This window comes from Leptosomus discolor, chromosome 8 (assembly GCF_034619465.1).
Source record: "Leptosomus discolor isolate bLepDis1 chromosome 8, bLepDis1.hap2, whole genome shotgun sequence".
Classification (NCBI taxonomy): Eukaryota; Metazoa; Chordata; class Aves; order Leptosomiformes; family Leptosomidae; genus Leptosomus; species Leptosomus discolor.
This window is the reverse complement of record NC_141398.1, coordinates 49380800-49452888: the sequence shown is the minus strand read 5'-3', so window position 1 is coordinate 49452888 and position 72089 is coordinate 49380800.

Sequence of the window (72089 nt, the reverse complement as noted above, 5' to 3'; positions counted from 1 at the left end):
ACATGAAGAAAAAGTTCTTTACTGTGAGGGTGCAACTGGAACAGGCTGCCCAGAGAGGCTGTGGAGTCTCCTTCCCTGGAGATGTTCAAAACCCACCTGGACACAGTCCTAGGCAACCCACTCTAGGTGAGCCTGCTTTAACAGGGGGGTTGGACTAGAAGATCTCCAGAGGTCCTTTCCAACCCCTCCCATTCTGTGATTCTGTGATAAGATGTTACTACTTTTTTTTTTTTTTTTTTTAAGCTGGCAGTGCAGTACGTAAGTCTGCTAGGCAGAAGCATGCCAAACTTTTTTTTTTAATCATTATTGCTATTATCACTGTTTATTACAACAATGTACTTTAAGTTTACTGTCTTGAACCACCGGTGTATATAAGTATATAAGACTATATGTGTACTATACATACCTAATTATTTGTGGAAGGTATTAGTGTTGTAAATACAGCTTATCTTTGTTATGAGTGGCATTAATAACAGAATTTCATAAATGCCAACATACAGTGGGATAATTTCAAGACTGAAAATATGGTGTATTGTAGCTAAAGAGGTTCACAAATGCATCTTGTGGATGTGGATGGGGAGGGGGAGGAGGGCTGTTTTGTGCTTAGAATGCTTTCTGATGCATAAATATTAGCATTAAATAATTTTGAATACCTTGTTTCCTAAAAAGATTAGTAGCTCTTCTCCATGTGATAAATTGTGCAAGAGTTATTGTTCACACCAGTCTTCATACTGCATTATTCCGTGTAGCTTTAAATAACCAAGTCCAAATTATGCTCAGCAAGCTGTTGGGAAAGCTTGGAGGAATCTTGAAGCTGAAGGGCCAATTTGTGCCCCGACTTACATCCTGTGCAAATGCATTGACTTCATGCTAGCTGTGAAGGACATAAGGTGGTAAAGGATTTAATCTGTAACATTTTTTTTGTCTTAGCTTGGTTCTATGTTTTTATTTCCTTATGATTCCATCCTAATCTAGAGGAATATTTGGCCTATGTATTGCTAGTTTGTAGACAGCAGTATTTTACCCTCTTTTTACTTTGCATCTCAAATTTTACATGAAACTCATTTAAAACAAAGAAATCTACATGCTTGGTTATCAAAACTCCAATTTATATTGGATTGCAATCAAACTTTGATTATATTGGAATCACAAACTTTGCATTTTTAAATATTTCACAATAATGTATATAATTTGTGTAAAATATACGTGTTATGTCATTGCAGCCATATATTTGCTTCCTTAAATCAGTAGGTACATGCCAGTTTGTTTTTTGTTCATCTAGATTGTCTCATCTCGAGACTTTTTGCAGTCTGTGTTGCTCTGATTTCAGAGGAGATCCCACTTGCTTTTCTGCATGTAAAATTATAGTAATTGGGGAAACAGGCTATCTAAATGTGAAGTCACCAAATTTGGTTTGAATCACCAAAGATCAAGCCAGGTATTGCAATACGAAGTATCAGTGTATCATTTTGCCTGATTTTATGTTTCTCCCTCTCTTCTAATTGTCTAAAAGTGACTACTTATGCTAGAAAACAAAGAAAGTGAGATAAGGATTCTTTGGAAATATTAGAGTAATCTTGCTGTACTTAGGTATTTTCACCTGATTTTGTTCCCTGATGACTTCTGCAGCAAGAAAACCTCAACTTCCGGGTGTGGTTAAGTGATTGACAGAAAGTGACAAAACCAAAGACATTCAGGCATAGACCTAGTATTAATTCAAGCTGTGAAAATAATTTAACAGACCAAATGAAAGAGATGAACTGAGCAGTTTCCACTGAGTTTAAGGACAAGGTGAAGAATTCAACTTTTCTTAATGATCTTAGGAAAAAAATGTATTTTGTAAGACTATCCATCTTACAATGATTAGACCCAAGTCTGTTTAATAAGGAGAGTGTAAAGCCAGGTACTGTATTTGCCTTTTTTGCTGTCCCACCACATACCTTGTGTATCTTTATTGATCAGATAGTCCCACTGAGATAAGTGGGACTAATGTCTTGGCATATGGTGGTTCATCACGTGGGAGTAGACTTTGTGAATAGGTCCTACTGAATCACTCTTATTAGTCTGCTTTCTGCACTGCCAAATGGTGATAGTCCACCTCACCATTGGTTAATACAAGGAAAATATTAGTAATTTCACTGGGAAAAATGAAAAAAACGCACATGATGTGTAATTGCTGTCTAGATCCTCACATTGTTATTTTCAAGAGAGGAGGGTGCTCACACCTACTCAGTTGCTAAGCTAGAAAATAAGATGCTAGCTGACTGGATAGTAGAATAGAGTGAACCAAGTTATGCTACTTATTCGATGCTCACTACAATTTGTTTCTGTAAGAGTTTAATTTGGTAGTAATTGAATTGGAGAAGCTTGTTTAGAGTGACAAGAATCAGAAAATAGATGTAATTTTTTGGTGATTAATGACTTCAGAAATAACTGGCTTAGAAAACCTTGTTGGCTTTAACCATTTTTTTTCCAATCAGGGTTACTATGTAAGCCTAGTTTAACTCTTCTGCCACTTTGTGTTTTCTGGACATTAAGTCACAAGTTTGAATATCAGAGATTTTGGCAAAATTATAACCATTTGAAATGTTCACTGAACCTGCAAATATGATGAGTAAAATTACGAGTAGATATCATAGACCAATGTGGTGGTTTGACCCTGGCTAGATATCAGGTGCCCACCAAAGCCGCTCTATAACACTCCCCCTCCTCAACTGGATAGGGGAGAGAAAAAATATAACAACAGGCTTCTGGGTCAAGATAAAGACAGGGAGATCACCCAACATTTACCATCACAGGCAACACAGACTTGACTTCAGAAAAATGTAATTTATTACCAATTAATTGAGAGAGGAATAATGAGAAATAAACCCCAAAACTTAAAACTCCTTCCCCCACCCCTCCCTTCTTTCACAGGCTCAACTTTGTTCCAAACTTCTCTTCCTCCTCCCACTAAGCAGCGCAGGGGGACAGGGAATGGGGGTCAGTTCATCACACTGTTGTTTTCTGCCACTCCTTCCTCCTCAGGGGGAGGACTTCTCACACGCTTTCCCTGCTCCAGTGTGGGGTACCTTGTCACAAGAGACAGTCCTCCATGAGTTCACCAACGTGAGTCCTTCCCACGGGTTCAGTTCTTCATGAACTGCTCCAACGTGGGTCTCCTCCATGGTGTGCAGTCCTTCAGGAACCGACTGCTCCAGCATGAGCTCCCCTCATGGGGTCTCTAGCAGCAAACCTGCTCCAGCGTGGGCTTCTCTCTCTCCACATGCCACAGGTCCTGCCAGGAGCCTGCTCCGGTGCAGGCTTCCCATGGGTTCACAGCTTCCTTCAGGTATCCACCTACTCCGGTGTGGGGCCCTCCACAGGGTGTAGGCAGTCATCTGCTCCACCGCCCATGGGCTGCAGGGGGACAGCCTGCCTCACCATGGTCTTCACCACAGGCCGCAGGGGAATCACTGCTCCAGCACCTGGAGCATCTCCTCCACCCCTTCTTCACAGACCTTGGTGTCTGCAGAATGTTTCTCTCACATATTCTCACTCCTCTCTCTTGCTGCAATTACTGCTGTGCAGTAACTTTTCCCTTTCTTGAACACGTTATCACAGAGGCATTACCACTGTCCCTGATGGGCTCGACCTTGGCCAGCGGTGGGTCCATCTTACAGCTGGCTGTCATTGGCTGTATCGGACATAGGGGAAATTTCTAGCAGCTTCTCACAGAAGCCACCACTGTAACCCCCCAGCTACCAAAACCTTGCCATGCAAACCCATTACAATCAATGAGAAAAATGAATGTGGGTCAAACATAGCTACGGTTAACCTCTGCAACTTGCCTAAGACATACAGCCTTTCACAAAGTGATTGAAAATAATTGTAATCTCCACTTGAAATCTGATTGAAACTATGATGTGCAAAAATGCTTCAAAAATGAGTAACCTTTATTGGTCGCATCATAGACAAGCAGTTGATGAAAACAAGAGCTTTGCGCTTTCAGATCAGGATCTCTTTTTTCACCACTACGATAGAATTTCCAATGCACTTCTACAGAAAAGGAAAAGACTGTCTTCATATCCTTTATCTCCACCAAAACTGTGAAGTTTGTCTCCTAGGATTCCTCCTTAAGTGGACTTCAGAAATTTTTGCATAACCTTGCCACATCTTCTACCCTAGTTGTGCTTTCATGACCTTTACTACCCCAGACTAAGTTTTCTGTCTTCTCAAGAAGTTAGAGAAGAGGGTATCAATGTGAACTGCCACTGAGACTTTCTTCAGGTACAAGAAAATTTAAGCTTGTGTAGGAAAGCCATCATAAAAGGAAGGAGGGTTAAAAAACTTTAATTTGCCCCAGTTCCAACCCACCATTAATAAATGTCTTGGTTTTCTGTTTCCTTATGGAAAGTTTTGGAAACTTACTGCTGTGCAAGCATAAGTTTTGAAAGATCCTTTAAGGATGATGTTAACTCTGCTGGCATATGGAGAATTTATAATTTCTGCAAGTGTTACATAGGAGAGACCCTCTCATGTGAGCATATGATGCATTTAACTTGTGTTATGAAATCTGCCTCTATATCTGGCAGTGATTTCAAATTTCCCAACATCTCTGTTTAAACTGTAACAGAACTCCCAAGCGCAAACTGGCACTGAAGGGGAGGTAAAGTTGCGGTATGTTTTGCGTAGGTAAAAAATATTAACAGAATTTTTTAATTGTTTAAGCAGACCAGATGTAAAGCAATGACGTGTACATTGTCAAAAGTAGTCTTAGCATTTACTTTTGTTTTACATACTGATGCTCAATCACTCTCTCTCTTCCCTATCTCCCAAAGACATTCTCCAATGTGTTTCTAAAATGCATTTTATCTCATGCAGATAACAGACACTGATTCTGCTGGCCAAAATTTGTAACTATTATTTTTTTTTTTTTACTATTGCCAACTGCATGAGGAACTGTGGCTTTTCCACTCCACCCCACCCCACCCCCACCAGAAGCCCCTCTATCTTAAGAAAAACAATCTATTTCATATGGCTGTTTTCACAAAAGATTGTAATCCTCCCAGTTGACCATCTCACCTCTGACCAACTGTCCCACTTGCAGCCCTTTTAAAACAGGTGGTTATGAAGTGTTTTGCTCTCTTCCATTTGGAGCATGAAAAGAACACCCTGTATGTGGGGATTATGGATGATTCTTGCAAAAGCTGAAGGCGTGGTAACACTGATGACTGGTGGAAACAAGAAAGGTTTTTTTGTAGTGCTCATGTATCCTAATCATGTACTTCCAACAATGTAGTTTCACTGTAAGATAATATATGTGATTCAAATGTGTTTTGCTGAAACTTAACAATTATTAGCTGGAATAAGTTCACAAAGCCCTCTGTTCCTGTGTTACCTGCTTCTGTAGGCAGTTTGGTGGTCAGTAATCTGACTCGTGGAGAGCTTTGGCTGCTCACACTCTTGTTCTCTTCAATACTGTTTAACTTTTCTACGGGTCTATAGCAGGTTCTCCTAAGACATGAGGATAAATGGATGTTTTTTCCTAGAAATCCAATGCACCTCAGATATTAGGGCATGGTTGTTGAAGACTGGTTACTATGCTGCCCTCTAAAGAAGCTTCATTTTAGTTTGTCTGAATTAATTAAATGCTAAAAACCTCTCAGATAGTGTGTTTTCTGTCAGGAAGCACAGCCACTTACGTAAGCCTGCTGCTGAAGCTGGCAGGGGCTTGAATTATTTCTATAAAAGTTTCTGTATATTCTACAAGTTTATATATATTTCACTTCAAACTTGGGGCTTGTATGCTAAGCTTTAAAGTGAGAAAGTGAATTTTTATAATGGAAAGGTTGACCTTAATTATTGTCATATGAATGACTTAATATAGGAAAAATTAAGTAAATGATGAAATTATAAAATTGTTCGCTTTTTTTTCTATTAATTCATTAGAAAGCCATCATTATAGCTTAAAAAAATGCAGCAAATAAAGATGTTTACAGTTAGTTATGTTGATTCTTTGCCACCTTCTTTTCTCCTCCTTTCAAAAAAAAACAACCCACAAAACACTGTTTTAAGTGAAAGCTGTTTCTACCATATTATTATTTTCCAAGGAAAACACTCAGTGCCTAGACTTTTAAACAAGTGTTTTATCCTTGAAAATTAAAATAAAATATTTTCATCTAATCAGTAAATTTTGTTATGAAACTTTACAGCCGCTATATTAAATGGTAAGAATAACTACTGTTTTGAAATTCTGAACATCTTATAATTAGACCAGCCTTTAAGAAATATTCAGAGTTAAGGCACATTAGAATGTATTCCACAACATGGAGACAGCCCTGACAAAGAAACATTATTCTTAGATTTACAATTAATTACCCTTATGTCTATACCTTGCATTCAATTTGCATATCTTAAAAGTGCTGTAAATTTCATAGCACTCCCTTGTTATTTAAGATCATTCCGCTTTAGTAAAAGTTTCTATAGTGATAACTTTCTCTTGATTATGTAGTTGTGAGGTCAATAAATCTGGCTTTACTTTGCTCTACAATGTTATAATTTTTCTTTTTTTGTGTGTTTTTCATTATTTTGCTCCTTGTTCCTCCTGCCCTCTCATTTATAATCCCCCGAAGAACCAGTAGATAGAGAAGTCTGGCTAGAAGACGAAGTGAGTGGTCAGATTCTCAGATGTTATCTTTTTCCCAGAACGCACTGGTACTGGGTGTCTGACATGTTCTATACATCTTTCTAGTGTCAACCTCATTAAACAAATACAACTTGATGTATAGCTCTCAAGAAATGAAATTTCATGCAATGAATTTGCTTTGTTCCAGCTTGGGTTCTTTTTTTTCTCTCTCTCTGTTCTACATCAGGAGTAATTTTGTACATTCCTGATTTCTAGCATAGTTTTCATGATGACTGTTCGTAATTTTGTACCCAGAAATTTATCAGAGTTTTTCTGATATTTAGAGCAATATCCATGTTTTAAGCACACAACTTGACATTTCCTACTGTCTAAACAAGGAATCTTTACCACTGGATATGATGTGAGATACCATTCAGAACGTGGTTCGGTATGTTTACTTTTGTCAGATACGTATGTGGATTTTCTCTAAATATTAGATGTATCTGTTGCAACACACTTGTAAATTTCATAGTCTTCTATGGGTAATTATGTATAAATGTGCTAGAACTATGTTTTATGGTCTAATTCAAGGTTAACACAATATCCTGCAAGCCAGAAGGACATTGAATACTTTGCCAGAATAGTAAATATTACTGCCGTCTTTTATTTTTTTTCCCTTCAGCTTAAAAGAATTTTAAAAAGAAATTTATTTTCAAACCAAAATAAACCTTCTTTAATGAGACTATATATTATTTACAGAAAAATGCCACCAAACTCAATTAGTACTGGTCTCACCACTGAGTAGAATTGGAAGTTGTTGAATTTTTTTTTTAATGTAGTTCATTGAATTCATTTACTGAATCTGGGGAAATATTCTATTTTTAATCACGTTTAAAAGTATAATGTATGAGAAAACAGCAACATACTGTATAGATTTTTGTAGATGCACTGCTGTAAAAAGTACACAGACAAATACATAAAGTTCATGACCATCTTCTTTCTTTTACTAAGAAAAATTGTTTGAATGTTATTTTAACAGGTAATTCCTTATTGCTTCCCCTCTGTATTATTAATTGGTAGCTTACTAGAGTTATTAAAAAAGTTATTATTATAGTCTTTTTCATTTAATATTTTACTATATAACACTATTATTTAAAACTAGTTTGCTGGATAACAGCAGCCATCAAAAACATTGCTGGTCAGAAACAGAAATAATAAGATAATGGAAAGCAAAGCTATTGTATTAAAGTAATGACAACTGTACTTCATATTTTAAACAAAATCTCAGAATATGGTACTTTAAAATGCTTTCTTACTGAGTGATCCAATCATTGTGAACTTTAAAGCTGAATATATGTTTTTAAAATGAAAGAATCTGGGGTTTTTTTTTGTTTTTTTTTTTTTTAACTTGGGATATAGTGTTGAAGTTACAGGAAAGAGGGTGCGAGATTAACAAATATATTAACCTCTGCTTCTGAATTTCTCTCAGGCCTTTTAATATATAAACAGTTTTGAAGATCTAAACTGACTACATGTATCCTGATTTTTTGTGGTCCTGATATAAGCAAGTGTTCAATATGGCAGTATTCTATTTCATTATAATATAACATTTCTGGCAAAATGATTTTTAAAAACAGTCCCAAAATTCCAATAACACTATTTCAAGGAATAGAACATGATAGTGGAGATTAGTTAGCCCTAGAATACCTTGGCAAAAGTGTTCAAGTAGCAAGAGTTTTTCTAGTCTTATGTCCTATATACATCTGTTAAATTACTCAGAGATCTCATTAAATAAAGCTAATGTACTTGTAAAACAGTAGGGAGAGACAGTATATCATTGTAACTGTTAGAAAGAGCCATTCTGGCAAGGAGGGAGCCAAGAAGGCTAGGTGTATGCTGGTCAGTGTAGATGTTTCTAGGCCATAAATCTTGGCCCTTTCCTGCCTAGTTATTGTGTATTTCTTTAGGTGAGAGATTGATTGTAGCCATGGAAGATGAATTTGCCCATAGACCCTTTCTTTTTTTTTTTTTTTTTCTTTATACTCCTGATGCCTCGCCAAGGTGATAATGCTTTTTTTTTTTTTTTTTCCTGCAATCATTTGTTTCAGATTAAAAGCATGAAACTGCATGGAGAAACACAAGAAAGCTTGTCTCTGCAGTCAGGCAAAGATGAGGGCATGAAGATGTATAACTGTCCCAGGTGGGAGAAGAGTACTGTTTACCCCCTCAGGACTTGTAACAGGTTTGTCTGAAGGAGAATGAAGTAAGGTGAAATTTGAGAAAGAACCCCGGCATTTCTTTATTGTGCATTTTGAGCATGGTATTTTAATTTTTAAAGTATTGCTGAGTTGTGCAACACTGCCACTAAAATATTTCTTACCTGTCTATTGATTGCTAGCCAATTGCATGAGAACTGCACCTGTCTGTGTTTCCTGTCATCGCCCCCAGCTCCCCGCCCTGCTACTTATACTACATACTGAGCATGGAGGGGAATACTTTTCATGAATATATACAGACTCTGAATTTGTAAGGATCATTATAATCACAAATGTTGTACAACATGTCAGGATACCATAAAAAGCAGGCAATTCTATATAAAATACTATCTTAATCTTGAAGATTTTAAAGCCTCAAAATTTTAAAGCTTATGTGGATAAAGTCCATATATGAAATGGCAGCATTTGAAAGGCTGAAGTTGTACATCTGTGGTGCAGAAATTTTAACCATTACATTTGAATGTCAGTTGACTCATTTGATCACAGATGATATTAAGACGTAAAGAGTTAAGCCAATGAAATGCATTGTATGTATTGTATAACCCAATAGGATTTGTTGTTTAAGGTTTGGGGACTGCAATGAATAATCTTGGCCCTTAATTTGTGAAATCTGTGGTTCTAAAATAGAGATGATGATATGAGTATGTCATAGCAATAAAATTTTACATCACAGGACTTCCAGGCAAGCTTTATAACTTCAGATAAGAAAAGACTTCACTACTTAATTGGGCAAAAAGATTGGGCTGTAGCCTTTCCCTGTACTGAAGGGGTAATAAGAGAGTGCAGTTGTGGCTAGGATGGGAACCTTCCTAGAACAGAATAGGCACTTTCAAAAAACAAGATGTCATGTCTGTGCCTGCTAGCAACTTTAACACTGAAAACTGCAATTTTCAGATTCTTGCATGTTTACGTAATACAGCTGTTCTACCTTTGCTGACAGTTTCATTTTGCTAAAAGGTAGTATTTAATTGTGCTTGCGTTGTTTTTTTGCCAGATTCACAATAATCTGATAGTATGTTGTACACATCTGCTTGGTAGCCACAAATATGAGGATTCTGAGTGTGTTTTTCATGGAGAAACTTTGAAAGTCAAGCAAATACTTTTATCTTGACCTTTCTGCAACACTGCCCCATATTCACTAGTTGTCAGCACATGTTTGTCTGGAGTCATTTGTCACTGCCATCCGTCACTCCTCTGCCATTCCCATCAGTCCCATTATCTGGGATCAGGAGAGAGCTGAGGATGTAGCCTGAAGGATCATTAAACCTCAGCTTCCAGGTACTGCAGGTAGTCCAGGTGGTCTGTTGTTATTTATAATAAAGAAACAACACAGCAGAACTGCCTGGCAGTGGCCCATGAGGCCTAGAGAAAGGACAGGCTGAGGGATGTCATCACTGAAGGACAGCTAAAAGTGGACTTTCTTTCTCCCACACTGTAAGCAGAGAGGATTTATTGAACATCTGTTCAGTACATGGCTGGGAAGATTGATTAATTTAATTGCTCACACTTTGCTTAAGTAACATTTGAATACTTAATGTCAGGTTTGAAGGATATTACAACATTTACTTGCACACCTTTTTAAAGAGGCAGAGTTTCTCATTGCTTTTTGTGTCTTTCAAGGAAGTTGAAATGCCTCCTGAAATCTAGTTTGCCCAGAGGTCTGGGAAAACTGGAGCAAGTGGGAAAAACTGCTTCCTGTCACAAAAGCAACTAGTTATTTTTTGCATTTTGTTCATTGTGATAAATCATTAATGTAATGAAGTTGGATCATCTTCACTGAATGGCAGTAATTTTCATTCTGGTATCCAGGATAGAGACAGTTCAGTGTATTATATATTTCTGTACCCTTTAACATAATATCATGGTCATATTGAAGGAGTAGATGATTTAAAGCCACAATAATTTATTGCGTGTTCTATTCAGAAAGGGTATTTGGGAAGAAATTCCTGAGATCCTCTCAAAGAACACAAGCCATGTACCAGGGGAGAAACATTAAGCAATGGAATATTTAGTGTTGTTTATTTCTATACGTTTTGTATACATCTGGTAGTTTCTCAGATGCGTAACTCTTAAACATTTACCACCAGTCTGACCCAATATAACTCAACTGAAAGTGTTAACGGGCACTTAGAGTATCTCGCACAAAACCCTAAACTTTTACCAGATATTCCACAGTTAACATTTTTAGAACAGCAAATGTTGATATTGTCCGTATGTCTGGCAGCAACGCCTGTGACTACTAGCAAATGCTTATTGTTTAAAGATAAAGGTGAGGCTCGTTGTTCTGGTGCAGTGTGGAACTGGCTTTGCATTTGTCACCATCAGACGTTAAACTGAGAAAAAGCAGACTGATAGATAGTGGTTCATGTGCAAAGACTGATTCTGTATGATTTTTTTTCCATCCTCTATGCTCTAGTAAAGATCTTCTTTGATCTCTGTACAGCAGTTCATTTTAAGTCTGATATACAGTCAGATATTCTATTAGATACAAGATCTTTAAATATTTGTCTTACTTTGTGTGTAATTTGCTTTGGAACTGTTAGGCCAATAAATAGTAAACGATACTGACTTAAATTGCCATGTATTTTTATTGTCAAAGATACCATATATAATGTTCTCACAACAATGCTTAACTCTGAGAGGGTAGGGATTTAACACTGCTACATGACTAATTTACTACCTTCAAACATAAAAAAGAAAGCTTGGAGAGAAAGGCCTCATATGAAGCTGCATAAAACAGAGCAATAGTATCATGTAGTGGTACTTAATAATGACACTGGCATTTTGTTAGCATCTCTACAAGAAAAAAATTGTTCTTAGAGAAGGATAATCTAGAGTCAAATCTGACTGAAGTCAAAAGAAACATTGGCTGATTTCTTTGAAAGATGCCCGTCTGTCCCTGAATTTGACTGTACACAATACATCCTGCAACAACGAGTCAGATTGTCAAGGCCAGAACCAGGTGCCTATGTTACTTGTATCCTTCTACATCAGTCATACTGTAGGGAGCAGACAATTAATTCTGGAGCAAAATTGAAAGTCAGAGGCAGAGTGTGAAAGAACAGAATGACAATAATAAAGTGCCCCTGCCTCACATTAATCTCCCTCACTTCAGGGCTGTCAGAGACGGCCTGGCGGTGACTAATGCCAAGCTTTGCATACAGTGGTCACAGACATGAGCAGCATGCTCCCTTTACAGCATCCGCGATTCGCTTTGTTGAGTTTTTGACTCCTGCAGAATCATTGAAAAAACATAGCCGCTGGTCATAGGTAGTGGGACGAAGTTCCTTCATCATACACCTATTGATCGATGGGCAGCATTCCCAGGCTTGGCTTAAAAAAAAAAAAAAGAAAAAAAGAAAAAAAAAAAGAATCCTGACAAATGCAGGGAGATTAAACTAACTTTTTGAATAGATGAGCTCAGCAGATAAGGGTTAATAAGTTTAGCTTTGAGGAAGTGCATATCATGTGCAAGTCCAAGCATCAAGACGAAATGATCTTGCACCTCTATAGACACACTAATCCATTAACATTGCAAAAGACTTTGATGCACATTTGGGAATTGTGTTCCATTGATTTTATTGTCATCTTTTTGCACAAATAGTAAATAGGCTAACATTTAAGGAACAGTGTAATTATTCCCGAAAAGCAAGACATCAATGTAAAGTTTATTGTTGTAGACCAGACATTTTGACAGGAATACTGTAATATCCCAGAGGTGTCACTGGGTTACTGAAAAGGTTAAAAATTGGTGCATTGTGTCGGAGAAGAAAGGCAATAACAACAAACAGCATTCAAAAAATCACAGGCAGTTCTGTAGGAAAGTGGAAATGTGTCATGTAACAACATACAGCTTCTGTAAGAGGACTGCTGCACCGAGGAAGAAAGTGAAACATACCTAATGAAAATGCTTCCTCCGCTATCAGCGTTTCAAGGCTCTCTCTCATTATTTGGATTGCAAAAATAACTTTCCTCTCAGGTTCCTCCTTTTCTCATATGCGAATCCCACACATGCTGACGTATTGTGGAGTTTGATTGGACGTTGCCTGAAAATTTCATTTATCTTTGATAATCGTGGGAGAAAATTCCCACATGAGACTTTACTTGCTAGACTATGCTGGTTTTCCTTACTAGTCATTTGTATGTATACTAAATCAGGAGGACAATAGTATTTTTATAGACTGTTATTTGACAAGGAGAAAAGTACTTGCAGTCTTGTGTTCTAGTTGACGAGCAGAGAAACATTCGTTAGAATCTGAATGAGAAGAGGGAAGGGTTATACAGCAATTTATTGTATGTAACCAAGAACAACATGTTTTATATTTAAGTATATTGTTGTTTAGCATTCTAGAGACCTGGGAAGGAAGCGCGTAGGTCTTCTTCTATACTGAATATAGGATGTTATTGGATCAGGAATTGAAACATGCTTACAGTGACATTTTGAGCCTTGTACACTGTCCAGAAGTAGTGTTTTGGGTTTTTTTTCTAACCAAATTTATTTCCATTAAGAACTCCCAAATCCCAATTTTGACTTAAAATGTTTTCACAGCATTTCTTATAGTTTTTTCAAGCTACTCAACTGAACATGTAATTGTCTTTTCTTCAAGAAGATAATAGGAACTACAAAAAAATCTCCATTGTGAGCTATTGATATGGTTTGAATCTGTGAACCTAAGCATGGATCTTTAGTGCTCGTTTGATCTAAAGGAGGAAGTCTGCTATCTGGCAGCAGTGACTTTTATCCTTCACTTGGATTAGCCATTTCACGTGTTGCAAGACATCTTTTACAAGCATTGTACAAAAGCATAAGGTGAAATATTCGTATGGTGTGGTCCAGGCATTTCCAAGGATATTGGTATGAATACATTTAACAACACACCAGTCACTCACCTAGGGGCTCCATTTTAACTGTCGCTCTAAACTCTAGGTTATTTAAAGTGAAAACAGTTTATGGTAATGGTGACATTTTGTGAGGCTTGTGAAAGGACGTGGAAAGAAGCCACTGTGATTTGTGTGATATCTGCTAGGTCACTCCCTGGAGGTGGTTGTTCAAGATCCTACTAGCAGAAAGAAGGAAGACTTCAAGGAGAACAAGCAATGAAATCCCAAGCCTGAACTCAACTGCAGACCCAGCAGAGCTGCCACTAATATGTGGTGAATATGGTGTTCCCTAGTTTATATTCAATGTCTTTGGAGTTTTTCAAATGAAGTGGAGATCTGTTTTTCAGAGCTGTGTAAAATGTATATGTAGCATGGTAGTTCTACTAGTTCTGGGAAGAGTCACAGTTAGGGAGCTGTCAATTGAAACAGCATTGTTCAGAAGTTTTGAATAAATAATTGGTGTGTGAATCCTGCATCCTCAGCTGACCTAGATGTGGTAGATCTTATTACGTCAACGCTGCGTACTTTTAAATGCTTCTTTTTCTTTGTTAACAATACATTTATTCTATTTCTTTTTAATCGATTGAAAAAAAAATGTGATTGCCCTATCTTTTTCTTCTTTATGTTTTATGAGGATGTAAGATGTCTGGCTTTCTTGCTCTTTTAACATAAGAAAAATCTGCATCTAGAAATTCTGGGTTTTGTTTTACAGAAACCAGGAACAACTTGTGTATAAATGAAAAAAACAGCACTTCAGTTGTTCAAGAAATCCAGCATAGTTACACAGAAGAAAACTAATGAATCTTGCTTTCTTCATACTTGTAGAATATATGAGCTCTGCTGACCTCAAATCACTCTCGGTTTAGGAGGCTACAAGGGCAGAAAACTGTTCCCAAGCTTCCCACTGAAGGTGTATTATCTTAGGGCATACACAGCTATTTTGGCTACTGATGGGGATATACTGCTGATTCCATATCCATAAAATCTGGAGAGAATTCAGGGCACACAGACTGGTTTCCCTTCAGCCAAGATGAAAAAGCCTGAATTCTATCCTCCAGATTGGAAGATTAAGAGGTGCTTAGCTGACCAGATTGCATTCCCACTTCTTTTTGCACAAAATTGCACCTTACTATATTCATGCATCATTTTGAGACAGGGAGAAATTAATGCAGTTTCAAAAATATTGTCCATTAAGTATAGTAGAACGTGCTGACACTCATGAAACAAATTCAGGAAAAGTTGTATTCCTTCACTGGGTATTTTTGCTTTTCTGTATGGGCACTATGTTGGTACGATGCATAAAAAGGCAGGAGCTCTTTTCCCTAATGGGGCTTGTTCCCCGTATTTGTGACATAGACAATGCCAGTTGCTTAAAGTGGTGTCTTCTCACAATGTCCTGCTTACTGTTTAATTATATTTCTGTATTATTTTTTTTCTTAGTTACAGAGAAATGTAGTGAGCCCCTAAACACGTAGCTAGCTTTTGAAGGAAAGGCAAAGCTTCCCCTTAGATGTGAATAATAAGTTATTGTTGTTTATGGTACAAAAAAGGGGCATGTCACATATCTTCTTGGAAAAAAGTAGTCTTCCTCTTAACTCTGTTTCAACCACTTGTTAATAGTTTTCTCCTTGAGCCCTTCAGTGCTGTTTACAGGCAGCAGCGACCACAAATATGCATTTGTGTTGGACTTTTCTCTGATTAGAAAGTACTGAAGAATACAGAAAAAAAAAAGATCTGAATTACTAAATATTCATTAAATAAGATGTCAGATCTTAGGATAATTCAGGTGGGAAGGGACCTCAGGAGGTCATCTAGCCCAATCTCCTGCTTAAGCTATTTCTTCAGTATTTATGACTGGTGTTATTTAAGCACTCCTGGAACTTGTCTAAAACACTGAACCTTGTTCTAACTCTAGATTCTTAGAAGCTATGTATGTTTACCACTGAGAGCAGGGCTCAACTTAATGGTAAGCACTTCTTAAATGTCTGTCTTCAATCTGCGTTTTGAAGACTGCATTCAATATATTCTGCCTGTAAACTTAGAAGACTTTTTCTTAGTTATGGATACAGCAAAGACAGACTTGTCTTTTCACTCAGCTTTAAAAGTTTTAATTATATTTGACAACATTTTATACTGAGCTTGGCTCATTCTCTCACAGGGAGAAAGTATGCAAACTTTACATAGAAGTAGGCAGAAAATTCTGGCTACGTGTGTTTGCTATAGTGAAAGCCAATTCACTGAAAGGCAAGCCTTGTACTTACTTTGTTTAAAGTTGAGCAAGATAATATGTCTAGTGCCCAGCATGGAATTTTGGATCAAAATGGCAAAGGAAAGTGCAGAATCAACTGCAGTTTGAGGCCTAGAGCATTTATATGGCTATTGTTTGTTTGGATTTCTCATCTTGTGTTCTTGTTCACTCCCATGATGTCTCACTCAGCCCCACAAATCCAGCTTTCTCCACATGAAGTATTTTTTAAATTTCAAATGCTTTGTGGCATAGAAAAAATATTTCATATCCATCTCTAGCACATCTAGGTATGAAACATCATCTCATGTGGGCTGAAATCATGCTTCCAGAGAAGCAGCATGTAACCTTGCTTATTTGGTGGCCCCATATCATCCTTGGAATATGGCAGAGGAGATGGCTTAGAACATCATGTGTTACTGTTGAGTGAATTTCATCGTCCAGGCCCTGCACTGACATGTTTCCATCCATCCCCTGCAATGCATACAGCGGGAGTTTTCTATCTGCTTCTAATGAGGCATAACGGGGGAGGAAATCTTATATATAAACAGCTCCCACATCACTTATAGTTTTATTGAAGCACATCTTTGCAACAGTATTTGTTTGTGATGAAGATTTTTGACTACTTGCTTATTATAATATCTGTGGATGTTGAACAGAACAGATTAGCAAATTCCTTGGCTGAAATTTTCCTGTACTTTGAGAGCCAGTTCTGGACCATGAATTCTTGTTGCAGGGGACACGCCTATATTCTCCAAAGTACAGATCATAATTTTGTAAGTACCTGTTCTATTATAGGAGTGATGCAATTTTAGCTAGATTTAACTCTAAACAAAGAACAAGTTGTTCTTTGTTTAGTTCAAGTTGTAGACAAGTTATAACAAAATATAAATGGAGGATGAAACAAAGGAACAAAAAATAGCTTTCTGTATAGGCTTTCTTTTTAAATGTAGGCTTCTTTGCACAATAGAGCACCACAGTGTGTTTTTTAGAGGGAAATAATTTACTGTGATGTGTATGAAATGGAATTTTGATAGACAGAATAAGCTGCAGTCCAGTTCTAAACTATAGATTTTCAAGCAGATTGATGCAACAAATTGTTAGCAAATAGCAGTTTGCAATTTGATGCTAATTAGACATAAGGCAAATATGTGCCATGACAAATTAGCAGCAAACCATACTGAAAAGGATTAGCAAGAGCTGGCAGAGAGACTGCTCGATTTTGCATACTTCCTTGTCTTAGTCTAGGAGGTCTGAGCCAGTTTTCCTTCTCTGTAAATAAGAAACCAGAGCAGAGATCACAGGCATGCTAGAATGCCTTTAATTGCATATTTGCAACGTTTTAACTCTCTCTTAATCCCATGGAGGCTTTTCTCCATACCACCAGCTTTATTATCTTGGGAGATGATCAAGTACTTTATCCATTTAATATTATAACTAAATACATTATGAGGTAAGTAACTCACAGGGTTATTTACTTTAGCAAGTCTATTGTACTTACAAGAAAAAGCCCCATTCTTATTCAAAACACCTTTGCTTAACTTCCTTGCAAATGTGTTTTTCAGCAGATTTAATTATTCATTTCATTAATAAATTAATTTTTGCTAGAGGATTATCACATTTCTTTATTGATGTGCACAATGCCCTTGTAGTAGCTAGTCTAGATCAAACTCATCACGATATTCAGAAGTGATAACACAGTTGTGTTTTCCAACCAGAGCAAAACAAGCAGGTAATTTTTAACCCAGTTCCTCAGACATATGCCTGAATACGAACATAGCTATAAATATAACTTCAGACTGAAAGCAAAATGCTCTTGCATATTTAGCCACCGTAGAAATATCTCATTATCAAATTTAAACAGCTTATTCTTTCTTTATGTGGTTGGTTGGCCGTTAATTTTATTAAATTAAGAGTTTCTGAGGTAAGCCATCACTTTCTCCAAGCTTTCCATTCATATTTGCTGATGTGACTTTGACACTTTGGATGTGTAAAACGACATGTTTGTACTTCAAGAAATCATTGGTTAGTTCAGAAGATCTTAAATACGGTTTCTCTTTCCAAATCTGAGTTTCTAGGGCACACAAAATATTTAAGTTATTAGCTGATGTAAGATGGTTGGTTGTCTAAAAATATACATATTTTACATTCCCAACATTGCTGTGTCCATATATGGATTAAAAAAAATTGTTAGAAACCGTTCAAAGGTGCTAAAACATTGTGTGGTTAGATGTATACACACATTTCAGTTGGCAAAATAAATGAAGTGGGGAAATAAAAGGATATTATGCACAAAAGATACTTAACTTCTTTCATAAGTCTTAAAGAGAATTCCTCAGACAATTTAAACCTTGATCAATAACAAGTTTTGCCACAGTGCTGTCTTCACATATAAACAGTATGATAACACAGTATTAAGGATTTACAAAAAAGCAATGACAGAAGTTGTGTTGTTAAAAAAAAAAAAGAAAAAAGGGAAAAAAAGAAAAAATAAAGCTTTTCTTGCAATTTCTGAAGGCATTTATGTATTATTCACATAAAAGGCACTGTCCTGTAAAAGCTTCTGTGTGCACTGCGGCCAGGAGAAGGTCTTACTGGTATTGCTATGCTGCTTCTCACTGTGAATGTTTGTCTGCTTCCTTTTGACAATATTTTTGCCCACATCTGAAACTCAGGCAATGATTTTTATGCCAGTGCAAAATCTTAGAAAAGTTAATTGATTGCCCTTCTGGCACAAAGTTATGCTACCTTTTTGTTGTCCATGAAATACACTGGTGGTATGTTCTTGGTAGGCAGTTATTTGCGTGTATTGAAAGAAGGTAGCAACCCATCAATTGGCAATTTTAGACTAAAAATAGAACTAGTGAAAGGCACGTTGTTAAGAATTTCAGGATTAAATGCTATGTATAAACGGTCGTAATTTCCGAAGGGAAATTCAATTCTAGTTGAATCTTTGCATATGGTATCTTCTGTCACAAAAGCATCAGAAATTTCCTGCCCATCATGTAGCTCCAAAACACCCTCACTGCTCAGTTCTATGATAGCCTTTCTGACAGTGCCTAAACAGATTTCACATATTCATGTAGATACACTGTCAAGCCAGATGTTGCCTTTGTGAGCTTTGCTTATCCTTGCTGCAGTGGTGGTGCTGGCAAATCTTTATGTTAGAGTTCTGACGTTTACATGCACCTCTGTTATTTTGATAGATTTGCTGGATATAGGCACTCTCGCTCTTCTGATGAACTTTGTCACGGCCATTAGGGTGACTCCAGTGTATCTGTGTCATTCAGTACGTAGTAACTGGAAAATTTTTTGGAACATGATGAGAATGTCCTCTGAGCTAGTGACCACTTCATAGCCACGTTCCAGTTCTAGGCTGCCTTCAACCTTTGTAGCTAGGGGCTTGCTTTTTGGGGGGATTGGTCTTGAATATTAGCGCTCTTCTGGTTTCCCCCAAGTGGCTTTGGGAATTCAAAATGTTGTGAATTTTTTGAATGTAAATTACCTTCCAAATAAGAAATACATTTTTGTGGGAGGGAAATAAATACTTGATGAAAATGAAACCTACACACATTTCTTAAACTAAGGGGAAAACACACAAAAACAATAAAATTGAAAATGTGTTTTGTGCAGGTTATTTCATGTGTCTTGGCAAAAGATGTTAGAGCAAATTCATCCTGATAAAGGATATGTATTTTTTGACAAATTTATTATCTCTTTTTAGATCATGGGATTAATGAGTTACATTGTCCTCAGGAAAATGCCTGCACTCAGGGGGAAACTCATCGACATTGCTGCAGAGCGGTAAGTTCAAAAGGCAGAATTTTCAAAACTGGTTTCTGAGATAGTGCAGGGAAACTTTTTATATTTGAAACGAAGTTGACATTGGCATGACATAATTGTGGCTGACTGGACACTTACCTAAATTATTTGCATACTTATTTGTGTACAGATGTGAATGACAGATGCAGATGTGCTACAAATGTAACTTCCAAAGTCTTATTTGTTTTTGTTGCATCTTTGCATACGAGGATGCGAATGCTGATGTGTTCCCTACTGTGTGCCCTGGTTAAGAATAACTTTGACAGGTTTGCTTTCAAATTCTTCAAGTAATCCTTATCAATATTATTAGTGTTTATAATACAGATGCTATGATATAGTCTGACACTTTTCCCAGACATTGAAATATTTAAGGTTGTCTGGAGACTCTGGAATGCCTATATAACAATGAAACATTTATTGTCTTTATCTGCATATCTAAATTTCATCAATGAATAAAAACAGAGAGTGGAATCTTTAAAAAAATAAACCAAAATGTTATCCTGCAGCAATTTATAGTTGCTTTCTTTTATCTGTTTAAGATGCTTGAACTCACTTTGTTAGCAAATTTCTTTTGACAAGTACACCTATTTATTATTACTAAGCATCCGTTTTAGGAATGTCTGAAATGACAAGTGTATTGTTTTAAATAAGATCATAGAGTTAATTTTTAACCACACAAGCAATACGCTAACAATAGAGTGAACAAAACATAATTAATAGTTTTATGCCATTCGTCAGGATCATTTTATTTGCTGCCAGCATATGCCAAATGCAAAAATGTTTTGACTTCAATTAAAAATTTTAAACAAAATTAAACCTATTGTCATTAAAAGTGTAGAAGATATATACTATTGGGTATTGTGTACATTCCTGAATATTTGCATATCTACAAGCACAGAAGTAGCAATGGGGAGAGTAGGGGTATATGAGAACTTTGACAGTTCGTTAGCAAAGCATAATGTAACAGCTGTTCCTATGTCCACCCATTTATAGTGAGGCAGCATGCCTCTCTCCCCAGACATACATTTCATTCTCCCCTGGACGAGGGATTTAAAGAAATAGCATCACACAGACATTTTGCGTTTTATAGAGAAATTATGATGCCATAGCCGTTGATATCCTAGTATGTTAGTTTTGAGAAGGAACAGTTTTATTAGTCTTGGTGGTTTTTTCATTGCTTCGTTTGGTGTTTTGTTTTTTTTTTTTAATTTGCTTTTATTTTTTATAAAATAATTGCATCATGTTTCACGATATCTGTATTATTATATAGACTCACAAGGCAGGACCTTATCATTGGCAGAGACCGTGATGTCTTACTGTCACAGCAAAAGATATTTTAACCACCACGGACATGTTTTGTCCTGAATTTGTGGCTGGTCAGAGTTTGAGCTTGGCTACCAGTGCAACCTCAGCAATTTGAAACTAAAAGCGTAACCTAGAGGAAAAAAGTAGTATGTGTTGTCTTAAACTCCTATTTAGTAAAACACTTAAGTGCTTATTTAACTTTAAACATGCCTGAACCATATTAATTGCTTATTAATTGCTGATTTGTTAATTTTAGTGGATTTATTAAATTGAAGACTTAAGGAATGGAAAGCCCCCATAGGATGATAGGACTAAGTAAGATCCATACTGAATAACTCAACTAGTTCACCTAAGGGCTCTCAGCTCCCTGTTTACTTAGGCATGCACTAACATGCATATTTTCTCTGTAGTGTACTGCAATGTATGTTAAAAATCTCAGATTATTTGCAAGCAAGCTGGCATCTTTGATGTGATGCAATGCAGATCCATGCAAAACCCTTAATGTCCTGAAAACTGCATGCTCTGCATAAGGTACACACTAATGGGGCTGCATCAGTGTAGTCCTCCACCATGCTCCTTCAGTAAATGTTATGGATAATATTATCAAGCTTTGTAATATTAGTAAGACTTTGCAATAGAAATTATGTTCAGTTCCTTTGCCGACATTGCTTAATTCTGAAATTGATAGTTAGATAACCAGCAGATGGTAGAGACTTTTGCAAATGCATAGTATTTTCAAATTAACTTAAATACACTCTATGTGACTATGCTGTAACAGAATTGTAAATTGTAGATATGCAACGAGGACTGTAACCTTTAGTTTTCTAGCTGTCAATTTTGCTTTTGTTGTCTGTTCCATTTCTGGAACAGAAACTTTCCATCAGTTTGTGAATTTAGGTTCAGCAGAAACAGGGGAAGAGATTATCCGGATTTAAAACACTAGCAACAATAATAACAATTTAAAAATACTTATAGGAGGGCACAAATAGTAGGAATAGGGAAGTTGTCATAAACTATGCCTCTCAGGCTACTAAAAATATTTACATTTACCAAGGAATGGGCAGCTACAGAAAAAACAGCTGTTACAGAAAAATGAAATGCATTTGGACCCTTGGAAAAATAACAGAATGCAGAACTGGCCAGTATTGAGCATAGGTAAAAGTTAACAGGGGTCTCCCAGAGACTCAGGATTAACACTGCTCTATTCAGTATATTTATTGGATTTATTTGCAATGTAAAAGGTAAAGTAAAGGCATGTAAAGAACACGAAGTAAAAGGAACAAAAACATAGCTGATGAAAGTTTTTGCTTAGTCGAGCCCATAGAAGCCTCTGAGGAATTCTGGAGATGTAACTGATTCAGGGAATTAGGGAGTGGAAATTCAAATATACGCAGTTTTCACAAATTTCCTGCAATGTAAATTGTATGGAATTATTTGCAGTATTCATAAGCATTGATTGAATTGTAAATTAGCTATAACTACTTGATAGAAAGAACTTCAGTGAAATTCATATCCTACTGAAGTTCTGGGAGCTTTGCCACTTCTTTCATTGTGGATAGGGTTTCCCCATGATCATCATTAGCGCAGACAGCTCAATAGAAAAGGCTGCTCAGTTCACAGCGGTGGTCTTAGAAGCAAACAAAATGGTTGGATGAATAAAGAATGGGTTGGAAAATAATACTGCAAATATTATGATACCTATCAGTGATGTCCTCTTGCCTAGAATACACTGTTGAATTCATACCTTTCTATTTGAAACTATATACATCATAAACAGAAAGGATACAGGAATAGTCATAAAAGGTATCCAGAAGGACAGAGAAATTTACACACAAAGAAAAAATGAAAATAGGAGAGCTTAGTTTAAGTGAATGAGAAGATGAGTAAGATTTTATAGAAAATGTGTGATTTACACAAGGTAAATCTGATTTCTTTCTTGGCTTTGTCCTGTAGTGCAGACAAAGAGGTGTGCCAACAAATTGAATATTGTTAAGGAGGAGGTTTTGATGTTTTGCAGAATGGGACTTACAGATGAAGAAAGTCTTTGGAGGGAAAAATGTGACAATTCTCACAGATGCAATGAAATAAAGTAGAGAAACATGATCTAACACTTATCCTATGACAAATTTTTCAATGTGTCTCCATTAGGGATATTGGTAATTTTGGTTTTCTTTTCAACAAAGCCTGGAACCTGTTTGTTACAGGCAGTAGGATGGTGAACTAGATCACATACTGCTGTGACTTGTATGACTCCTCCTTCCTACCTTCTATGTCTCCTTCCATCAGCATGGGGCTGTAATTTAGTACAAGTTAGGAAAGAGAGAGGCTATGCACAACCTCACAGAGCAGTGTCAGGTGGCTGGGGCTTATGATTGCTGTAGAAGAAAACCTGTGCTCTGTAAGAGGGAAGCTGTTCTGAGATAAGGAGCTCTGTGGAACTCTCTGGGCTGGAGGAGGATTCCCATTCTCCCCTCTGAGGTCAGGGAATTTTCAGCCTATGAGGGAATGCAGCATTTACACTTTTTAATTTTCATCTTCTGTTTTTGGACAATGAATAAAGTCCTGAAGCAAAGACTACAGACTCTTCGAGACATTGATAATTCCCTGGGATAGTAAATAACTTCAGTCTCTCAATGTTCTATTTTAGCTTTCCAAGTAAAACACATTCTGATTTGGTATTTCAAGCAATGAATTGACTAATGTTTCTGCCACTCAGTGTAGCAGGAGTTGGTTCATAATATCCAGATGCTGTCTATAAGCAATATTTTTTTTTTCCAACAAGAGTTTCTTTCAGGCTTTTTTTTTTTTTATGATACAGCACAATTTCTTATACAAAACAGCAGAAACAGCTTAGAATAGCTAGAAATGCTTAATGATTAGGGTGGTACACAGCTGAAGCATTACCAGTGAAATAGCTTGCTTACTGATTTGTTGCCAGGTAGTGAGCCAATTAGCAGTGCTGGTTATCATTTACATTTCATGCTATATATCACTAAAATTGTGTTGTTGATTTATCATTTATATTGTCGTATTGTCAGCATAATTTATTCAGATCATGCTGAGATACCTGGGAAATTAAGTAATAAAAAGAATGGCGTGGAGTATGTCTGTATTCAGAGATATTTGCTTTGATTTTAATGAGAGTGCATGTCTAGGTAAAACAGATCACTTAGCTATTAAAATGTTTTTTAAACATACCTGTTAAAAGTTTATACCTTCTGTTTTCTACAACTAAAATGTCTTGGTTTTGTTTCTAATCTGACTTTTACCATTAAATAACTCCCGTTTTACAGATCGGATTAAATAGCATGCCAACTAATTATGCCAACTTAGTTGCAGGAATCCATGCTTGTTGATATATTATTGAGGTATCCAGTGTGTTTTATGTATTTCATGCTACTTTAATTTTTTTGCAAATACTAACATATCTTTTTATTGGAAATCCTTCCTAATTGCTTGTATTTTTACAAAAAAAAATTTGAAAAATTGAAAACAAATGTATATTTTACAAGATAAATATTTTGGATATACTCAGCTGACCAACAAAGGTGCCGCATTGGTTTTCGAATGCTTTTTATACTTTTTTTTCCTTAGAAGGAAACAGAACTTTTCTGAGGTCTTTGTATAGCTTCATCTTAAAATCTCTTCCTTTTAAACATCCTATCTAGTAATTTTTAAATCTTTTAGTTGTCTAATAGGCTTATGTTTGTTCAATAGGTTGGCTCTAGTCAAGAATGGTTCTCCTCAAAATGTCCTGTAAAGACAAAATGGCCTGGTAGTTGCAGTGGATGTGCTTTTCCATTCTGACAATGTTGTTTCTTCATAAATTTCTGAAAATGAACTTTTGCATAATTCAAAGCCAAGTAGAAGAGGATAATATTTTCCTTAAGCTATTAAAACCCCTTTTTCAGTTACCTTTGCCTTTAGTTTCAATTTATTTTTGTTTTTAAGGATAGCTCTAACACACATGTAGAACCACATAAAACACACTTTCTTCTAGTCTGTCTCAATACAGGAATCTTAGAATCATAGAATCATTCAGGTTGGAAAAGACCTTTGAGATCATCAAGTCCAACCATCAACCCTACTCTACCAAGTATACTCCTAAATCGTATCGCCAAGCAAATATTCTTAAAGTGACCTTTGCTTCATCTCTGTTGATTCCAGCACTCTGCCAGTCCTGTGGCAGGCTTTTCCATTTTCACAAGGCTGCTTCTTCATGGTGACCCTCCTGGGTATGTTCAGACCTGAGAAGCAAATAAGGAGCAAACACCAGTAATCTTTAAGCAATCGTCTTATTTTCTGTTTACTAGCTTGTAGTTAATAATTTTTGCATGTATTTGGTTTGCTGAAATTTTTATATGCCTTCAGAAATCAAAGGAAAAATGTTTCTGAACTTAAAGGAGATAATCCTGAAAGTGGATCTTCTTAATTAAACAATCTCTGATAATCTTCTGTATGAACTTTGATACAAGGTTGTGTGATTGGGTGTATGAGGATGAATGAAAAATGTCAAGGAAAAAAAAATTACTGTTGAGCTAGAAACCTTGCTGTAACAGGGCTCGAACCTATTTGGATTAATGCTGTTCCCTAACACTAGAGGTGTGAAGGAAACTTTAAATGATACCTATCTCATCTCCTTCCTTGTATAGAAGGAGACATGTATTTTATTTGCAATCTTGTATAATTGATGTACAGTGCTTGCTGGTAAGTAGATGTAACAGCATTCTCACAAGTTGAAATCATGGATGTACTACAGTTTTTTCATTAAGCTCCAAGTTAAATGTTTTTCAACTGTAAACAGTAAGAGCAGTCGCATGGATTATCAAGTCTGAAGAATTTTGTATGTTAAGAATTAGCAGACCTCTAGTAAAATATTTAACTTTATCATGTTAATAAGCAAAGATATTTCATTCATTTTTTGACAACTGTAGTTTAGCTTCAATTGGAAATTATTAATGAAATACAAGTGCACTTAAGGCATTATATTTTATGAAAATCCTGAAATCTAACCTTGAGACGGGCAACATGGCACGGTAAGAGATTGGGAGATTATGTGTATGTGTGCTTGTGTTTCTCTGTGCAGAGGATGGAAATATCTGCTTTAATTTTGCCATAAGATATGTGAATCATCTGGGAGTAAGTGATGCTCTGCTACACAGGTTTACTGTGCATCTGCTATCAAGATTTCAGGAGGACAGCAGGTTTTCTGTCTTCCATGTTTCTTCTGAAACCACTGCATGTCATTACACAACTGAAACAGAACACATGATGGGCTATAGGACGATGTAGCGTTATCCATCTGTGAGAGAAAAGAAGATCACTTAACTTGCTCTTAGCTGTGTTATTTGAGATGTGTCACAAGATCTCTTCTCACTTGAATGATAAATGTCAAGTTCCCAGAGAACCCATCCCTTATTCTCTTTGAATGTAATGGAAAACAGTTGTCCACGGTAGTTAGTGGGTTTTGTATTTTAATATTATAATATTGATTAAATTAAAGTTCTTTATTTTAATGTTATTTACTACAAAACTCAATTGCTTAATCAAAATCTGATTCATTTACGCAGAAAATATGCTTCCCCAAATTCCAGATTTTTTAGTGTTGAACACTACTCTGTCTCAGGATTTCATTAACAATGTTAGAAATATCAACATGTTTCTGGACTTTTGTGCTCTTCTATGTAACTCCTATTAACATGTGATATTGTATTGCTTCCAGTTCTAGTAGCTGCAATGAATAGTCAAAAATGCATCTTGGAGAGCTGAATGACAACTTTCTTTGATCAGATCTCTTCATCTTGCTGAAGTTACCAGTCGTTGGTGATAAATTAGTGGATAAGTTTGGTACTATGTTTCCATGTACATGTGGAAATAAGTACTTATTCTGTGAGAACACTAAAATCTCTCTGGTATCTTGATTTTCTTCAAAGTAGCTTGTGCATCACTAGCATCATGTTGGACATCTTTTTTGTAACTCTACATGGACCATATCTGACATTCGCCTAGGATGGTGTCCTGTGTCTTTCAACTAGGGGTTCACTATCCATTTGTATTATGAAATCAAATAAACAGTTGACAGAATGTATCGTGTTAAATTTATGCCACTTTTTTCTTGGCTTTTCTCTACAGGAAAAGCCACTTTTGTACAGAACAGATCTTGTAATCATGCACTGTGATTTCGTGTTCAGTTGATCTATATTAAAGCTGGGTTATTTGCCCAAAATTTCTGTACTATGTAAGGTACAGACAGTGTGAAAATAAAGAAAAGACCCAGAAATATACAATTCCCTTTTAATCCCTTTATTCCCTTCTAAAATTTTATTTTCTTAGTTCTTGACACATGAATTTTAGTGCCTTATTCTCCTGATCTGTGTTGCATTAAGCCTATCATTTGGTGAGGAATATTCATTTGGAATGCAATAGTCAAAACACAAGTTTATTTTGTGTTGAAATGAGAACTACTAAGGAGGTCATCAGAGCAATTGTTTGAAGGAAAAGTGACCTTTTATAGGCAGATTTGAGAAAAAAAAGTGTCATATAAGAAGAATCATGGAAGAGATGTGTAGGAGAAAGGGAAATTTGAAAGGGAAGTTTGCAGATTGCAGAAGAAAGTAGATGGACAATAAGAACGAGAAGATTGTTTGGATGGAGATCATGGTTTTCCCATGATTTATAGAGTTTTTCAAAATTCAAAGCAGAGCTGTGCTGACTCATGGCTATCCATATCAACACATCTCTTATGAATCCAAAACAGGGAGGTTTATGAAGCTCTGGTACAAAGCAGGTGGATGCATGGGACTTCAGTATGCCCCATCCCCCTTCCCTCCCCACTCTGAATATGCCTGGAGAATTCAAAAAGTTTCAAGTGAAATCATCATATTACAAAAGATAGCATAATAAAGTCAAAACTGAAGGAGAGTTTATCCTGTCCATGACTTATTTTCCTATACCAGTATGACTCAGGGCTGTATTTCTTGAACAAGGAGGAGCAGTAGCTCATACATACTCTCTTTAAGCTCCCAGCGCTGTTGGCTCTTTCTTTTCCTGTGCAAGATCTTTCCCTTGCATGTACACCTAGGACAATGTGTACTGTACTAAAGCTGAGGCTGTAATCTTAGGTTAAGAAGTCTTTAGGAGAGGAGAAGAAATATCATATTTCACTCTGTAGTCTCTTAGGAAAAAAAAGTTCTCATTAAATGTTGCTATCTTGTTGATTTTACTGCTTCCTTTGCTCACTGATCTTCCCTACTCTTTCTTTAACAAGTGTAAAATAAAAGTGAGACTGAGGGTTAGGAGCAACTCAGGCATGGCTGGCTCAGTTACCAAATTCTGATTCACATAGCTGCTGATTAACCAACGGCTGGTCTTGTTGGTAGGGTGAACTCTTCCCTCAACTACTAATGGTCCTCCAATGTCAAATAATTATCTACTGGATCCGTGGAGATCGGACTGGAGGGGTTGTCCCAGTGGTTTCAGGGTGGGGTCTTTATGGCACTCCAAGAGTAAACATCCACAAAAGTGTGAAATGTCTGTTTAAAGTTACCACTCTCAGCCAGCTGTTTAGACATTTAATATCTTTACCATTTATATTTGCTGTACTGAAAAGTGTGGAACAATCAGTGGAGGGTTAAATTAGGAAACAGTGTATTATATTTTGTACTGTACTAGCTAGGTTTATCTCTTTATCATTTTGTTCTCATTCCAAGATGAAGTGGAAACTGGGCAGAGAAAGATTAATAGTCACCAAGCAGGGACACAGTGATTCGAGTGATGTTGCATATGTTATGTTGTTCCCAATTATTTCATTCGATAGCAGAATTTAATTGTGTACCTGCATTTTAGAGAAGTTTTCAATTTGTCATTCCTTGTGACTAGGTGAAAGTTGCTCATTAAGATCAACCCAAATCTTCTTTATCTGTATAATTCTGCTTCCTATTCAATTTCTGAAGACAAAAGCGAGATTGAGTTTGAGAATAAGTTGTATGCAGCGATTTTACACTATTCTGTACTTGGATATTGTTTACCATAACTGAAAAGAAAGGCAAGGTAGGGGGGTGTAGACCTTAGCTTTATTAACTGAACTTACCTGGGAACTATGATTGTCACATGATTTTGATTTTAATTGTGACTGTGTGATGCATGATCCTGTTGCTTCATAGTTCACCATCAATCCAGTGTTTGGCCTTTCTGCCCTCTTCTCATAGAGGATGCTAGGGGCTGAGAAATGGGATTTTGTCACTGTTCATTAAAATCCTTGATCCAATCCTTCAGTTTCTTTAAGGAATTGTTCCCCTTGTTGTCTTCGGGTTGCAAGAAAACAACTACTGAAGCAGTACTTGCACTAGATTATTTTATCACTTGCTATTACATACTGCTGTCTCTAAGCAGTGTCCTCCTTCACTAGGGTGTAGATAAGCTATTTCCTTCCAAAAATTGGTTCAACATATATCTGCTTCCTAGTTGAACAGATGTAGACTGTTCTTCTGGAATAATTGAGAACAGTATCTTTGATAGGTAATTGCTGATCCATTCTCTTCCTAATTGCTGATTTGTTTTCTGGCATTTTCAACTCTGGAAGCCTTCTAATTCTGTTCTGCTCCCCTATTCAGGATCAGGGTTAGATTTAAAAACCTAACATATGAATAATATTTCCTCTTAGACTGAAACAATTTACCTCATGTGGCTGATAACTGGTTTAAGAAAGTAAGAAACACAACACTGTCATTCTGTTTCAAAAATCACTTGCTAATCTGGAAACTTGGTCCCACTGGGTGAAGATCAAATGAACAATATTGTACTTCTGCACTAGCCACACACGACCTGTTCACAAAATCCAGAGAGAAGGCGTAAATAGGAAGTATTTAGCATCTATGTATTGTTAGCTTTTTCTGCCCAGCAGGCTGATGGGCTCTAGATATAAACAAATCAGTCTCTACTTGATCTTCTGCACCTCATGCAGGTGCATAATTTTGTATATTTATGGAGAATTCCCTTGACTGTGGAAAAGAAGTGGCATGGCATTAGCAGCCTTGGCACAATTTTATTATATGTTAACAGTAAAATTCTGTTTTTCCCACACTACTGTAGTTCTAGGTCTTTTATTGTTTTGGTATTTAAGCCATTCTTGCACAATGTTTTCTTTTCATTAAAGCATTAGTGATCCTTTCACTTATCTGTGAAGGAGAAAATGATTGTGTTACCATGTGTGTTTAATTCTGCTACAGGGTCTTTCTCAAGTCTTATCACCACAAAATATGGGAAAAGCCCTTGGAATAAAAGTCGTCTTTAAAATTGTGTGACTTTTCCTAGCAAGTACTCATGCTATAAAGACTGTTACAGAAAGAGTTTAGTTTTTGTAGTTTTCTGTCTTAACGTATCCTTCAGGAAAAGAATATCTTCACATCTCTTAATGGTGTGATAGCTTTCAAACGTATTGTTGTCTGAACTCTTGATTAAACAAAATGGTGCCGATTGCAGCAGGGTGGCTAAATGTGGACAGAAGTAGCTATTGCAGCCTGCTCACTAAGAAGTCATTTATCAAAGTTTTATCTGATTTCAGAGGCATTAGATTTATCAGTCACAGTTTATAAATGGCATGTCATCAGGATCAAACCGAAGCAATACCTTACTCAAGTGCTGCTGTAAAGCAAGTGTAAACATCTGCAGATAGACTGTGTCCTTGCACTAGGAGGTGCATAGTGCTGTGCACTATGCACAACATAAAATTATAGCAAATAGTATTTTGTTTAGTTCTAGAATTACTTTTGTTGTTGTTGTTTTGGTGATCAAAGTTTTATTTCTGCTCCTCACCCAACCCAACAATGTTTACAGTTTCACTATTAGTGAGAAAAGCATAGCCGTTTGGTACAGTGTATAGAAATAACTCTGTAAAAGTTAAAGGCATCAGCGACAGCTCCCCGAGTGCCGGGGGTTGGGGGGGTGCCGGGGTCCTAGGGGGCAGCAGAGTAGGGCCTCGTGACCAGGGCTTATTCCGCCGCCCTGGCCAGGGAGCAGTGCAGTTGGGGGCAGGCCCAGCCTGGCGCATCAGGCACCTCCCTGGGGATGGGACCAGCTGAGGGTGGGGCCCGAAGTCAGCCTGCTGGGTGGGGGTCAGGATCTGGCCCAGTTAGGGGAACTGGGGTCAGAGACAGCCCTGGGATGGCCAGACAGGACCAGGGAGCCTCAGTGCCCTGATGGCAGGTCTCTCTGCCACTGAAATGGGCAGTTTATACAGAGTCTTTCCAGACCATACCTACTCATCTGATGAGCAAGGAAGTTAAAGGCAAACCAAATAACACTACAAAAATTTGCAGCGAAATAACTGATGCACATGCAAGAAAAGGATTTGAAAGAAGCCTGCCTGATGTGAGAAATAAACCTGCTGTGCAACCCAGCCTGACTGAGAGTCTTGGATTTGACTGTTTGGATGATGAAACCATTTGAGATTCAAGTGCAATATTGAGGGAGTTTTATTAAACTTATAAAAATTCATTTGAGTCTAAGTTAACCTTGGTCATTCTTTAACCAAAATAAGAGAAAAAGTGCTAAAATCCCAGTAAGACAGACACCCTGACAACTCACTTGGTTTTTGGGGTATGTTTTAAAAATTTTAGTACTCAATTCTGTATTTGCAAACTTAAATTGCAAATTGTTTGTTAAGGATGAGAAGATTGTTTTAGACCCTTGAAAGCATACACAACTTCTTTAAGTGATTATGAAGGTAAATCTTATTGTCTGGGGAAATGACTTCTGCACAGCTATTTCTTTTATTGCTGTGCTAAATGTGAAGGCATTACTCAGTTTAATAAATCCTACTGTATCTCTCAGTCTGTGTAGGCTGATATAAATATCTCCAGATATGTCATATTACCACCTTTGTACAGCTAATGTTACGTTCTTGATGACTGGTGGCTGATAAATGCAAAACCTCATTTGGTTTGTGAGTGATTGAACGCTAACACTGTTTAGATTTCTTAATATACTTGTATTAGCATGAATAAGTAATGAGCATGCCAGGCTTTTTTGAATATTTGATTGTATCTTTATAATGGATTTGTGTCTCTCTCTTTGTGCTAATGTCGTTGTAACTTTGTTGGTGTCATAACTCCAAACCTTCGCAATCGATCTTTATCAGAATATCTTAAGTCAATTACCCTCTCATGGCCAAATTACTGTGTCATAATACTTTTCTTATAAAAGTATTTTGTGTATTGCATTTGGGATACAAATAGGTACTAATTCTATCTGCAGTATATTTCTCATTTCCTCCTTGTGGCTTCTATTAGCGTATCGATCAGTGATATTTTTGTACCGTCTCTGTAAGCATACATATATGCATACATGAAACATTAAAGCTTCTTTTCATTCTGTTTATTAATAGAGTAGCTGACCCTTAATACTCAAATTCAGACATCTTTCATGTGCCCTAGACTTCTACTACTTCTAAAATTTAACCCCTAATGTTTACAGTTTCTTAGAAATCATCCATCATTTTGGATAGTGATTATTGTAGGAAGAAGGTATTTGTTCACCAGTGACTTCTGGTTATTCTAATATCCCCTCAAAAAAGGTACCTGCCAGTAGATTTTCTTTCATCTTCCTGCATCATGTTTACTGAGTGACACATTTAACAAGTAAAGGAATTGAAAGAATGGTGGCTATTTTGTAAGTAGTTTCTTAATGGTTCCCAAATATATGTTGCTATCTCTCTGGAAAATACTTAAACAGAACACTACTAGACCAGTGATACTGGCATGGACATGGTATTGGCTGGGCATGCATTGTTCTGTCTCTGCACTTCTGAGTATATGCTTCCGTTCTAAGATGCCAAACCTACCTGAGTCACCCCTGAAACAATATTTTTGGTTATGGAAATTTCAAAACCTATTATGTGGACTCCAGTTCATGACAGACTTAAAGCAGTGCTGTTTCATGGCAGATGTTGGGCCCGTTATTCTGGAGATACATAGTGGAAATCTGACGTGTAGTGCTGCACATCCTGTATTTTCACTACGTTACTCGTATAGCTGAAACATGGATCCAGCTGCTGTATTTCATTACCTACTCTTATCAGAGGAACCAGTGTGAGCTGGAATATAGGACTACTAGAGGTGGGTCTGCCCCTCCGCTTTCATTTAAAATCAGCTAGTCAAAATGCTTCCCATTTTTAAAGCTATACTAATTAAAATACACTAGTAATAATGTAAAACAAAATAACTGTGTAAGAAGGCACAAACAGAATTGCTGAATGAGTGGGAAAAATCCCCAACAAAATTGCATTAAAATTAATTACTCCTGCCTGCCAGAGACTGAGAAAGAGATGGTCCTATTCTCTTATTTTGCTTTTCAGTCCATTGGCATAGTGGCTGCTGGATTAAAACAAAACTCAGACAGTCCTTTCTGATTCCTAGAAAGTATCTTTCTGTCTCAGCTCCAAGGCTTGGATCTGCTCCATGCTGCTGAAAGACCCCTTCTTTTCTCTGGAAACTTCCAGTCTGGCTTTTGCTGCAAGCTGTGCTCCCACTATCTTCACTGTCCTGCTCTACCCACTGCTCCTGGGGGCCTGCAAGGCTGAATGCTCAGTCACTTAAAGGGTAGATGCAAGTTTCCTCTCTTGCTTGTGCACGGGGTTCAATCTATCACAGTACAGCTGTCCACTTTGCTGCCCATCTACAGAACATTGTAAACATACTCTTCGCACTCCTTGGATAGTAAACTGTGAAGAAATTCATCAGATGGTTCTCTTTGTCACAGATTGTTGCACTGCAGGATAGGTTAAGGCATCTTCGTCCACTTTGTGTCTGAAAAAGAGGTTGTGAGTTAATAATAGTGAATTTAGGGTTTTTTTACATTATGCAACGCAGGAGAATGTTATGATTAAAAAAAGAGAACCAGAGCAAATAGCCTTAATGCCCCAAATTACTGGCCATCTACACTGAAGGGAGTAAAAATATTTCCTGAGAGTTTGGTCCTTGTTTTCCTTCAATTCTATATTATTATCCGTATTCTATAAAGAAGTTATTGAGCGTACTTGTCAGCAGAAGACCATGCAGGTCCATCACTCTTTTCCTGCAGAGTTGAAACATGCTCTATCAAAGTGTGTCAAGATAAGCCCACAGGACTGTTGCAGAAAGCTATAATGAAAACATCTGGAAACATCTCTGACTTTCACAGGCTCATCAGTGATTAGGCCAAACATGAAACTTCATGAACATTCCTCACCTGTTTTTTTGAAACTCCACACCTTCTCTTCAGCTAGCAGTCTCCATTCCATAATCACATTCACATTATCTCCATTCCCACTTGCACACAGTTTATTCAGGCCTGTTTCCCATGAATTCTGTTTACTTACGTCCCACTTTTCAGACATAAGCAGCATGCTCTCTGGATCAGCAACAGCTCACATAGAGTTTTTCATATCTTGTCCTATTAGAACAAGACATGTATTTTGTAGTTTAGTAGAATTAAGTGGGAGAATCAGAAGGGTCACATCTCCCTCTGTTTCTTCACAGAAGAAATGAATGTGGTATAGTTCATATTGATGCCAAGAACATAATCATATTTTCCTCCTACTTAGGAAACCTTAGCTTCAGAATTTTGTTAGATGAGCAGATGCATTACATGGGATGTTTTCCAGATTCCTTTTTAAAAATCTGAGTCACTCAGTATTTACCGTGCGAAGTCCTTTGTAACGATGTCCCTAGACCATTTGAATATGCACCAGGAAACATGCTGAGCAAATTACTAGATTGAATAACAAAGTTTTTCATTCAAGTTAACGAAGCGACATGGGTGTCAAATATATAAATTGTAAAAATACGGTCTATATTTGCATCTGGTTTTGAAAAAAGCCTTGTTTTTTTGCTTCATGGAATATGTACAGCCATAGTATCATGTGGACCAGCTTTGATGATTTGAAGGTTTCATAAACATACTCACTTGAAAGTGTGATAAAAAAATGAGCTAGTGGACAGTTTCAGAGCATACCTGACTGACAAAATTTCAATATCACTACCACTTTTCTGCAACCCTTTGTATCTGCTGTGTTGAGCATCTCTCCATTAAGCAGGCTGACTTTTGTGGATCCCCTTGTCAACAATATGTACTGTGCAGGCAGTCATCACTGGGTGTTGGTCAGCAGGGTTAGCTCACAGGTCCTCATCTTTGAGGAGGTATGTTGCAGGTAATATTGTTTACTTTTTGTGGTTGACTCTTGATACTAACCACAGTTGACCATGTAAATACCTTCATGTGCATGATGATTTCAGTGATATTATCTCTGAATTTATCTCATATTCCATTAATTCTCTGAAGATTTCATTCAAGTTCTGTCTGGTGAAAACTATTTGGTCTGTTAACTTTAGAGAAAGAACTTCAGAACATTTTGTTAGAACATGTTTTTGGTGATCTGCGTGTGTATGAATTTTGGGAACAAAAGATAATTCAGAGTGGTGCATTGCTTAAAAGAGCATGATAAGCATGTAGCTCACAAGAAGACTTATGAAATCAAGTTTTACTGTGATGTCCATATACACATGACTCTTCTTTCACATCTGCTTTGTATTTTTTTGTATTTTCCCAGCACTTTCTGAGCCACAATTCCAATTGTGGTTCTATTAAGTGAGCTAGGAATAGATTGCATTAGATGCAGGTGAAGGCAACATCTGGCTTGCCAAATTTTTGACTGTTAGAGAGTAAGGACAACTCTACTCTCTGATGTAGTGTTATGTCTCTTGTCTTCCTAAAATGAAGGGGGAAAAAAAAAAAAAGGAGTTTCTTCAGGGTGCTTTGTTTACGAAAGGGCTTTATGAGGATATACCTTTCTAGAAATTAATTTTGAGTACCTTAAATGTTAACAATAAAAAGATGAACTTTAGTAATAGGAAAGAAAAACAAATTTCTTAACAAGTGGATAGTGTTTACTTCATGCTATTTCAATGCTTTTTTGTTAAATGAAAGATTAAAAGTGGTGTTATTAAAGAGGAGGCTTGACAATGCTCCCACTTACTTAAGTGGTGCAAGTAAACTTCCTAATAAGCCTCTCTAGGCTTGATGTCTAACATACATGACCAGTACTGGAAACTTGCAGCATGCAGTTTCAGAGCAGACATCTTCACTGCTCTGAAACTGGTAAAACCAGTCACAGCATTGGTCGTTGCTAGACTTCTGTCTGAGTCACAAAGAGCATAAATACTGGAGTAGCGTAGAGAAAGCTCATTCTTACATTTGGAAGACTTATCTTTAGTGTTTGATTTTATTCTGATTGATATCTGTCATACCTACTGAGGAGAAAGGCTACCTGCTCTTTCAGAGAGAATGCTTTTCTACAAAGTGCCTTCTCTTGGGACACAAAACAGTCTATATGGCAGAGCTACAGGCCTTGAAAACAAGGCCCAGGTGGCTACCTGGGCCTTGTTTTCAAGGCCTGTGGCTAGGGGATTATAAACCTTAGAGTTCAGCATTTCTAGATTCCTGGCCCTGCAGCAGCCCACTCTGTGAGCTTTCATTTATTTCACCATCCCAGATATAAGCTGGAGATCATGTCCTAGAAATAATACTCCTTTGTTGGCTACCTGTTTTTTGGTTGGTTTTGGGTTTTGTTTGTTTTTTGTTTTGTTTTGTTTTGTTTTTAACTAAACTATATTATTCCTGTAGTGGGCTTCTCTAAAAACCGCCATGCCACCCCACCTCCCTAAGATGGAAAACTTTATTTAATTCAGTAGTATATTAGATGTATATAGTATATTAGAAGTTTGAGAGTCAGTGGCTGTTTTCCCTAGGAGCTTATTGATTTATATATTGCAAACTTTTCTGGGTGAGCAAAGGACCGTTTCTCTCAAATTCCTTGGCATAGCAGTTTCTCCTATATGTTTCCTGGTTGAAAATTCCTTCTCCTTTTGATCTGTTCACTGAAAGACCATTATTAGCTATCTTTTACTCTCATGATATAAAAGCATTTTGGTGGAAGTTAATTAACAGTCTGTCCTTTTCCATATTCAGAGGTTTTAAAATCTGTTTAGTTCTTGGGGAAAGCACATATTAAAATAGAATATTGCATGGAAAAGCCACCTACAGATATTACTTCTGAGATAAAAGACCTGATAAAGGAGCCAGTGACTTTCTGTCTTTTTTGCTTGGGATCTATACTAGGCATTTCCATGGTTATTAGTGTTTTATAAATGCCAGAGATAAATGGTCACAAGAAACTGCTGCAAACAGCAATAAGTATTGAAGTAAAGGCTTAAACAATCCTCTCCTACCACTTTCCCCTCGTGATTCACTCCCTATGAAACCGCAACTTGCGAGCCTACCTGAGATAAAAAGCTCATGTATAGAGTTTATGTTATCGTCTAACCACCTGACACTTACAAATTTTCATTTTAAAATGAAAATGGGGTAAAAATATGTATCCCCATTCACTGGCTCAAATCACGCCAAAACATTTGTTGTAATACTGGCAGCATCCATTATCAAAATGTACTCACCATTTATGGGGAAAAGTCATAATAAGCCCACAAGTAATGGAAATCATAAATGACACCTGCCAGTCACTGGAGCCCTGTCTGCATATGCAGTCCTGCCTGGAATCCAGAGTCTGTCTCAAATCAAGTCATTTGATTGGCAGTGCGTGTTGCTCTCTCTATACCAGCTGGCAGATTACCAATAAGAATAAATCATATAATGTTGGGATGATGATGTTATCGCTTTCTGTCAAATAAGGTAAAGGCTGTTTTACTTACAAGGTACAGACTATGGAAAAACCGACCAAATCCCATGCAGCATATCAGACCTGGGCATTTTTTTAATTTGTATCTGGAAGTCTTTGTAACTTGTGAAAGGAAGGTAGTGGCCTAGATACTAGCCTGGCTTTCCTAAAGAGGTGTTGTAAATAGAGCTGATCTCAATACTGTTAACAAGAGCTACAATGAATGAATTGCATTCATTACATTAAATACAGAATTCAAGGATGAGGCTTTTCAAGAGTATAATTTCTCATCAGTGGGATGAACTTAGTTCATGCAAGTTTAGTTGAAAACAATTACTTTGAGTTGCAGTCAAAATCAACATTTGTGAGAACTTTAAGTGGTTAAGGTTTATTTTGTAACTTATTTGTTTGACAGTGGGTGTGGCTTCCTAATTTGCCATAGTTAGCATCTCATTCCTATTTATTTCTCCTGTGATGACAGTTTTGTTTGCAAATTCAGAATTAAACGTCTTTGTAAAAACCCGTTTCCAGGACAGAATCAACACTTGTATCCTATTTTTTGTCACGCCACCGTGTGTGGGAACACTTTCCCAGGTATATATACATCTTATAAATGAATGAAACATTTGGAACTTTGGAGTTTCCACACGTTTTGTTCTGTGCAAAGTAGCAACGGTAACAATATTTTACTTATTTCAGCTTCTTTCTCTTCTGTGTTTAATTTTATTCCTTTTATTGTAGATACCATAGGACTTACAAGTGAGTTCAAAATGTCACCTTTCTATATGGTTTAATCGCTACTAGGTGGTTACTGGATTTGAATGTCTGTAACAAACCAATCACTCTCAGTACTCTTCCTGATTAGTAAATGTTTGATGTGATCACCTGAAACCTTGTAAGCTTAAGATTTTGAGGCAATAGTAAGGAAAATAAAAATTGCCTCATCTCTTTAGAAGCCTATGTGCTCTGCATTAATTCACACAGTGGATTTTTTTAGAATAAAGTTTTCTTAAGATATGACAAGTGATTATTTCTTTAAGTATGTACTCTATCCATTATTAAATTGATTATTCAAATCTCATTTAAAGCAAGAGGCCATATGGCAATATTCCAGTATTTGTTGCTACTAGCAACCACAAACCCCAAACTGAATGATTTTCCAATTTTCACAGTGGATGAAGGGAATCTCTTAATTTTACATGCAATAAAACAAAGCTACAGCTAACCAATTACAAAACAAGACTGTTATACTAATACTTTATAAAAATCATTCACTGACACTGTTACACTTGTTGATGACCTCATAAAATATGTGATCTATTTCTAGGTTTGCTAACTTCATTGCCAATTATAATTTTTAGTTAGAATATTATTGTCATGAAAGAAAGGCTCTTTTTTTTTAAATTTTAACTTGCTCAGGTTATGAAACTCTAATTAACAAGATTATGACTATTCTAAGAAAGTGTAAGAAAAAATAAAATTAAGAATTTACCTGATGGCTGGTACCTGTGATTCAAGCAAAAGAAATTTATATTGAGAGTAAATTTTAAGGTGATATAATAACATAATTCGAAAAATGACAACTGGTGAATGAGTGTGTAATGTCTCTTCAGAGACATTCAGAGACCAGTATCTAGAACTTAACTCAAAGTCTCACTTCTTAGCATCTTGGAGTCCCACAACTGACCATTTCAGCTAATTAGCCAAAACATGACAGCAAGGCAAGGACTATCTTGATCTCCTCCTTAATGATGACTTGCTGTGTAACGGAAAATGGTGATGTCAGTATAGCTCATTAATTGGTGTCAGAGATGAGATAATAACAATAATATAGACAAATATGTAGAATTAACATTTTAATTTCCATATAAGGGGCTGTTTTGCATACAACTAATTTCTTCATATGTGTACTTATAAGTATTTAAATGTATGTGTTGCCTAACTATGTGTATGCTTGGCACTGCAGGTGTGAAAGCTGGTTATTTTAATGATACTTGACTGAAACTTTATTTTGTCTGGAATATTAAACGGTCTTGAGCTGCATTTGTTTTGTAACTTCTTTTTCCTTGGCTCCCTATGAAATCAGTAGTAAAATTCTTATGAACTATGGTGTATACCACTGGCCCATTTTACTTCAGTTGTTCTTCAGGCAATGAAGTTTCTGATCAATAATCTGCCTTTCTGCAGAGCTGTAAACTTACTATACATCAGGTATTAAATGTAACTTGGTTTGTTTCTTAATCTCGGTAGGAGTTGAGAAAATGGTTCCTAAACGACAGATGTTACTCAGATTGCTTAATGCACTGCCAGAAAGATCTAAGATGTTGTAGTAAAGAGGCTAGCAGAAGAAATGAGATAGGATAGGCAAATACGAAAGTACCCTTTTGTTATTTATTCAATTTGGAAAGAGATTTTAGAAAGTTAAAAATTCTCACAGCTAACTTTTGAAATAAAATGCTTGGTTAATAGTAAACATGTTCAGCCCCATAATCCAGAGACTATCTACACTCTGGTAATTTCAAGAAACAAATATTAGCTTATAAATGCTGTGAGGCAAAATGTGCTAGCATACATGTTAAGTTTCTAATCAAACATTGCAAAAGTTCATTAATCAGTATTTCATAGTTCATTACAGTCTGACTAATTTTGAAATCCTTCATGTAAATTGATTAAATGTCTTCACTATTCAGATAAATGGGCTTTTGTTTTAAGCAACCTTTACTGTAAAGTCCATATTTCTCCAGGATTGAGTTCTGGTAACATTTGACTGTCATTTCTGACATACTAGCCAGTTGCCATTTCACCCCTCCTCCTTCCTCTCCTCTATATTCCAAATATCTCATTGAGCAGTTGTGAGAAAAATATTCTTAAATCTTCTTTAGACATAACAGGTCATAGTTAGAAAGTGCTCCATCATCTACTGTCATCAGTCAGCCAAGCTTTTTTTATTTTTTTTTTTTTTTTTTTGTAATACAACTCTTGCTCTTGTTTAAAGTATTTAAAGGAACGGTTTTGCTATATAAATAGCAGAGATGTGAACGCCTCAGGTTGGTTATCAAGTCTCATTTTACACAATAGAATACACGTGAAAAATACTCTGGGTGTAAAAGTTCAGCTGTTGCACTCAAATATGCGTTGCTTTAGTGCACAAACATGTAACCAGGGGCATGATACCCTCCCCATACCTTCAGCCTAATGCAGCCACAGAAGCTGCTGCCAAATGCCAGCTCCCACTACAGATGAGTGCAACTCTGCCCTCCTCCAAGGCAGAAATCCCCTCAGTGGGGCTTCTGAAATGAGAGGAAAGACCCTGGTTTCACTCAGCCTTGTATGAGGACTCCAGGTTTTACAGTTTGATGTAAGACTGTGATGGGAGATAAATGGAGCTACTACAGCACATAGTGCTTTTTATTAGAGAGGTACCACGTTCTTTCTCATGTAAGCGTCTAACAGTTACTCTATATGGCAAACACAGAGGACAGTCTCATAGCCCTCTGCAAAATAAATTCTTGTGAAGCATAGTGCCAGATAGAAAAGTAATGACCATATTCTCGTTTACTTTACTGGACAATTTGGAACTTCTACTGCAAATTTCTACTGTGAATTTTTAACTGGCTTTTCAAAAGTATTCATCATAATTTAATTATTTCAGAGCTCATACAACGTGAATGTAAGGGCCTGAGGGTGGCCAGCTATATTAAGCTCTCAAGTTAAAATCTGACTGCAGAAGTTTGTTCGTCATTCAGCTAACCACCATGGAGTTAAATCCAGAAAAAGGATTTATTCTATATCTCCTCTTGGGTATTTTTTAAAAAAATCCTAGTATGCTCTTTATATGCTGATAATCTTGCCTATGCTGAGATCTCTAGTCTGCCTTTTGCAAAAGCTGCGCAGGTGGCAGTCAGGAGCCTCTGATCTTCCTCGGGTAGTGCCATGTTTTGGTCTGCATCTGAGTGTTTTCTCTGATGCTGTAGAAAGGAAATTTTGGTCTGCATTGTTTTCCTTTCCTTCCAGTTTGGTAAATGAACCAAATCACTGCAGATTATGTAAATTATTTTGCTTAATTTTTACTGGCAATGCTGCAGGGTGCCCTCTTCATCCCTTGCCAAATTGTTTCTGTGGTCCAGTATTCTTCTTACCTATGTCCTCCTCCTTACTTCTGTGCTCCAGAAACATGAGCTTTCTGCATGTTGTATCTTCAGCAAATGAGGGAAACGGCTTTACTGTCAGCTCCCTGGTAAACCCTGAGATGCATGCAAGTCATAAGATGCAAATGCAGCACCATGGCCCTCAGTAAAGGCATAGCTGCATCTGCCCTAAGTAATGCTTTTTAATTTTTTTTATAAAATTATTTTTTTTTATGAGCAATTCAGTGACACTTGCCACAACAGTATCTGTAAGAGTAAGAGGCAAAGCCAACTTTAAAGACAATTGCTCTTCTCTTTAAGAATACGTGTGCTGTTTAGGTTTGATATTTAAAAAGAAATATGAGGATTCCAAAAGGTGTAGAATGACCTAAAAAGGCTGATCTCAGCAAAATGGAGAACTTCACAAAAACTGAACCCCAAGAAAAATCTCGTAGAAGTAGCACAGTAAATCTAGCTACAGTTTTTGCCTTTGTTTTTCATCATTTAGGAGCTGATTTGCAAACCACAACATCTAGTAGTGAAATACGCTACTTCTAATGACCAGAAGTATTTTTTTAAAAACTGGCCATTTTCAAACTGATACCAGAGACCTGTTCTTGTTTTCAAATATTTATGTGTATTTAGTCTTAGATGTTCTTCCTTACAGGCTGTACTGGATCACATACCATGTAGAAGTAGAATATACCTTAATTTTTCTTCCCGTTCTCTGCTAAGTCAGCATGATTAATCATTTCAGTGACCTTTTAACCAAAGGTTTGAACTTTTGCTTGTGAAATTCTCGTGTCTTCCTCTTTAGTTGGCACATGCCTCTAATCACCACTTTATTTGGATTCTCAGCCTTCACAATCCTTTCAAAAGCCCAGCAGAATGTTGGAGTTTTCAGCCGTGTGATGCTAACCCATATGCAAAATGCTTTCAGGAATGTGCTTAATTTCTGGTTTATTTTGAATACTTTCCTTGCTTTAGTACTTCCTAGTTTTTGTTCATATATTGAGAGACTTTTGTTTTGAGATACATTCGTGAACTTTTTTGGATTTTAGAGCAATGGCTTTTTAGTATGACTATAGCTCTGATAATGTAGGTTACTAATTTACAGTAGGAAACCTACCAAGTTGCCTTCAGCACTTCACAAGACTAGCATTTTGTTGTTTAGCGGTGTCTTTTTGAGACAAAATGCTATCAGCTATTTTTTATATGTTGAGTTCTTGTTCATGTGAACAGCCTTAGTTGTTTCTTGGGACTTCTGCTATAAGAATCGTAGAATAAAGCCCAGTAGATATAAGCTAACTCGTTGATGAAGGAGTTTTGTATCTGCTTTCTTCCTATTTACCGCTAAAAGTATAAATATTTGGTTCAATTGAAGGGAGCTGCAATGAGTTCAACGGGTTTTTGTGATAAGCTTTGACCAAGCTATTAAAATGAGACTTTCAAAGCTATTACGGACTTAACTGAAATCCCTTGGAATATCTGAACTCAGATGATCAGTCTTGTCCCTTCCTGGAATTCAGTGCACAGCTGATACCAAAAGATGTCAGAAAGTTCATTGGCATTTTGACACAATTGATTATAATTTGCAGCGACAGAAAGGCATTCTTCTCTTTTTCAAACTTCTCCTCCTGTGGAATATTTGATGTTACTAGTAAAATTTCATCTATTTCCTTTCATGTCAGTCTAGACAAAAAAAAAAGAAAGGCTGGAAAGGTACTATTTCAGGTAAATTGTTTCACACTTAACAGATTCCAAATTACATTTTTGAATGTTATTCCTAGGAAGAATTTTATTTAACAAAAGAATAAATCTTTCAGAAAGCAATTACATAGGATACATCTATGCCTATTTCTGTGGTTTCTGAAGAACATTCTCCTTTAAGGTTTGCAAATTTTAATTCCAGTGGTGGTAGTATTTTCTTTTTCTTTAAGCAGCAGCCTGATCAGTAACTGTGCAATTGTATGTATTCCAGCTTTGTTTCCTTTAGTAAATTCATAGCAGATGACTTCAGAGAAGATACTGTACTTACAAGTATAAGGTGAGCAGAATACAGAGAATATGCCTTCTAGTTAGCCAGGAGAGACACCAACATGTGAAAGGAGAAAATATTGAAGCAATACGTACTTCTACCTAGCTTTTATGAATATAAAGTTTTGAAACAATTTATCCCTCACTTCAGTAATATTTGTGTCTTTCATAAATCATATTTACATATATTTTATGGAAAAATAGCTCCCCTTACTGCTTCTGTAATAAAAGACTCCTTGCAAATCTACTCCCTAATAAATTAAAAGTAGCTGGCCACATCTTTTTTGAAAGTCATAAAGGGGAATGCCCATCTTCCGTTAACTTTTGATGATGCCTGAGAAAATCTGCCTCCGAAACCAGTGACTGGGAATTTGATTTTAGGAGCAAGAAATCTGCCATGTTACACATTGCTTTTTTTGTCTGAGAGGATCATTATTTGGTAATATGCCCATGCCTGACACTATTTTTTTTTTTTAATTTTTCTTTTTTTTTTTTTTTAGAAAGGTCAGCATTCAAAGGCTTTACCTTTAGCAACAATAACTTTTATAACACTATAAACAAAAATTTTTAAAACCATGCCTTCTGCTATGTCTTATTGTATAGTCCTAATAAAATCCTCAGTGATATGTGTACAAATTCACTTCAACAGAATGATAGTTGTCCCTCTAACAGCATTTGTAGCAATGGCCATTGCTGTTGGAGCTAGCCCATATGAAAGTGGAGGTATACAACTTGTTTTCCTCCTTGTCCATTCACATACTGTGTGCCTTTGGCAGAGTATCTCCCTTCTTGGTGCCTGTCTTCCTTCTCCTCTCTACTAATCTTAAGTTATATGCATTAGAATTTAGTTTAGTGAGTGTTTGCGCAGTATTTGCTCAATGGAGCACTGCTCTTGAGTCCTGTAAGCAGATAATAGCAAAACGGGTTCTGAAAAGCATTAAAGGTACAAGTAACAGTATAGGAGATAAGAATGTCTTCAGTTTACATTTTTCTATTGTTTCATTCCAAAAATTGTTTGTTATGTAGCCTTTTTGGTGTGTTGGTGCACTGTACCGTGTTGCTGTGTGGAATTTATATGCAATAGAAGAAAACAAAATGAGATATTATAACATTTAAGAGAAAACTCTTTGACTACTGAGGTGGTAGTGGTCTCAGGAGCAACTCAGAGCTAAATAAAAGTATATTCCTTATAAGCAGGTTAAACCTGTGGTAAAAAAAACTTATCTAGAAAGCTTGTGTAACCATAAGGAAAATGAAACTTTCCAAGCTTCCCCTCCTTTCATTAAGAAGAGGTTGATATGGACTCTTTTCAGAAGAGACAAGAAAACCCAGAGAGGGGGAAGAAATATCGCTTACCCCAAAATGAGTGATTTTATTTTCTTTGACTGTAAATATGCTTGTTTCAGATTATGATACTGTTTACATTATTACTCTACTATTGCATTTTCAAGCCTGATCACCTGGTGGTTCTGTAGATGACTTGTGATGGCACTCAAGATAATCTGCTCCATGACCTTCCCTGTCAGTGTTGGACTGAAGGTCTGTAGTTTCCCGGATTCTCCTTTTGGTCTTGTAGGTGAGTGTCACATTTGCCATTTTGTAGTCCACTGGGACCTCTTCAGTTACCCAGTTTCCACATCAACGTAAGGAAAAACTTTTTCACTGTGAGGGTGGCAGAGCACTGGAACAGGCTGCCCAGAGAGGTTGTGGAGTCTCCTTCTCTGGAGACATTCAAAACCTGCCTGGACGCGTTCCTGTGTGGCCTACTCTAGGTGGTCCTGCTCTGGCACGGGGGTTGGACTAGATGATCTTTCAAGGTCCCTTCCAACCCCTAACATTCTGTGATTCTGTGACTTCTGGTAGATGATGGAAAGAGGCTTGGTGAGCACATCTACCAACACTTTCAGTACTCTTGGATGTAGCCCATCTGGCCCCATAGACTTGTGTGCATATAAGTGGTGTAGTAAGTCACTGACCACTTCCTCATTAATTGTGAAGGTCACATTCTGCCCCTCCTCCCTGTCTTCCAGCTGAAGGGGCTAGGTGTCTAGAGAACAATTAGTTCTATTACTAAAGACTGAGGCAAAGAAAGAATTGAGCACCTCAGCCTTTTCCTCACCCTTTGTCAACGTGTTTCCCCCTCTATCTAGTAATTAAAAGCAAAAAAAACTAAAGTAAACTGTAAGTAGTTTGCAAAATAAAACCAAGATAAACTTTGTTCCAATGGTGATTTAGGTACTTTTGGTCTCACTTACACTGGCAAATTTGATCTGGAATAGGTAAGAGGAGCTACATATCTAATAGAGCATTTACAAAAAATTAAGAGAAAGTGTCATTATGTTGAAACTGTTTATCAAAACTAAAAAAAGGTTGCTTTCTGAAAATATTGTCAATACACTAATAAGAACTATTTTAAAAGGTTTTTCTAGACTTTCAATCTAAGCAGCTAACATTAGACAATGTGTAGCTATGTAAATCTGACTTGAGTTGCCATTATTAACCATTAATCTTAAAATAGATGAGTCCATAGACACTGGAATCATAGACTGATAATTTAATATAAATGTATTAAACTTACTAATAATATTCTGCCAAGGACTGTTTTAAGCATCTGAAAAAAAACACAGGCTAACTCATAGTAATAATATAATTTTAGACAGTATCTTAATTTAGGGAAATACATTTTATGCTGCAGAATTCCAAAAGATAAAAATATTTTTAAATGTTTTCCTTATGCTTCTATTGTATTTTTACTTTATTGGTGGTGATTTCTACTTTTGACTAGCTAATGGGAATGTATTTTTTCTCTGTATTGCTATTACCTCTTCCTGCTACTTTCCAGGTCACTAATTTTTCTGCTTAGAGTTCATTCTGCTTAGACCGATATGCTGTCTTTTTTAATGAGGTTATTTCTGGGTTATTAGCCTTCCTGTTATATGATACCTTATGTGAAAGATCTAATTGATGTAAATCAAACATAGCTTGCAGAAGAAAATCAAAATGATCTTTTAGATATTTTGTAGGTTCACGTGTATCAGAATTTTTGTATTTAAAGCTACTTTTTAGACAAGAGGGTTATATGTGGTTAATAACACAAATAAATCTTTTTTTATTCATACATTAACAGGTTCAAAGAAGTGGAAATTGAAGAAATGCATTGGCATTTTGGTTTGCTGAATAAGCTTTAGATGGAAATTACTCTGAAAAGTATTTAGTGGGAGGGGTTTAATTGTACAGTTGAATAACCACAGTTACATTTTTTATTAAAGCATTCTTACATAAGCCGTTAAGCTTTAGGTTAATTTTTAGTGTTATTTTCTGGTTATATTTAATAACAGAGATTGGAAATACAACTAAGACTGTGCTATACCTTGTTAACACTTTTAGATGGATTACATGTAAGCTGCCTTTTTAGAATTGTTTTTGTTGCAAATTTTGCAGTCAAAAGGATCGGGTTGTTATGTTACATGTATTAAAAGCACGTTGTTTCCCAGTCATTTGGCTTGTGGCAATCAGTAGTGTCAAAAGGAATTGTGTGATTTTTGTATATACATTATAATTATATAGGAAAGTAAAGTGTGATATATTCTTTTTCATGTTGGCTCTCCCCTCCTTCACGGCCTGATATTTTTTACCTTAACCGAAATGTCCTAGTTTAAAGATACATGAGTGACCTTTACATATACCAATTTATATTCTTCTATACTACCTGTGAATGTTTTACATAACATACGCACAAAAGACATGTTATTTCTTGAGAGAATATCTGGCACAATACACTCCAATTTACCTAGCTGTGAGTATTTAGTTATGTATTGTATTGGAATTTAAAGCTCATCTTGCCAGCTGTCAAGTTTTGTTTTGTTTTTTTTTTGGTTTGCCTTTTTTTAATTTTGCCTGTGTTTTAGGCTTGGAGTATATAGCAATGTCAACCTCTGCCGCCACACCTTAGTTCTATTTAACACGTGTGCAAAATTGTTTTTCCTGCAGAAAACAGGGACCAAATCTCTCTTTGATCTGCTTTACAGACCTCCAATGAAAGACAGTCTCTAATAAAAAAAAAGCAGCCTTTCAAGCTGATAGGATACATTTTGGTTTGCTTTTGCTCAGAGCTAGCAAGATATCCATTAGTATTCCTGAATTACTAGAATTATTTTATTTCCCAAGAACTTGAGAAAATTCCTAGTTTTGAGGGATACAGACGTAATAAAATGCTCATCTGAGCACACTTAGAGTCAATGAAATCTTTTGTGGGAACCTGAGCAGGCCTAGACTGAGCTGCGTGTTCTGGATATTAATTAAACATATTTGTCTATAGAAAATATGTTTTCAGACAGAACTTCCTTGTGAATTTTTGATAAACAATAGATTGTGTGAGAAATTATAGTGAATAAAAACAGACATCACAGAAAATAATATCAGTTTAAGAAACAATTTAATATCTTTTTTTCTTGTTGCTAGTGAATACAGAAGAAATAATAATAGTTCAAGTAAAGACATTTCCTTATTGAAGATGAGTTAATAGTTGTTAAATGAAAGAAAGAAGATTAAAATGACAGTTAATTTCTAAGCAGCTAGAGTTTTGTGGTTGTCAAAGGCAGATGTGCATTTGGGCAAGTAAAGTTAGATGTGTCAAGTTCTAGTGTATGTTGTCTAGTACACCATTTGGACATTACAAATGTAAATTAATGGCATTAGTTTCAGTGACATAGTTTTCCCAAAAGTCACTGCATTTTTCATGAGATTTCAAAGTATTGATATTATTGTTGTCTAAGGTGTTTAATTTGAACTAAGGACCTCAAAGGACAGAACAAAAAACCTAGGCAAACTGAGTTTAAGAATAATCTGGAATATTATAATTTATTTCCTTGAAGCATGTAAATTGAGGTGGGAGGAGGGGGGGAAACTGACAACTTGGTTGAGGAAAAACAATAAAAGCAGTATCTGGAATTCCCTCCACAACATAAAGTGGATTCAATATCTGCTTGGAAAACTTCTTACAGTACATGGGATATCAAAAATCTCCTGGAAAGATTGTTGGACAGTGGCACTGTCTGGCATAGCAAAGACAGCTGTATTTCTGTTTACAAGGCTACAGAGAATTTCCTCCACTGGGTGAAGGTAAATGTACTTGTGAGTTTTCTCGAAGGTTTTTCCTGCAGCTGCTTGCTGCTAGATGGTGCAACAGTGCTGTGGCTGCCGGAAGGTCCTCTACAGAGTGCTTTCTTATCAGTACCAATATTTCCTGTTCCATGTGCAGCAGCTGCCATGAAACATCCTTCTAGTAGTGTCACCTTCTTCGGCAGTTACAGAGATGAAATACTGTGGTACTGCATCTTCAAAAATCTGGACTGTCACTGTAATCTTGTCCCCTAGATCTTTTCTTTTCCTGGAAACCCACAGTCTTGTTTCCAGGATCCTTGCTGGAAAATGGAGCATGAAATTGTTCTGCAGGTTCCAACAGATCTTTAATCCTAAATTGTGTCTCTTCAAATTTTAGATATGCCCAGCACACAGTAACTTGTGCCTTGGACTCCATCAGGAGCTAGAGTGGTTCAGAGTGCTCTGGTGTGTGTTGCCCCTAGTATGATCTGAAGAGATTTTTGAAAGCCTGAGAGAACTTGAACAGAGATGGCTCTAGCAGTACCATCTCCAAAAACCGCATGTGCAGAAGTAGGCAGAAATTAAAACCATGAGTCTTGCAGAGACCTTGGTCCCTAAATGTTGCCATAGCAGGTGATGGTCTGGATAGAAGTTATTCCTTTAAGTTCCACCAGCTCAATGCAGCTGAAACAGCTTTTGTTTCAGATTCCTCGATAGACAGAGCTCACTGTTGAGGAAGCAGACCTCTGCTACATGACTTCAGCTGATGAATTGCTGAACAGCACAGTCCGAGGGCTTAACAGGAGCCCAGGATCAGCTTTGGGCTTGGGACACCAACACATCGGCAAGGCCTCAAAAGGTAAAGTCTTTGTAGGACATGCTGTGTGTGTGTGTTTCCTAAAATTTGAGCTTGCCAGGTGTATTCTTTGCAATATAAAAAAGTAAATCCTTTTCTTCTGCAGTAGTGATTGTGTTTTAGTGCCCACAGCAGCTCAGTTCTGTTTAGCTGTGGGCTGCGCACCCACAGCAAGTAACTGAAAGGTATGATTGTCTGAAAATAGCTTATTTGTCAAGCTCTGTTAATTCTAAAGTTCATCTGATAATATATTATTTAAAAAGTAATATATTGATAACAGAGGTTAGAATGCTGCTGGAAAATAGGAAATTTATTTTTATGTGAAAAGTGCAGCAGGTAATTTGCATTCTTCTATATAGTTTGTGTTGCTTGCACACATCTAAATGCAGTTACACAACTGCTGAATGATGTTAAGGTCCACACATTCCTTGGTGACTGAAGACAGCTGTTATAAGGCTTCCAAAGCATGTTTCCATCAGTTTACTGTCATAAGGCAGGTGGGTGGCAGACTGTCCCCCAAACTGGCCAGTTGGGCTGACGACAAATGTATCTGAATTCATCCACAAGATACTTGGTGTTTTTTGGAAAAGAAGTCTTAAGAGGCAAATATTAGTAACTTGTTTGGCAAGAGTTTAACTGAAAATGAGTTTTTTAGAGCTTCCATTTTGTATTTGTTTGACTTAGTAGTGTCATTAAATTGTCTACATCCAGCTGATATTAGAGTTTGGGCAGTATTAACATTCGGGTCAAGCAACATAGATTTATTTGCAACATATGGGAGGAAAAAAGGTGATGTGACTTTTGTTCTTTCCCTTCCACCCTTTTCTGAGTTGCACTGAAACAGTAATGAGAAAGCAAATGTATGAATGTTTTTTCCTTCTGTAATAATTCTTGTTTGAATTCCTTAGATGTTTCTTTGTCTTCAGTATTGAAGAGCCAGCTTGTTCATAACTCAATGTCTGCCTTTGCAGGACCTATGCCCTTTTCACATGCTTTGAAGTAACGTCCAGTCACCATCACAGCTTATTCTGCTGTACAGTGGAATATGCTACCTGCACAGCCAGGGTGCCACAGCTAGCCGTTGCTGCTGTCTTGTCCTTGTAGCTTACAGCAGCCAGCAGTAGAAGCAAAGCAATATCCAGTCAGTAGAGATGCCGTAAAGATATGATAGATTTGGCCATCTGCCATACATGAAAGATAGCATCCAGTCAAATCATAGGTCTCCCACTCTCTAGACTTCCTCTGTTGTCCTGGGCTTACAGAGACTGCTGTTGTTTCTGGTTTTGAAGTTATTCAGAGATCATATTGTGCTAGCACAAGTCTTGCTATGCGCAGCAGTGGTGAGTGTCAAATAACTTATGTTATGTGTTTGCCCAAGATTAAGGATTTAGGTGGTTTGTTACAGTAGAAGGATCTAATCACATATTCTCACTGGGATAGACCTTTCTGACGAGAACACAGATGCTTGGAGCTCCTTACGCTGCTGTGGCATTGGGAGGTGTGTACTTTCTCTGTGTTGAAGATTTTAAGAGGATGAATCTTCAAAACTGGTTATGTAGCAATCTTTTGCTTTGTTTTAAAACAATAAAAAAGCTATTCTCTTTCATTTATATTCTAGTTCTGGGTATGTGCAAATGCTTTAGGGGTCTAGGTTTAAATGAGCCAAGGATTTGGGAGGTTAAGTCAGTTAGGACTCGAATCTTACAACAGGAGAATGGGTGTGATAATTCAGGAAATCTGTCAGTCATGTTTCACCTACTGCTAGGAACGCTTTTGTCTTTGGGTGATTTAAGTTTCAAATAAAGCTCTGGACATTTGGAAGGAAATCCTTTATTTCAGTCTGCTTCTGTTCCTCTCAAGGAAATATTTATCTCCAAATTAGGGGTGTGATGGGGGATCTGCATAAGCTCTTTATTATGTGAAAGTGTTGGTGCAAATACCTTGGATCTTCAGAGTTCAGTGGTGAATCTTTTTTGTTTTGTTTGGACACAAAAGAAAGGAAGTTGCTTACCAAATTTATGGAAGCTCTTTAACATTTGCTTTTTCAGGTGTGTGAAGTGGCTGGCACTTACTTCCAGGTCTATATCATAATCTAATAAACCTTTAATCCAAAAGGGTCTTTAAACCACTCTTTCTGAGTAATTTAAACTGTTGTACCCGCCTGCCTGTAAAAGATGGATAGTATTACCATTCACCAGGGAACTATCTTCATTAATAAGTTTGGATGAGATTCCATTCACTCTTTTCATCTGTGCTTGATATGGAATTCTGCAGATGCAGTCAAAGGTGAAATTAAGGGAGAAAAGGAGGAAAAAAGAACATCTAACTTCATAGTAGAAAATTTTTCCCTTTAGTTTTTGCCATTCTGACATACCACTTTGTGTGATTGTTCACTCTTACTACTGCAGTGCCAAAACTAGTTTTTCAACAGGCTCTGTTAACATCAAGTATGAATATTCTTTTTCCTCTGCTGATAGTAATTAAATGCAGTAGAGATCACCTTGAACATAAAAATGCAGGCCATGGTTCAGAACAGGGATTTGTAGTTTTAGTCTATACATCTTTTTGTTCATTTATATCTCATGGGTATATGAAATTCTGGGAATTCTATCTTAGTCCTTCTGTAATTTGTGTACAAGCAAAAGGAAAAAAAAAAAGATGGAAAGGCCTCATCTGCCTGTTAGTAATTATAACAGAAATCTAAGAAGCCTTGTCTGTTGCTTGTCTGTTTAAAGGAACATTTAGTAATTTGGAGCAGTACTGAAGATCAGATACCTTTCCTTTGCTCAGTCCCCTACTTAGCAGAAACATCAGTGCTAAGAACATTTCATTTTCCGGTCTGTGAAATTGTTTAATTGGTGGTTACAATGCCTTTAGTTTCAGGAATACATATCCTTCTCCAGTCAGATAGCACCTCAGTGCCAAAGTGTCACTATTGGAGGCCCCTCGTACTGTGCACTGTAATGTGCACTGTACACACAATACTGTGTATTGTGCCTGTCCTGGCAATAAGCCCTACTGGAGCCCTCCTAGGTAGACCATGCCATGAGTAGTATGGAATGACTCACAACTTAGTTATCTGACTGTGTGTTGATTTGCCAGCTAGAAATACCTAGGGTTTATCCATGATGAGGATACCAAGTGAAGTCATTCTCCTCTTCCAACATGCTGAATTTAATAAAACCTGTAAGAATTGAAATGAGAAGAACTTCTACTCTTTTTCAAATTTGGTTGAGCTTTGGTTAAACAGTCAGTGGCATCTCAACGATGGGCAACAACAGTTGCAGAAGCCTTGATTTCTTAAAGAGCGAGGTTCTGCCTTAGTGAGTTTAGGAACTAGTGAAATATTCCTAAAACTTCAGAAAACAATTTCCACTATCCTCATTTTACATCTAAAATAAAAAAATGTGATTACTACACCCCTCCCTGCCCTGAATTCTGCTGTAGAAGGGACAGATGAGTCATGTGATGAGCATGTTAAGTGTTTAGGCATTTTAGAACTTTAGAGTCACCAACTTTGGGTTCATCTACAGATGATGAAGACTCACAATAATTATGAGACTCTCATGTGAAAGCAGATTCTACTTTCATTGAGTTCATAAGTTTAACAATGTGAATATTTTAATTTTTCTCAGTATTTTCTACTGCTTTCTGTCAAAGACATTACATGGACCAAATATGCTACGTGCACCATGAATGCCAGCTAGTTCTTCTTCCACCTACCATTGGAATATTACAGATCAATTTAGCAAGAGTGTTAACAGCGTTTTTATTCCCCTTGCTCCTTTTTCAAATCCCAGAAGACGAATTCTCATGTAGTCAGTTCAAAACTTAGATGACCCATTTATGTTGTAATTCCTAAAACAGTGTGTTTAGAATTTTTGCTAGCTACAGCTCAACAGTGCTGAGCATTCCTAGATTCCTTTTCTTTACTTGCATGTGTTCTGGCAGGAAACATTACTCTTTTTGGTTAAACTGTCTTTCTAAGATAATTAATTTGTATTTGGAGCTTTCAAAAGGATTTTAATTAAAAGTTAGATTTATGCCAAAAGGTTTCCTGGGATCTTGGGTTTTCTTTCTGTTTTATACCGTGTGTACATTTTCAGAATGCTGCAGTAAATCCACAGTCATGTAGCATGTTCTGCATTTCTCGGAGATATCCTGGGAAAGTCGATTCAACCTACAGGTTTTTGGAGATTAGATTGGTTTATAAATTGTTTTGGAATGTGAATTTCCTTCTCTGTTGTGCTCTCTTGTTAAAAGCTATCTTTACATCTTGATAAAACTTTTCTTTAAAAAACAAAATACTTAATTTCATTAATCTGTTTAGCAATACCTATATAATGAGCCATAATATTGATTTTTTTACTTGGGATTTAAAATCTCTATTTCTTTCCACAGAATTAAATGCCTCAAACTGATACTCAACCTCCTTACAGTCCCCTCTTTAATTTAGTTGTTATAATTAGGCATTAACTGGTGTCGGTGGTATAGCCAGTTACAAGCCATTCTGTTCTGCTTGTCTTGATTATCACAGTTTAGATGTAAAGTAAATTAGAATGAAAGACTATACAGTCCAATTACAGATAAAAGCAGCAAACTCTACTGCTGTAATTAGATGCCAGTACTATTTTTCTTAGATTTTCTATCTCTGAGGGCATTTCTTGTAGCTATTTTGCTGAAGCTAATGTTTAAAGATTTTTATAAATGCTGTATGTCTTTGTGGCATCATCCTAGCTCCTTAAATTTTAAGTGGCCTTTTCTGAGGTGCAGGATCTGTGTCTATGTATTCCTTGTCCAGGATACATTTTTCTTTCAAGACAATATAATGTGTTATCCATACTGTGAGTGTATAGATCTTAATAAGCAAGAATGTGAAATAGTTAACAACCGTGTGCTCAAACCTTTCACTTTGTAGCAGTGAGAGGTACCTGCTTTTTGTCATACTGCAAAATAATACCATCCATTTCTCCTCTGTCACAGTAGATGTAAGAGTGGACGTGCTGAGGGTGCTGCTTTCTTCACTCGAATGACTTCTTTACCAGAAAACAGTCGCATTCACAAATCTGCTGTGAACCCAAATTGTTGATGTACCTTATTGACACTCTCAGGTTTTAAACAGCATCTCCCAGAATTATTCATTAAAAAGAGTCTCTGCTTCAGAAGGTTCATGGGATAATGGGAAGACAAAGACGCTCAGCAGGCATTTGACTCAAGGTCATACAAAGTTTCCTGGTTCCCAATCCAGTATCCTACAAACCAGCTCTTGTTATCTTCCTAAGAAATCTTTATAAACTGTCACACAAGCATCCATAAAATAGCAAAAAACGATGTAGGTTGGATTGGCTTTGGTATCTTTTGTGGAAAGGAATCAAGTCTTTTATGAACAGCAAAAAGCTCTAGATCCAAATTCACTGGAAGTGATGAAACCAACAAAAGCCATTTCAACCTTAGCAAGATGGTCACTGTAAATACGGCATTTTGTTTACTTTTACAGTAAAGACAGTTCAGATAGTTGTGCTACGACAGTTTGTAAATGCAAGGAATACTTTATGCCAGAAAATAATACAAATTCTGCTGTATTGATCCTTAAATCCTTGAGGTAAAAAGGAAGTACCTTTCAAATAATGCAGGAAAAGCCTGGCATTTGCTATAGCTGATCAAAAGCACCTGATGGAGTAATTTTTGTATTGAAAAATTCAACGTATAATTTTGTGGTAGGAAAAAAACTTACTTTTGGTTAACGTGGTGAAACACTGCATCAAAATAATTGGTTTCAACTGTTTTGGCAAAGTTCTTTCAAGTCATTCTAATGCATACAAAGTATTACAATTAGTAGTATATGTTATTCTATTACATAATCAATATTTTGCATGCTACAAAATCTGAAATTATTTGATTTCTGAAGAAATAATGTCTTCATATGAATTTTTTTGAGGATAATATTTTACTAGAAAAGAGACTGCTGTTTTGCAACAGTTGCAATTCTTTTTTTAAATTGAAATAATTGAAAAGCCAGTCATTGAGCAGTTTTCTGGCCCTTTAGCAACCGGTAATATATATTATATGTATTACATGTCATTGAATATCCAAAGTGTTATTCTGCAAAGTCATAAAATATCATTTATAGATGATAAAACTTTCAAATTAGTACAAATTCTTATCAGTAAGGGCTAGTGCCAGGAATGATCTCAAATGAGTAGCATATTGCTCACCGTGTGAGAAAACTGACTAGAGCACAGTCCAGCTGCTTGGATTTTGGGTCAGTCTCATATAGTCTTTTAGAGGTGAACTAAACCTCTGCAGCAGACCTCGGGAAGAATGCTGTACTACTATTGACTGAAATGGCAACTACAACTCTTTCACACCACTTGAATGACATGAAACGTTACAGGCATCTATATGAGAGCTCCACAATGGACTTTACAGTGTCTGGAGAACTTGTATCACTATAGAAACAGGAAATCTAGAGAAATTTTATGTGAGTATCATAATATTAGAGACCATTATTGGGGTGAGGTTATAGCTGGTAGTAAAAGAGATTTAAAAAACATACTTGTGTTATCAATGTTTCTCTCTTACCTGCTGTGTTTGAATACCATTTTAATGTACCGGTAAAGTGGAAAAGACTCATGTTGCTTGATTCTCTAGGGTAAAGTTAATTGGTAATTTAAGCAAAAATGGTAATCCAAAAAACATTTAGGAAGTTTCATTTTTCAAGGCAATGTTAAAACTTCCTGTTTCACAGTGAATGTACAGAAAATTATGTATGTTGATTTAAGAAGATTCAGTTTTACTTGATTAATTTTCTAAAGAACATTTAAGGTGAAAGCAAAGTTTTGTTTTGTTTTTTTTTTTGTGAAACTAAATTGGTCTGACCCCTTGTTAATTTTACCTACAATTAGTTTGGTGTAATTATCACAGCATACGATTTAGTATGCTTCCACAAAAAAATACTGTTCATGGGGCCATAAAACTCTTTAAAAATTGCTTAATGAACAGCTAAGCCATGAGTATGTCTTAGAAGATGAGAATTGCTGTTAAATATGTAGAACACAAAGATGTAATATGTGTACATTGTACTTAACAAACTTGGTATAAAACCAACCCCCCCGCGACACCTACGTCATGGAGAAATAGCATGAGGTCACATAATGAAAGACACTATCTGAGCATATCAAGCTGAAGTAAGATGACACGTGCAAGCAAAATCCTGGTATCTCCTGGTTTCTGAAGGCTTGGGTTTTCCACCTTAGTATTATTTTAAGGTGAACTCAGGTTTTCTTTCCTTGGTGATGGTTTTTGTTTTTAATAATTCATATGTAGGATTTTGGACTGAATTACATATTAATGGTTAAGGTAAAATGGTTTGGTGACTGCTTCTAAACGTAGGAGACATGCCAAGCACCAGACTTTGTGATTTTAGTTTGTTTTTTTTTCAACTAAATGAAATTGCTGAAACTTCTGCCATACTTGAACCATCCAGTGGTCCAGAAATGAGGATCAGCCCATAGCAAGAATATCCAGATACCTGTACAGCATCTGTACTTCCACCAAGATTGTTCCACATCTTGTTTTTGTTGTGTAAATCCACAGAATTACCTTGTAATTTTCAACGCATATGCTTTGCTCATAAGAGGAAGCAAAACAGATTTCTTCCTTCATTAGTTCTTAGAGAGACTGAGGCAATTTTCCCTTTATTTTCTCTGTAGACAATGGTAAAGATGATGATACCAACTGTCATTGAACCTTTTTTTTTCTCAGGTAAAAAAAATGGAGGAAAAAATAAAAGGCAGAAACACTTTTGGGAGTTTTACAGTTATGGCTAGAGGGAGACTTTTCCTTCTTGAGCTCTCAAATTTATTGAAAATTAACCCTATCCCATAGAAAGTAACAAAGAAACAAATTCTATATTTCTATAACCCTTCACGTTCATCACAAGAGTACTTGTATTTTGTCTTCTGTTGTGGAAACTAATGCTGTTCAAGGACATTCATTCCTCAGAACAGCAGCCCTTTGTGGAAGAGTTCTGTAGATAGATCTGGATTGATCGTGTAGTAGATCATGCATAGTATGATGCTATTGGGGAAAAAAAGGGAAAAGAAAACTTGCCAAATAGTATGAAATGAGATTTCCAATAAGATATAAATAGCACCTAAAGCTAACCTGGATTGTGCAGTCAACAATGTTTTTTTGTTATATTTCCAGAATTAGGGGGAAAGGATCATTACACTTTTCACTTAGCCAGAGCAACTTGAATCATCTATGTCTTAACCTGTGTATTTTTTATAGCACCTATCACTGTATTAGCATGATGCTGACGAATGATTTCTACTCTTTGGCAACCTTTTTCCTAAAACCACTTTTATGGATCGAAGTCTTATCATGATTTTGTACTGTCAAAGCATCTTAAGAAACCTGTTTTCATTGCCAATTTGTAGCAGGAAATATGTACTTGAGCTTCAAAATATTGCTTCTATTCTAACCTTTGTCAACAGTATACAATAAAGTCTTTTGGGTGAGATTTTCAAGATGCACACAATATTAGCCAAAATAGTGTCAATCACAAGAGTCCCTTTGTTTTTAGTGGACAAAAATGTAAACAATGCAAGTTTTTTATAATCATACTGTCATTTATTGCAATACCTTATGGCTTCATAAGATCTTATTTCATTGGTTGCCATACAGCCTCCAGGAAGCATCATCTTGTGCACAACTCAAGACCTCTTTCCCTAATAAGCTAATGGAGTACCTTTTGGCAACCTTCCAACTAATAGTCTGCTCCAGATGGCATTGTTTGCAACCTCTAAGAAGCATCGGAATAGGCAGTGACTGCCTTATTCTTTCTGTCAAATAAACAATCCGTGTTTTGGTAGGTTGGGATGTGGTAAAAATAAATTAAGTTTCATGAGCATGAGCAGTTCTTAAGTAGAACTGTTCGACTTTGGAGGTTGAGCTGCCTACTGTCAAGTTCAGAAAGGAATTCCAGATAATACCTTGTAGCAAGGAAATGGTAGGCTCAATTTCTAGCCTGGCTTCTCTGTAAAGAAAATGGCCACAGCCTAAAAGAAATGGTGCCTTTGGCAACTAAATTAGAAGGATGAGGGCTATTGTTTATACAGTTCCACAGCTAGGTTCTTTTGGCAATTCGGGTACTGGAAGCCTAAGCATGATATATCGTGATGTTACAACTGTGTACAGTATGATACAGGATGAAATTGTGTGGAAAGGCAAAACCTTCTCTTTGCTTAAGTAACGGTTCATTCACTGTGGTTATCAAAGTGGTCAACTCTCTAAGTGCAAGAAATTTGGATTTTCCTGCTTGTTTATACCTTACATACTGTAAGTAAAGATCTATCAGCAATTCATGAAAGTTAAGCCCAGAAAAGTATTGTAATGAGTCTGTTGTCTAGAGAACAATGGTATAATTGAGATTATTTGTCCATTTCATGGGAAGAGCCACAATACCTGTAAATATGTTGATTCTACTGTCTTTAATTCTTTGTTTTCCTTGTATGTCCTCAGTGCACATCATTTTATTGGTCTGTCAGAAGCCCTCAAAATAGCAGTAATTAATCTTTAGTGGCACTGAGTATTCTATTAGCTGTAAATAACAACTTTTACTTTCATAAGTGTTTTTTTAACCTTTGTGGAATGCAAAGTATTGTTCTTAATTAGTTCAAATGAGGAGAGAAATATAGAGATAAACTGTAGTCATGGGGAAGTTACTATCAGCAATTCAAGACAAATGTTTAATGGGTATAAACAGGACTTGCTCCATGTTTTGTGTGCGATTACAACCACTTTCCTGAAGACTAGATTTTGCCCTTGGAGACAGTAATTTGAGATTTATTTTTGTTTTCTATAGATGTTTTTCTCTATGTACTAGATGACTGTCTGCAAGACTTACAACTGTACCTAGGTATCAGGCTCGGGGATGTCCTTTTGTGTTTTAAGAAAATAGTCAGTCCAAAACTCAGTCTTTTTGGAGATACAGGAATGAAGGATTATAGGATATTTTCAGATTACACAAACAACTACCTGACTAAGGAAAGAATTAAGTTAATATCCATTGCACCTTGTATTTTTAAGATCTTATGTTTGAATCTTTCCACAGAATTTCGTGGCAACACTCCCATAGAAATTACATTTGAATCAAGAGCGGAGTCCGGCTCTGAAGATTTTTCTTTCTGTCATCCCACACGTTACTTTGACCTACAAGAATGACAGTCTTGACTATTTGTGTTGGAAACTCTATACTTAGGTCTCCTGGAATTTACATGACCCAAATATTTAAACACGTGGTTTTAACATTTTACAGTCTTTTAAGTACCAGATGGAGTTCAACTTCATATTGTAATTTGTAATCTGAGTTTACTCAATTTCATTGAGTAAATTGGCTCAATTATTTAGGGGTGGGGAAGGATAGTTTAAAATTGTAAATATTGCTAAACCTTATATAGCAGTTTAGTAACTATTTATTATTTAGATCTACTATAATTCTTTCCAGCTGCAGGAAGAATTAAAGTTATAATAGATTTCTAAAAGCATGTGTGTATATATATATATATATAATTATATGTATAGGTTTTTATGCATATATGTATGCACGTTTAGTGGCTGCACACTTGTGTACACAGTAAATGCTATGATGCTATTCTTAAAAGTATTAATGATGACAGGAGCAGGATAAAAAACAAAATGAAAAAATAATTAAAACAATAATTATTCCATTCATTCTGAGCATATCACACAGAATTGCATTAGGAAAAACAATAAAAAATGTGCTTTTAATCTGATAGTAAAAACTCCTCAATAAATTAATGAAAATAATGGATTTTATTCAAGCTAGTTAAATATTTAGCTTATAATTAATTTTTTTTTAGTTATGTTGCGGTACTTTTAGTTACACACTGGGTTGCTAAAGTGCAATTAGTAACAATGTTACCATTTTAAGAACAAAGTGAATAGAGGTGTGTATATATATATATATATATATATAAAAATGTGTTATTAAGGGTTCCAAGATGGCCGTGGATCAACTTTTCTTTTAATGGCATATTATAAATAAATGGCTAAGGCATATTGAAATGTGTTAAGTCCTGAGAAAATGGATTAACAGGTAATGCAATACTACTACCTAAAGGCAGTTTGGTTTAAGAGATACTTCTTTTTAGTTGCAAAATTTCTGATGAGTTTTGGATTCTGGAATCTTTCCAGCTGTACAGTGGAAATTATTTATTTCAGAAATAATGGATCAAGAAACTAGGTTGTGAAAGTGCATTTACATTGATGAAACATATTTTCTGTCTTTCATTTTTCTCATTTTGGCCATCCTCATATGTTTTCCTCTGTTTGGTCTTTTGCGTGCCGAAAGACTAGATGTGATTAGAAGTTAAATTTAAATTGCATGGATAAACGATTAGCTTATTAGAAATCACAATTCAAAACTTAATTTACCACATGCCTCCCTAATTTTTCACATGGTGATTACAAATGGGTGCTACATGAAAAATTGAAGACATAGAAGATAAATTGCAAAACCACGTGATAAATGTACTTATCATGCACCTTTTGGCAGCATTACCTCCTCTCTGCTCCCTCATCTGTCTCTCCTGGGACTCATTCTAATGATATAAACCTACGAGCAGAGTCAATCAATCACTGAAATTTTAAAATCAAACTCTTCTAGAACTGTTTTATCCCCTTTTTGCCAAGAATTGCCTTGTCCAGTTTCAGTCTTTCCAATTTTCTGTGCCATGGTTATTGTATGGTTGATAGCTTTTGGGTTCTGGAAAGTGGTGACTCCTAACATTCCAAAGGCATACAGACTTTGTGTTCTCGCACATGTCCTACAAGATATTATACACATGGAATGAGATATCTCCGTGTGTACCTACTTCACACTAGCTAGCTCTGTGTGTAATGAAGCTGGTCTTCTAGAGATCACTGGATCATAAGGAAAACTGTATTTAACATGTCCATAACATAATTTGCAAAAGTTCACCACCGAACTGCATTCTAACATGTTTTCAGAGACATTTATCTAAAATCAAATTTCAACTTTTATAAACAGTAGTTATGCAAAATACATTGCAAATTGTTTGAGATAATGAATAAAGTGTATTTTCAATCTTTCCTTGTATTCAACCTGGGAAAAAACTTTGTGCATGTTCCAAAATAGCTTCCTCAACTGCAGAATGAACTATTCCTAGAAAGGGGAAAAGGTAAAGGGAAAACAATAATAGAAACCAAGCGAAGATTTGTTATTTTTGAATATTACTGATATTCCAGATATAATACATTTTACTATATATATATTCGGCACAGTAAAATCTTATAGTATTATACTGTTATTGTATATAACCTGTATGTAATGTGTGTCATTTCATATACAATGTATATTAGTAGTATATTTAAGTATATATTAGTATATTGTGTAACGTTCTAAGAGTAACTTTTTTTTTTTCCCAATGGAGAAAGAAATGTTAAAGTTCTGTACAACTGATCAGAGTTTTTTGTCATTTCATTTACATAATCTTTTTTCTGTATAAGGAGAAATGATTCTTGCATTTCATTGTGTTCTTTGGATAGTGGAACCAGGTGAGAAAAATGCTTGTTTTGGCACTTCCCCAAAGGGAAATATAGATTTTGATGCTGGCAAAGATGACTTCAGCAAATAGTGCCCATAAAAATCTAGCATTTCATGCAAGTTCATAACAAGAAACTACAGAATAGAGTAACTTTTATGAAGAAAGTCTGTGTCTTACTTGGTGAATAGGTCCCTGTGCTACCATAATAATGCCCAGTTCTACAACTGCAAACACTTATTTGTTCAAAGTGAATATTAACAGTGTAATTTACTATCTAATTACAATTTTATAGTAATAACTGAAAATATGTTGTTAAAAAGCATCGCATTCGCTTTCTCACACTATTAGACTGTTCTTAGCAGTATAGTGTGTGATTTTTGTCAGTATACAAGCACTACAGAGATTTCACAGAAAACATTGACTAGGATTTCAAAAATTTTCATACCAAGCCTTTTTATAAAAATTTTTTTTTGACAGCTGTTATTAGTGATCCAACATCACAGTCACATTGCAGCTGATGAATAAGTTCCCTAAGCTTTAATGGAGACAGGATTAAGCCCAGTGAACAATCAGTTTGCTTAGCAAGCTTTATTCATGTAAAAGACCTATGTATTTTATTTCTCAAGGAATATATTTCACTAATTTGTAAGGTTACAAAGCAATGAGTTAATCTTGTAAAAGGTTGATATTTTTTGTCAGCTAATCTGAAAGACTTTTCACTTAAAGCTACAGAATTAAAAGCCAAATGAAAAAAATGAATGCAATATTAATACTTCAAAATGAGACATTATTAAAATGTATTTAGTTGCTAGTGAAGATTACAAAAAAGCTGTGATTTTTGAAAGAAAATTATTGTAAAAGGACTGCAAAGAAGTTATAGTATTAATATCACTAGTGTACTCTTAAAAAAATTTATTACCTTTAATCTTAACTTACATCAACAACAAAATTTTCAAATAAGTTAAATTCTATTAATTCCCATTTATTTGAAGTTGATATAAATGTTTTATTAAATTATATTAATAACAATTATTAACAATAAAAATATGGACTGATATTACGGTATGATAGCAGTGCAGATGATTGAAAAATAACTGACGAATATCAGGATGTAAAAATCCTGGGGCATCTCAGATGAGAGTATGTGGTAATTGTCAATAGATATATCTCTACGTTAAGAGCCAGCCTAACAAATTATACCAAGGTGTTTATTGTATTAAAGATTCACTAAAGATGTAGATTTCTTCACACACGTGGATTGTGTCTGAGTACTTACACATGCTTCTTTATTAGATGTATAATGTTATGGTTTTTATAGGGCATTTTTCTCTGATAGGCAAAAGAAATCATAGTTCTGCAACTTACATCTTCATGTCTTTACTCACAAAGCTAGAAATGCTGTCATAACTCAGCAGTCAATTATTGTTTCATATGCAATGCAAGGTATTCTGAGTTCCACTAATGGTATCAGATTGCTGCCTAGTAGAGCACAAAGTGATAGGTTTTTCCCCACTGTCCGTGGCTAAATACAGTATCAAAACCCAAGCTGTTATGTGCTGTTTAGAGAAGAAATCCACCCTTTATTCTTACCAATAAAGTTCAAATTTGAATTTCCTTGAAACAGTGGAGTGTATGTTTTTTGTGTGACTTCACCCTTAGAAATCCTCTCTGCTGGTCTCACTCCTGAGAGAAAGGTGAAGGAGCACTGTGACCATCATTTCCAATCTTTCTGTTGTCATTTCTGGCATCACAGAAAGAAAAGGCTCCAGAGTTTAGATGGGAGAAAGCAAGCGGTGGCTGGGGAATAGCTGATATTTCATTGATTTTGTTGCTTTGCTAAATTGATTGTTTTCTTGCTAAGGAAATGAACAATTGTGCACCATTCTTTATTGTTATCAGCTGATTATACTTGTTTTACTGCATAATTTTGCTAGTCATAGAGGTTTTTTTGCAATATTGTGCAGTAGAACAAGTCTGAACTAAAATGAATGCAAATATTAAAAGCATATATTCACAATGCAGCATGCACAAAAGCCTACGAGAATCTGCAGATAACTTTGCCTAGACAAGCACTTTTACAGCCATCATAAGATATGCGGGTTCAGCCTCATGAAATTATGCGTGGAACAGACTGAGTTTGTTGAAGTGTTCCGAGACAGAGCAAAGCTGGCATCTGTGTAGCTGGATAGATGTAAGCTGGTACCGTTATCAATGGAGGCAGATACAGGTGGCACTGGCGTAAGCAAGCAGCTTGATGGACATTCAGTGGGATTTTCAAGGGACAGCAGAGATTTTGTGGTGTAAGTAGAATACAGTTCATTAACAAGAACAAAACTAAGTGAAGCACCTGTGCCACGTGTGGGGAGTGGGACTATGTATCCCTGGGGAATGCTATTCAAAAATTACCAAAGGATCATGTGGAAGGGCTCCCTGAAAAGCTAATGTATGAAAGTCTGCTGATAATCCTACTATTTGGGTGATATAATTTTTTTTTTTTTTGTAGGGAACAGTTGTCGTATTTCTCATTCTTCAGAGGAACTTTGTTTCTATGAAAATTGTGCTAAGACAGCTGCAGTCATTAGAAAGACTTCATAACTTTGCTTGTAAGGTCATCTCTTCTGTCGAAAGTATTTTGTCATAGGATAGAGATGGCTACTTTCACTGCCAAAAAGCCACTTTAAAAGATTGACAAGAGGGATTAGAGAGGATACAGAAGTTTAGAAGATGTTCTTTTAACCTTTTAAAGTGGTGCCATCTTGGCAGGAGTGAGTCTATGGTGGGATTAATTAGGGGCCAAACATTTCTGGACTTGTGTTCCTTTTTTTGTCTCTTTCTATTTGGGGTATCAATTAACAACAATTTTACCAGGGCAGTAAAAGAAGAGAGTAAACAGTAAATAAACAGGAAGCAAAATTAAAAACAGTAATGAACCTTAGTAATACGGGGGTGTTATAAGGCTTGAAATGCATTTATTTTGGAGCTTAGCATGTTCTGGGAAAACATAATGACCTTGTGACTGTATTGTCTCATTTTACATTGCAGAGATTCCATTTCTTGGCCCTGGACACTGACAAGGAACTGATACCTGTGCCCAAATGTTTTCCAAATCTTGGCAGCGACAGGCAAGTTCGTTATGCAGCAGAATTGTAGTTCCAAGTGTGCTCAAGGCATGGGAGAGCAGTAAACTTTACCCTTGCAAGAAAAAGCAGGTTATCTAGCAAGATAACTGGGGCAGTGGATTTACTAACGCGACCCATCTTCATGAAAACTGGTGCTTCTGTGACTGCATCACTAGTGCAAACTGCAATTTACGGTAAGATTGTTCTGGTAACTGAATACTGGGTATGGGAGATCTCATCAGAACTGGGAAGCCTCAAGATACTTAGTTTCTCTGTCAATAAAGCAATTAATGAATTAATGTTTATAGTGCCTTTTAGCATGGATCTTAACTATAAATAGTATTTGAATTTTGGGATGGGAAAGCATGTTATTTCTTTTTTTCTTGGTCCCTAAATAAAGTCTAACAGGAAAAACAGTGAAGATGTGTCCTGTGTTAAATAAGGTTTGTGATTATTCCGAATCATCTAAAAATAGTTCAATGAAAACTTATGCGAGATTAAACATTTGTGCAGTCCCCAGGGTTTGGCAAAGAAGATATTAGTGTTTTACCCATCAATAAATTTGAGGTTGATTACTTTAGCAAAATGTCAGTTTTTCATTAAAACAGCATTTTACGTAAGTGAAAATCCTGCTCTGTAATGTCACTTCTATGGTTTCTGTGTGGCCATATCTACAATAAGGGTAGAATTTCATTAAAGTAAGGCCTGAAGCGTACGCAGATGGAATTTATTTTTAAATAGGACAATCTATATAGATTATAAGAGGAAAGTTTTTGTGAATATGGTATTTCAGGAGCACTAGGAAGCAATTAGGATCATCGATTTAGTGAAATTTGGTGGTCAGAAAGGCATTAGCTAGGATCAGGTTTTCTCATTCATCATACTCTGTTTCTTATGGATAAACAAGGTGATACCGTGTCTTGCTAATTCTCGGATATCATTATGTAATATAATTGTGTTCTTGAGAGGCTGTTGAAGGCTGTTTCCAATTACCATTGTATATAGGAAACATTGGTTTTAAAGCAGTGAGGTTTAAGTGCGACACAGCAAACAAAATGCAATTGGGTTATCTGTGTGTGTCCTGTGTTGAGAGAATGGTTATTTCTCTGTGTGTGTGTGTGTGTGTACATGGCAAGAGAGAATAATTTTGTGTGTTGAAAGCTTGAACTGATTGTGACAGTAAGGTATTTGACTTTTTAAGACAGAATTCTAGATGCCAAGACCACTGGGTTCATGCTACTACACAGATGAGTTTGGGAGTGTGCCAAGAAACTTAAAACAGTTGATAAACCCCAGAAAAGCAGTAAATCAAAAGCTACAAAGCTTTTGAAAATTTTAAGAAGCTGGGGTATACACAGGGATGATCATATAATTCTGAAAAAGTGCTTGATTACTTCACAGAGAATGTTATGTGCCAGCATGTTAATGGTCAGACCCTAAAGGCTTTGCACTTTGATTGTAATGAGTGCTCCAGAAGTTGGGATGTTTGTAAGAACATTATCTCTCTCTAAAATGATGAGCTTAAAACCCTAACTCTGCTGGGGTTTATGTGTATCTTTTAATCTAGACTCTGTATTGGTGGGATTATTCACATGAATGAGGTTTTACAGGCTTGGTCCCAACATTTATACAATGGATTATATTGACGCGTTTGCTACATCATCAGTTAAAATAAATTCAGCTGTGTTTATGGGTATGCCGCTGTATAAACTAGACCTCACTTTCCCATGATATTGTCTAGTAAAGGCCATGAGTTAAATGGTGCACTATTCTTCTGTATCAAACAAGCAATAGACAAGTCTCAGATCTCTATTCCACTGCTTTGAATTTCATTCAGGAGCTTAATCTGATATTGAATTGTTCTCAGTAAATTTCTTAAAAAGCAAGATCTCCATATGCCACTAAGCTGCAAGTTCTAGAAGCACAAAAATTCTTGCTGAAACTTTGGGGGAAAAGAGGAGGGAAAACTTTCTATAGGTTTTATGTCCGTCTTGAATATGTGTTCTTGAACTGTTTCCCTAATCATTTACTAATGCTTTGCTGTCTTCTTTCTTCTATTTACATTGTCTGTAATGTAATAACATATACATTGCTTATTATATTCCCGACCTTTCCTGTCCCTTTTTTCTCTAATCTTTGTGTGAGCTCTTACTTGGCATTATAGGTATGTGTATGATTCATTTCAAGAACATTGGTAATCCCAGTGATATCAAAAGGCCTGTTCGTATGCAATTAATATGCACATACCTAGGTACCTAGCTGAGTTGGAGCTTGTGCATTCATAAACATGGATGTTCTTGCAAAATCCATTGATTTCAATCCACATCAGTTGAACTGTTCTGATTTTCAGCAATGAGGTTTTGAACAGGCTCCATATGAAAACAGGTTTAAGCTACTTGTACCATTGCTGACCTCAGAAACCGTAGGAAAAAAATGTTTGCACTTTGGGAAATGTGTTAATAAGTAGCAATCAAGTCCTGTAAACTATGGCAAATACCACAGTAGTCATCATAGCTGGCATGCTATTGGCTTTTCATGACTGTGTGCTCCTAATTTATCAGTTGTTCTCTTGCATTAAAATCTGTTAAATAGGTATATGCTTTATTATTACGTACAGAAAACTGTATTAAAAGAACACCTTAAAGTTGCATAATTAGTAACTCCAAAGTCAGTAAATACCTAATTAAGGTAAGAATTAAGTTAGTAGCCTTAATTTGTCTCTCTTGGCTGTACTTACAGCGATACAGTGCTAACTACGTGATCAGAGCACTGTTTGTTTCTGTGGGATTAAACCTCCTCTGGCACGTAGAAATAAATATTGAGTGAGAAGTTATTAATTCTTTTTTTCTTCCTCGGTTGAGGTGTGATCTCAGACCGTATTTACTGTACACTATTCACATTCTGCTTTAAAGACATTAATCCTTTGTGAACTTTTCTGTGGTGCTTATGCATCATAAATACTAACTTATCACAGTATTTCCTTGAAATGAGGAGCTTCTAGTATCTCTGATACTTAATGTAAGAAGTTGTGGCACACATCCAATTAAATCTGAAGTTTCCACTGTTTTTCCTTGCTCAGGATGAGACACTGCACTCAGACTATGCCTATAAATTTGGTCAAAAGTACAGGTGTAGCCCAAAGTTTCTGGAACACATGAGTTACAGAATTTGTCTGTTAGTTCCAAATCCATTGTTCATTCCCTCTGTTTCCATCCTAGCTGTTTACCAGAGTGCTCTCACTGCATTTTATCTCATCTAATTCCTGCTCTCAAGCTGTGTAGTAATCCAGTTTTAATGTAGTTATTTCCTCCACAGCAGCTTGCTGATCTTGGCGTTGTTTCCAAACCTTTCCAGAAAAAAAAGGTGACAATCAAGAATATCCTGAAGTCCACAGTGGCAGGACAAAGGTAATACTCAAATTGGAACCGGGGAGGATCTGCCTGGATACAAGGAAAAATAAATTCACTAAGAGGAGGGTAATTAAGCTTTGGGAGAGAGGTCCAGAGAGGTTCTGTACTCTCCAGTTTTTGAAGGTTTTCAAGACCCAAGTGGGCCAAGCCCTGAGAAACGTGATCTGAATTCTGGGTTGACCCTGCTTTGAACAGGAGATTGGGCTGGAGACCCACGAAGGTCCCTTCCAACCCTATGATGTGATCCTATGAGTCTGAGAGCATTGCAGGAGCTCTGTACTATAGCCCTGTAAATTGACACCGAGTATTGGAGAATTGGTTTGGTGCATTTTGGGGTTTTCTTTTTTTTTTTTATTTTTTTTATTCTCCAGTTTTGGACTTGCCTAATTCAATTTATTGAAGAGGGTTGTCCCTCAGACCCTTTCCTTCGTTACTTTCTCTCTTACAATTTCAGCTTCCCTCCCTGCCTCTGTTTTTTATACCTTTGCCCTCAAGTTTGGGACCACAAAAGCATTTAAAGAAATAAGTTGCCAGAATTTAGTAACCCTGGCTAAGCACCCTGTAGTCTCTTTGCTGTGTTTTTAGAGTGAGATGTTATAGCTGAAACTTTCAGAAAAGAGTAATCATCTGGAGGCAAACACCCAGGAGAGAAAATTGTATCCTGATCTATTGTAGTTAGAGGAAAGGGCAAATGAAAACAGTGTTACAATTAGAAGTACGAACCGCTTCATCTCTGAGAAAGCTGATTCAGCTATGATCTAAGTCAATAAGAGATCCCTTGTAAAATGAAAGGGAAAGTGTTTTTTTAATCATAGGAGTTAAAGACAAGTTCTGCTAAACTTTCCGTAGAAAAATGGTTTGTGCGTGTGTATGAATACTTCTATATGCTTCTGGATACACAGGTACCTACCTGGAGAGGCATGAGGGGAAGCTTCCTTCCCTGAAATGTAATGTGTAATTAAGGAAGCAAACTTAATGTTTGAAATGAATATTTAGACATAGATATAAATATTTTAAACCAGATACAGTATTAGTTGTGAGGGCTTTGTGCAATAGTGTCAAGCATTTTGACTTAATCTCCTGAGTTGAAATATATTTTTATAATAATTATTAAGAAGAAAGCTGAGGTAGCACGTTCTTTTATATCATATTTGTAAGAGATTAACTAAACTAGTCATATTGTTACAGAATTTAGCTAGCAATTTTCAAAATGCTAAGTGAAGTGGAAAGATATTGAAAAAAAATTTAAAAAATTATGTATTTTAAGCAATTTTGTTTTTTCCAGAACAATTTTTCTCAGTATATTAATATTGTATGCAATGCAAAGTGAATTGAGTTAGGCCCACACATTATTGATTACTATCCACACTTTTCGAGTATTTATAGCATATATCTTTTCCATCTCTCAACTCTGTTTACGTTTTCTCTAGGGCTCAACATCAGTAACATTGATATTTTGGTAGTATTACTGTACCACTGACATTCAGTGAAAATTCACCTATTTATAAATACTTCAAAACCAGTAAGTGATAATTTTTTGTGATTGGGATTTGGGTGTTAAATCTGACCTTGAAATCTTTTTCCATGGTAAGGGGATCTGACCCTGTTGCTAAGTTTTCATTAGTTTTATAAGGACAGGATTGTTTTGGCAGAGACTCTGAAAATCTGAGTAGGTGAGTTGGAGAGCAGGGGAGTCACTGAAAATGTCTTCAGTGAATAAACATGTAAAATTCTGTGTCACAAATAAGGCTGATACTGGGCTGTCCTGGGAGAGAGAATGTCAGCAAAAAATGGTTGTAAAGCTCACCCTCAGCGATATGGGTAAAATAATATAATAATGAAAAAAGAGTCAAAATCAGGAGAGGATGCACCACTAAAAGTAATTTTAATTGCGTGGCCTGGTCTTTGTGCTTCTTTGTTGTCCTCTCTCTCTCTAGTTCTCAGAGGCATTTCTTCATAGTAGCTCCATGTTTAGGCAGCTACCTCATCATTATTCATCTAAGTCATCAAAATTTTAAAAAGGACTAAAAACCCTGATGTGTTATAAATAAAATATGGGAAGGAGGACAGTGATAGAATAAGAGTTCATATATTTGAGGGAATACCCACCAGAAAGCCCTCACATATTATTTGCAATGTTTTCTTATTGTTCACATATTGCAAAGAATAAAATGCAATATGATCAATAGTTACAGCTGAAATCTTATAGATGTTGTGTGACTATATATACTGAATCTTCATTCAAAATTCACACAGTTTGTATTTCCTCCACTGTAATTGCCTCTGTACTCTCGCTTTCAATAGCTGTAAATTAACTCTGTCATAATTACTCTCTTTTTTCCTTCGAATATTTCTATCCTTGCTGTAAATTGTAGTTCTGTTACTTCTAGTATTGATATTGTGATGTGTCCACTAAGATAGCACAGAATCTGGAGACACATATATATCTTTTTGGAACAGTTTTCTTTCACCCTCCCCCACTTTTATTGGTACGGCTGATTTCTCTTGGCTCTGAGCCCAGTTTGGTTTAATTTTTGTTTATTCTGTACAGGATTCCAGACTCTGCTTTGAGATGGGCACTGTATAAATTAATAAATAAATTCACTATATGCTTGCTTTTAGAGGGTTGCTTGGCACATCTGTTTTTCAGAGGTTTCTAAATCTTCATGATCTGCATAAGATATCTTTAGTTACATGGGATTAGGGAGAGTATCATATTTTTAACATGTACAGGGTTTCCCATTAAAAAGTCATCATTTACTAACAGTTACAGTGCTCTGGCATATTGGATACTGCAGTCTGTCTCAATAGTTGGAATGTAGAATAATGGTTCTATTAAGGCACTACGGGTATCTTAACTACGGTAAATACTTGTGCTTTTAATGCTGAAAACTGTTGTTTTTTACTCAGAATATTTTTAAGGGTTCTCTCTTTATAATCTGTGTGTGTGTGTATATATATATATATATTGTACCTTGCTGAAAATACTAAATTCCTTCA